Genomic DNA, 72089 nt, shown 5'->3' on the forward strand with positions numbered 1-72089 from the left:
GTGTGTGTGTGTGTGTGTGTGTGGTGAACAACATGAATGAGGGTGTACAACATCCCACTACAATACTATGATTCTATAAAGGTCAGAAAGAGAGTGGTACAGATACTTGTAAAAGTGGTGAAGTCAACTTAAGCTTCAGACCTGTTGATGTGTTTGGTGGCCCTAGTCAATAAGCAGCTATCTGGTTTATATGTTCCATGTTCCTTTCCGTCGGGGTGAAATCAGCTGAATATTTCTGGATTTACAGCATAGAGATGGACACATGCTGGTATATTCAAAACATATAAAATAAATAGTCTTTCAGCTACTGATTTTATGGTTTATGGTAATGATGCCATTATATCCGTAAATATAGTATATATTTACATAGAACAACTTGGTCCACTAGAACAACTTGGTCTTGGAGAATATCTTACGCAAACATCAGAAAAACAGCGTTGTGAATTCCCCTTTTTGACATAGTCACTGATTTCAGTCTAGATAGACAATGCAAGTAATGCTATGACTGAGGCCTACTGATTGTGAGATTAAAAATGTGAGATTATAGAATTATCAGTGGAAATACTGTATGTGTGGTTTTCAAATAAGAAGTCCACTTAGTTTAAACTAACTTCTACATGAAAAATGGCATGAGTACAACAGTCCTGTGACTTTGAGCTGGGTTCTCTACAACATCCTCCCACTCTTACAGGAAGTGTGCAGAAGCAGAAACTAAATCTTGGACGCTCATGTTCACGCCCTTCAGAACATTCTCTGAGAGCAGCTGCTTCATGTGTTTCACACATTACTCCTCACCTTTAGATATCACCACACAATGACATCACCGTGACAACCCTATACAGGAAGCCTTAGGTTATGATACTATAAGAGCTATACTGTAAGTGTATTGTCATAGTAAAATCTAGTGTACCAATTACAATGAAATGCTCACTTGAAAGCTTCTTCACATATTTGAAAATCAACCAAAAGTGGCCTTTCTTTCAGGCACTTTGTAGCACGCTCCCTGTTACACTGGAGGCATTCTGAGGTGTGGGAATATTTAGCAGTAGCGGCGCAACTGGTGTTATGAAAGATGCCAGCGAAGGCATTTTGAGTGATGAGCAAGCTTTTATCCAAAGGAAAAAAGGCATCACATTCAATGTCGGCCCTTCAGTCACCAACACTAATGGCTATGTGTGTGTGTGTGTGTGTGTGTCGTTACTTCTCTGGCACTCTTCTCTTTTATATGATGATGTTAACTTGAGATGTGAATGGGTCTGTCTTTGCTAGCTGTCCTTGTCCTTGGTCAAGAAAAATTGGTCTCACGCAGAGCAAGTCTTGTGTCTCAGTGCTGATACCTGGGTTCCATCACATTTTCCCCATGAAAAGGCACAATACAACCCACTGTGTCTTCTTGGAAAGATGTACGTGCCTTTCAGATGAACTTTTTTTTATTTCTTCCTTTCCAAGCAACTTTCGTCTAAATTGAGAATCGCTCTTCTGTTAGCAATCATTCTGTGTGTAAGAGCTCATTTAGGACCTGTGCCAGTGTGTGTGTGTGTGTGTGTGTGTGTGTGTGTGTGTGCCTGACTCTTAGTGAAAAGTTGATCGGGTGGCTGTGTGTGAAAGCGAGGGCCAAATATAGTGCAGACCTCTCGTTGCTAACCAGTCGCAAAAGCAAAGGAGCCAGTGAGTCACTGTAATAAAATGTATCAGCTCAGTGCTAGGAAAACAAGGAGGGACTCAAGACAGGGCTCTGTGTGTGAGTGTGAGTGTGTGTGTGTGTGTGTGTGTGTGTGTGTGTGTGTGTGTGTGTGTGTGTGTGTGTGTGTGTGTGTGTGTACTGTATGCATGGCAGAGGTTCTGCCCTATATGGAGGTGCCCCAACCCTATTTCCATTTAGCTTTTTACAGGAGATTGATAATAAACCGGGACAGAAATAGAAAGCTTTTACTTACTTTGGCTCAAGCTTTTGTACAACACGCTTTCATTTGTGGCTTGCTTGATCTCTTCAAATGTTTCAAGTGGTGGAAAACACAGATTTTTAATGTCCTTTCACATTATCCGGCATTTGCATAATTTGGGTATTACAGCATTTATAATGTAGTGATAATGATTGGGCGTGCTGGTTTTTGCTTTAAGTGTGGGCGCATTGTTTAAAGCCTCATCCTGTCTAAAGTGCTTCATGGGTTTCTTGGTGATTTTGTAATCCGTCCTCCAACATCCACCACCACTGCAATCCCCAGTAACTAATCTTAATAAAGACTCTTCCTAGTAGGCTTAGCTATAGTTTCTTGTAACGAGATGTAAAAATGGTTCATGTTTCCCTTCAAGATAACTAAAGTTAGGTTAAGATTACTAAGGTTAGGGTTATTAAAAGTACAGCTATCCTAGCTATACTGTACATTCTTTACTATTCATACTAACTGGTTGATTCGAGTTGATGTGGTGCATTTATCGACTTGTTGTCAAGTTGACTTTACAAATCAGTCAAGTGCCTTCAGATTTAAGATTAAGCTTTGACATAGTAAAGTACCAAAAGTAAAGTACTATACATGTAGTGCAAAGTACCAAAAGTAAAGTATAGTGCAGTCTCAAATCATTACTCATGTAGTAGGTCCGCAAAAATAAAGGCTGACGCCTTATTATGACCAGTTTGCTTGCAGCAATACAGAAAGGGAAGTGTGGTGCTCCACAATTAAGATCATTACATACAGACACCACAAGCTTCCTGTTACTTGTATGAGTCTGTTCCCTCAACTGCACTCTGTCCAAAGGTGATGCTGACTGCAGCAGAAGGAGCATGAAGACACTGACAACTGAACATGCACTGTAAGAGTGATCATGACAGTCTGAGCTACAGGAAAAAGAAGCACCGATGCAGGCCAGGCATTTCCTGTTCGGTGCATTCATAAGAAACCTAGCTGTCTCACGCTCCGTTTGGAACGCCTCACGTGGCCAATGTGGTGGGATGGGACACTTTTTTATTAAAGGTCTTTTTAATTCTTCATTTGAGAAGCCTCACTAGCTTTATTTCTGTTCTCAATTATTCATGCTGGCGCTCGTATTTCAAGCCCCAGTCACTAGTCACGGGCATTAATTAATCGTGACAGGTACTTGCCCTTCATGAGTTAGTGATTTTCAAAAATCGCAATCATTTCATTATTGGCCCATGTACTTTTTGAAAGGAGAATGAGACAGCGGTCATATGCCATTTGTGAAAAGTATTAACACTTAACATTTATCATTTTGGTACAGTAGCCTACCATGCCGTAGATTTTCCCATTACAGCAAAACCATGCTTATATGTAGAACAAAGTATCTCTCACAAGACAGCACATTCATAGTCAGGAAAATATTCACCCCTGAGTGCAAGAAACACTATGGAACAGTATGAACGATTGGGCAGCATAGAGACTACAGTAACATAACTTCATTAGGACAGTTGTTCAGATGCTGTTTTTTATGTCCAGATTGAATTGGTACATTTAATCTTACTGCCTGTTTTGCGAACATGCCAAAGCAGAACACCAATCCATCTGTCGCCACTCATAGGTGGCTTTACAGCTTTGTTGCCTTACTGACAATACTCAACACTTGCTTTGTGCTACAGAAACCATTATCAGGGAATAGCCTGTGCACTAATTCATTTCCCTGGTGATAGGGACATAAAACTAAGCAGAGAGAAAGAAAGAGAGAGAGAGAGAGAGAGAGAGAGAGAGAGAGAGAGAGAAAGAGAGAGAGAAAAGAGGTTTCCATATGGACAGTAAGATGCGTTTGGATCCCTTCCAGCGAGAACCAGAGAGCCAAAGATAATAAGTCCCTATAAAGAAAAGGCCTCCCAGACCTCGAGTAACATGACTTACTTCAACAACGAGGTCTGTAGCCTTAAGAGACACTTTAGCAGATGATAGACTGTGTGCCACAGACATGACAGGGGAAGGAACAAAAGCACACCGAGGCAGCCCGCGCACCCCCAACAGTAGCTGAGAGGCCGGCCGGCTTGAGAGGCTGAGAGGCTGCGTGCTGTAATGCCTGCGAGCGGCGAGCACAGCACGGCTGAGAGGACTGGAAAAGAAGGAGAGCTTTCACAAGGCCCAGGGCGCCTCGGGGCCTGTGCCACCGGGACACATTCCTATTCTCCCGAGATGACCCGCACTGCACTGCACTGCGCCCTACAAAGACACATTCCTCACTGTGCCAAATGTAACGTGGCCAACCAAAAGCAGGGTTTACATAGGCACGGAACCAGAGCAGGAACGTCAAGAAAGTGGGTTTGATGTGTGGTGGCAGCAATACATTTGGGGGCACTAAAAGGTAGTTCTATTGTCCTCATGCAAATAGAATCTGTAAAATAGCATCCATCAACAGTCACAAATGCTAGTCTATGCATAGGTGTGATATTGCTTTGAAATCATATTATTCATCATGAGGTGTGTACGTGTCTGTCTTGTGCATATACTGTAGCTTCGTAAAAATGTCAGCTGGGAAAAGTAGTCACACTGTTGTGGGAAAAGATTATCACTCGTTGTTGCTTTGACGTATGTTATTTGAAAATGTAGAGTCAAGTTCATTTGTATGACTCCATACCTGCTGAAATAACCTGAATGTGTATGCCGCCGGTGATGGTCTAGTATTTTATGTGTCTGTGTGGGAAACATGTACCAGTGGAGCCTCTGGTCTCTTAAGAAAATCCACATCTTACACAGTCAAAACAAAACAATTGCCCTTATACAGTCACACAAATAATTAGAGTGACAATTTATTGGACAGTTCTGTCATAAAATTGTCACGACCAAGTCATAAACATGTAGTGGCAGGTGCCATACTATCGTTTGTGGTCATTGCAGTTGTCAGTCAAGTGATAAAATAGAGTCATGTTATCATTTTCTGGTAATTTAGGACAGTCCCCACAATGCATGGCCGAGCAGATAGTGCCACATGAGAAAAAAAACACACTGTCTGGTGGTAGAGAAAAGTAGATCTATCATAGCACTGGAGACATGACACATTTATCTCAGAGTACATTTGTTGTGCAGATGACAGAGTTGGGAAGTTGTCTTGACACTGTAACATGTTTATGTTGGGATTGTGACAGGGAGCTGAAATGCCACTGCCAGCTTGTTCCTGGAATTATTTACTTTGCTTGATAAGCTTCAGATTTCATCTGAAATATATGTGCCTTAGAAAATATGGTTAATGAGATTTGCCTATTTCCTTTTAGCAACATCATTAGTCATTTCAGAATTTGTCGGAATGGGTTTAAAGCATTTTCAACACTGCATGAGATTACCATCTTTGCCAATGTGCTAAATCTCTAAATTTGACATGCCACTGAAGTTGTAAGGCATCACACTTAAGAGTGCTATTTGTGACATTGGTGACATGCACTTTCACATATATTCTGTCTGAAAACATGTGTATCACATACAAATCACTTGCTCTGAGTGAAAGCATGCTGATCAAGTGAACTCTTACCTCAAAACGCCAATGCAACTTCATGAAGTGGTGCACAGCTGATTGACCAAGTGACCCTGCGTGCGGACTGTCTCCTGTAGACAAATGTGGCAATAGTTCCTCCTTTCCTTCTTGATCTTTCTGTTCGCTGTGCTTTCGCTTCCTTCTCCTTCCCTGCTGTTTTCGATGGAGGCTCTGGTTTTTTTGCGCTCCCCTTAGCCAGTCCTCCCACCGGCGGCCGTGTAGCCTCCCATTCACGTGTCAGGGTTGATTAGCTCTGAGTGCCCAGTGGCTTGTAAAGATCTGGGATGAGGGGGTGCGGGTGTGTGTGTGTGTGTGTGTGTGTGTGGGAGGGGGGGTTGGAAGTTGTGTATGAGTGTTTGAGGGCTGGGGGTGGGGGTGGCGGAGCTGATGGTGTGCCTCGCCGCCTTAGATCAAGCTCATCCCGGCAGCCCACACTGGGGAAGGGGCTTCCATAGGAGAGAGGGCCATCATAACCTCCCTGTGTGTGTGTGTGTGTGTGTGTGTGTGTTTCTGTGTGTGCTGCTCTGAGCGACTAAGAGTGTGCCTCTGCGTGGTGTTTGTTATGCTCACGGGCCACTTGTGTATAAATATCCCTGTGCTGGCGCTAATCTGGCTCAGCGTGCGGTAAGAAGGACGCCGAGAGTGAGGAAGGTAATGAGGGTTTAATAGAGGCACTGGCCTACCAATGCGCCGCTTATGCTCAAGGATCAGGAAGGTCAAAGGTGTGTGTGTTTGTGTGTGTGTGTGTGTGTGTGTGTGTGTGTGTGTGTGTGTGAAACTCCATGGCTGACCCTGGCTGGAACTTTAGCCTTGAACTTGGGCTGACATTGTCCTACTTGTCTTGAGTACAGTAAGTGTTTCTGGGTCTAGCATTACTGAAACAAGAGAATCTTTTAGGGCTAGAATAGCCAAACGCTTCAGGTCTGACCTACAGTATAGCACAGTGATTTGCTAGGGTTGATAGTTGCTGAATTTGCTCTAAAACATCCTTCCTGCATTGCTTAATAGCCTTTAGTCTAGTGAGCTGGCTTGTTATTTCACACAACAAAGTTTGAAGAGATATGACCGAAATGCAAATAAAACATTACAGTATGAACAGTGAATCATGAGCCCATAGTTGGCAGATTACATTAAAAATGTGTGCATCTAAATGGAAATTAACAGTGTGATTTGAATTGCATACATCAGTCCATACACTCATATCTCATTGGATTACTTGCTTATGTTTTGTAGTACTCATTTGGGAGATCAAGGACAGAGCGAGAGAGAGAGTGAGAGACTTATTGAGAGATGAAGATATATGAAGGTTATAAATAATATTTAGGGTGTGGGAGAGAAGGGCTCATTTCCTGTGTTTATATGGCTGCGCGCTCATGAATGTTACTACTGTCCACCAATGATTTAAAACTCTGCAGCACCAGAAGATGAGCGTCAAATGGTGAAACAGAAAGAGGAGACAGGCACACACAAAATGCCAGATTGCTGGAAACAAGAAACACAAGGAGAGAAGGAAATTGTTTTGGAAGATTTTATTAATATGTAGAAAATGTATTAAAAAAGGAACTATACAGCACGTTTATGCCAAACTAGAACTAATCTGATCCGTAGCATTAATATTCAAGGTTATCCAACGGAACTCTGTCACAGCATAAGAGCCTCCCGAACCCTTTTCCACATTGTCAGCATCTTCATGGCATGCAATATTCATATCTCTGGGGATATTGAGAGTCGTAGAGGTAAAAGAGGTAAAGGATTTCAACATTCATCAAATTCCGCAAATAAAAAAAAGAAGAAGAAAAAATGTTACTTTCTGTTTTAAGCTATGAATGTCTGTAATTGCAACATGTACATGTAGGCATGTGTATATCCATATATAGCGCTTCGAGAATAAGCCAACAGAAAATAAAAGTTTTAGCACAGAGTGGACACGAGAGAAGGGGATGTGGGACACATGAGCGTCCAAGTGATCTGCCTGACACACATTTCAGACTGTTAGCATGATAAAGTTTGACTTGTGAATGGTTAAGAGGATGAGAAAGACAGCCAAGCATGGGGGCTTGGAAATGCTTCTACCATATGCTGCTGAGCAAATAAATAATGGAGCAAAATCTGTAGTGTGCCTATCTTGAAAGGGAAACAGAGGGGGGAGGGAATAAACCAGGTCCCTAACTATGTTTGAGGACGCGTCACTATTTTTAGTCATTTTTTTGGAACATTACACGCCCAGGTCCTCATCGTGTATTGTTGCAGTATGGCTTACAGTCATTTCCTGTGTACAAGCCGCAGGGCTGTGTTTCATGGAAGTCAAAAGAAACAAAACCATATTAATACCATATCAACTGCCCCCGTGTCTTAATATCATAGCTGAAGAAATTTAGCAAAATCAATGTATAAGCCGTGGCTGTTTAGATAGTAGATAGTTTAGGATAGTTAGAACTCCTGTGTGTTCTGTCACAGTCTACAATGTGTGAGCCCAGCTACTGACTCATTTGAACAAAACTGCATCGGCTTTATGTAATCAACACAAAGTGGCAGTGTGGGATGGTCTAATATGGTCCCATATCCACGGGGGCCTAAAGTGTTTGACCGGAGCACAGCGCAGGCCAGCGTGGTCCCTCTGAGAGGTGGCCTGTGTGTGTGCCTGTGAGGAATGCCAGATGAAGACACCACACAGCCGCTTCCAGGCCTCATTAGGAGCGAGTTTGTCAGTAAACTGGGGCTCAGTGAACTGTGCCATTCTAATACACAAGGGAAGCAGAGCAGCATATGGGGCCATCAGGGCCACTCCTCAGCAGCGCCCAACAGGAGTCATGGCGAGAGACAGTGTGTGTGTGTGTGTGTGTGTGTGTGTGTGTGTGTGTGTGTGTGTGTGTGTGTGTGTGTGTGTGTGTGTGTTGTCATGGTGCGAGGGAGCTCTTCATTGAATTCTATAAATGTAAATAACTCTCATAACAGAACTAATATAATCCTACCTGGCGAAATATCAATCATTTGTACTGCAGATCCGCGCACACACATCAAATGAAAGCAGAACAACAACATTCAAACCTGATTACGTGCTGAAGTGTAATGTCATGGAATGGGTCTACTTTTGATACTGTTCATGTTTTGTATGCATGAATACATTACTGTTAATTATGGGCCTCGCTCTTGCGTTTCCAATTCTCTGTATTATCCATTTCTCTTTGCAACTGGGCTTAATCACATTTGCATTTTGTTGAAAGCAGACACACAAACCAACAAACTAAATAGGATCTGAAATGAAAAAGAGGAAGGGTGTGGTGAAGCAGTCTTCTCCACTGATGTGGAGGAAGAGCCTGAATTGCTAAACAAAACATACAGTACAGACATGGTTTAGGTTACATCACTGTTAGAAGATTATGAAATATCTTCAGCTTTTACATAAAGTGGTTATTGGTAATGTAGGCATATGGGTGTCAAATGTGCTGAAAAGTTATACTTCTTGAGGTAAAATCACATCGTTTGAGTAAACATAAAACACAACACTTATAAGTAAGCACAAAGGGACATTGCATCCGTTACAGTCTTCCATCTACAATTCTCCATAAAGCCATAATTTTCATTTCCTGTACAAAATACATTGAGGCAAAGGCAATCTACTGAGTAAATACATATCCTAGTCTAGCTTTTAAAAGAAGAACTCGTTCAAGGGATCGCCAGCCACTCTTGTCAGAGTTCACTCCGCCGCTGTCTGTCATGTGTCGCTTCCTATCTGGTCAATTTGTTCCGGCGAAGAAAAACAAACACTTCTTTCTCGAGACATTATCGTGTCACATTTCCTCGGTCGCGCTGGTGACATTAATCATATTGTTGGCATGCTAAACAGTTTTTGCGCCTTGCGTTGACTCACTGGATTAAGTCGGGGGCGGTTAGAGTGGAGGTTTTTGAGATGTGTCAAAAGTTTCAAAGTGCTCTCTCGCATCTACCACGGACGTTATAAGACCGACTGGGCTCTCCCCGGCACTCACAATCACTTATAGCACAATGTTAATAGTCTAGAGGACACAGGAAACGTGGAGTCACTGACAATTTCAAATGGAGAGGAATAAGAACATTAAAGCACGCAGAGCCATGGGCCGGATGCAGAGGTGCAGTGGGTGTTGCTGGAACATCTTACTCTCTCTATAGGCGTTTGCTTTTCAAATACAGTACACTGAAATGGGTGCAGATGAGAGGGACTGTTGTTTTTTTTTCACAGACAGATTTCTTTGTGGTCAGTTACATACTGCAATCTATGGTAATGTTCAGAAAACCCACACACACACACACACACAAAAAGAGCAGGAACAAAGCACCTTTCGGAAATAATAAAAGCACAAAAACACAATTTAATCAACAACTGACTCGAGGAACTATTATGCGGTTAGGATTGCAATGTAGATGGGTCGAAGTAAATATGAATATTTTATGGGCATTCTCTAACAATTAGCTGGGTAGGGTCATTCACGGGTGCATTTACTTCAAATAACATAAATAAATCTGTTACATTTTAGCAATTCTAGCCAATAAATTGATTGACTGAATGACACATTTGTATTTTTTTTTGTAATGCTCTTATGCACATCTTTGGCTCTCTTGTAAGCAACAAAAGAGAAATGGGCTTGAAATAGGGACTCTTTTCTTGCACAATAAAAGGACTTTATAGATTTGCCACGTGACCTCTTCAGGTTTTTACATTTTTGTGTAATTACAAACCTAGAGCTATAAATAGGAATAAAGCAAACCTGGGGCTACAAAGTAGATTTCAGTTCATACTAAATGCAAATCTACAATGGCTGGTCAAAGAGCATTCCACTCAAACAATAGTCACTAATCTGACTAAAGAAGGCGAAGCTTCATGGAGTGATCACATGTAATCAGTTACAATATCAGTTATAAAAATAGAGGCATCTTAAGGGCTTTATGTTTTTTTTTGTTTCTTTTGTTAAAGTCTTTTTTTCTCAAACAGGAAAAAAATAACAGCTTCTCTGATTTTTTCTGGCTCGTGATGTTGCTTTTATATATATAGATTTTATTTTTCTTGAGGGCATTTGCAGTGTGTGGGTAACACCTTCAATGCCCTCAACTCTCCCAGGTAGGTACTGTAGCTACCTGTTTTACATAAAAGAAACAGCCTTAAATCTACAGCTCTTCTATGGACGGTGTTGTCTTTTTTTTGTCATCATTTGTAAATAAATGACATAGCTTTACCTATCCTTCTCCCATTCTGTGTAAAAATAGGGACAGCCAGCGAGACGAGGGGAGGGGGTTAGAGGACGAGGTTACAGGGGGATTATAAAGGGGTAGACCGCCTGCGCTTTCCGCTTATGCTCCGGTAGTTGAATGGCCGCATCTTCATCTCCACGAAAGGGATGGAGAACTCATGTCCTTTCCAGTGGTACCAGTTAATACCCTGCAAAAAAACAAACAGAGATGCCATTAGACAGGGAATCGACAGGGTCCGAAGTGGGGGTCAAGCTTTTGTTTGGTCATAATCTATCAGTATGTACAGGTCCTGGTCAGGTACTGTAAGAAATGGATTGAAACAGTCGAGTAGAGACACGTCGATTACAAATGTAATCTCATCTATAGAATAGGTGTTCTGGGGTGACCAGTCAATACACACTCTCCGTTAAGATGCCTTGAAGACACAAGATACTGTTTATTCCCCAGACAGTGATGTAAGAGTCTATTGACTTGCGTTACATCACATTGTGATGAACCCAGTTCAGACTGAGTGAGTGAGTGAGTGAGTGAGTGGGTGAGAGAGACAAAGAGAGAGAGAGAGAGACAGAGATCATCTGATTCTGAGACAGAAAGTGAGCGAGCGAGAGAGAGAAAAAGCCCCTGTCACTTATTCATATTCATCCACACAGTGCAGATCTCATCGTGTCACAATTAGACGGGCTCAATATTTCATTATGGTTTACCGTACAGAGCTTTCCCTGACACGCTTGAACTCACAGCGCAATCTGGCCAAATCTGCTCAGTCTTCACCAGCACTGGGGCAGGCAGCACACAGCTGCACCAGCGACACTCTCCAGGTGTGGAGCACTAAAGCGGCTGTATGGAGATGTTGACTTGGCAAGAACGCGCCTACGCCAAAATGGCTATTTATTCCCATTCCAATGCCATTTCCAGGTCATTGTGAGTGTTTCAAACTACTACTCATAGACTTACTGTCACCACCAATGACAGTACTTCCACATCGCTTTTCGAGAATAGACGTCGTGACAAAATAAATCGGCCAGACTTTGCATGACTAAACCCACAACTCTTGCAGGAGGTTCCTTGTCTTGGCTGTGGTTTCCCTTTCCTGTTGTTCTCAGCATTTGGGGCTTATCAGTTCGACTCTCACAGCTGCAGTGTGCAGGGTGTGTGAGTGTGTGTGTGTGTGTGTGTGTGTGTGTGTGTGTGTACCCTGAGGAGCAGGCTGGCAGAGGGCTGTGGGCTCACCTGGCTGTGTCTGGACTCCCCGTACTTGCCGTTGAGGTTGGCCCGGTGGCAGTTCTTGTACCACCAGGCCCCTTTGTAGGAGAGCGCGCAGTTGGTCACGGCAATGTCATTGTCCCTGTCCTTGGTGGAGAAGGGTCGGCCCTGGTGGTAGGTGAGCGAGTCGCCTGGAACCACGGAGACAAATGGCCATGGTTTTTAGACTCTTAAGTCTCTTTCCACAGTGACTGTTTGATCAGACTTAGTTTTTACTTCTGATAAGATTGAGTTTTATTTCAACGGAGGCTGTTTAATCAGCTAGAAATGTCAGCAGGCTGTAATATCTCATCATTTATGTGAGACTGGTCTGGTAAGAGCCGGGGGAGTGACACCGCAGCAGCGCTGATCAAACAACCCTTAAGCTACACGGCACCTGCTCACATAACTGATGAGTCAAACTCCAATAATCAGGGCTCCCACTCTCTGGCAAATGTAAAATTCAATGACATTTCCCCTGACAAAAAAAATCCTGAAATTCCATGGCCTATTAGACTATGTAATGACTGGTACAATATACTGCTTGGGGTTCTGAGCAGCATATCGCTTTAGAGCGGAAGATAAATAAATGAGCATTGAAAAGACAAGGCAACCATAACCGCTAGTAACCAAAGTAGCAACCACAGTAGTGACCACAACCACTCAGGCAAGCAGTAAAACAAAACTAACACAAAAGCTAATGAGCTTGAGGCCGCCTTTGTTACTGTACCTGCGGTGCCGTTGTATTCCCCTATCCTCAGCTTGTAGAGGCTCCTGGCATCCCCGAGGACAAACTTATCGTAGGTGGCATACACCGACTCCTGCCCATCTTTCATGTCGATCCGCATCTCGTAACGTCCTTGAGATGAAATTCTCTGAATGTTGTCCAAGCCTGAATTGGAAGGGGAGTAAAAAAACCCGCACACTTCAACGAGCACGTCGACTCTGCATCCCTGGACATCCCTGGCACACCCGCTCACAGATGCCCCCTAACAGCCCGCCCCCTCTTCCCCCTCCTTAAACATGTGCCGCGTGCAGATAAGAAGATGCCACGCCGTGTCAAAGCTTTCCCCTGTCACTCAGTTACTGTCTCTGCAGTCCTTTCTCCTCACCTGTTCTCCTGGACAAGCGGACGAGGCGATAAGAACCAAAACGCTGGCTGATTACATCGCATCCTCCCAAAACACCCCAAAACTGGGCTACAAAAAGATGAGAAAACCGATTTCTCTGTTTTTCCACCCCCCGAGAAAAAAAATAAGAATTGGGCTATGTTCTAGATGTTCAGTGATATGCAGCGATTTAGGATTTAGGACGTGTCCAATATCTGTCGAGTGGGAGGGCAAACGTAGGGGACGGGCATAAAGTTGTCCTCACTTAAAGAAAGGAAGATACTGAGCTGGTGCTGGAGTGACAGCAAGCAGAGATCCAAATCAACATCAGAATCCCCCGCGGGCCCACAGCGATAGCAGAGAATACGTGGCCATGTTATGATTTGTGAAAACACAGAGGGAGGCCTCATTTACAGTATAAAAGTGGACTATCACGCTGCAGCACACAGATTACACTGACTTTCAATTTGCTTAATTATAAAAGATTAAAAGTGCATCAGGAGGCAGTGTTAATCAGTTCTGGTTAATACATTACTGTACAGAATATCCTATAGTGTAATCTCCTATCGTTTTACGACCTGCTCCTGAATTCAGAAGAAATGAGGGAGAAAATTAAAACACGATAATCATCTCAACCAGCAAATTTACTTGCAATGGACCATTTAGCGTTTCCTTAAATTGTCCATTATTTGCACAGCGGCAGGTCAAGGAGCTTGGGGAGTGTGTTGCGTTATTGAAACGATCATTCTCAATACTGGGTTAGTTCGGTTCCATGGCCGCAGATGAAAACAATATGGCCTTCACATTCAAGAGCTTACAAATACTCTGCATCAACTAGGGCTGATATTACAGCAATGTGATTTGGCAAAGCAATACTGAAAAGGGATTAGGCTTTCACCTCATCAATACAAAGATCAGAGAAACTCTAAGAGGACGCATACAGTATCTACACAGATCCCAACACTTGCTCCAAATCATACATCGGCTGTGATGACAGTTTACGACATGCCTAGAAAGATCTAAGTTTGGCAGGACTAGAGAGGGAACATATCTGACTAATAAAGCACCGATTGGCACACTGAATGCTTCACTACGTGTAACATTTGTTTCATTTGGACTGATTTTGTTTGACATTTTCCCTCTGAAGTTTCCATAAAGGTAGTTTAGGGCATTAATAGCCAGCTGAACAAATTCTGAATTCATGATTTCTTAAAAGCCACATTGTGTGAATTTTGCTCTTTATTTTACATTCTAACGCTGGGAACCTGTATCCAATGTCTATCTGTGTGCAATGGCAGGACATGACGGCAGAGCACTGTCTGGTGAATGAGTCCTGAGCCCCTTGATGATTCATGGTTCTCTTTCAAATAGGAAACAAACGGAAATATCTCATTGATATTCATCCAATGATACCGAGGAGTCAAAATAAACAAAAATAACTTAATGATATTCATGCATTTTTTATCGCTATGACAAAACAAAGCTATAAAAACTGGGTCATGAAGGAACTGTTAATTCTAATGAAAGTGTTTGGAGAGTTGTAATGAGCTTTGCAGGAACATGCTCACACTGGCGAAATGAAGAAACAGGAGGAATTGTTATGTATGAAATTGGATATTTTCGACAATAAACACTTAAAAAAATTGGATTTCAAAGCTGGACACACTTCATTACTGACACGCATGGACCTATTGTCCCAAATGAACGGACACACACACACACACACACACACACACATACAAACGCTCAGAAGCACATACACACACTCACATATTCACATACAGTACAAACACTAACAAGCACGCACACAGACACAGACACAGACATAGACCTACACACACACACACACACACACACTCTCTCTCTCTCTCTCTCGCGCACACACACACACACACACACAGACAGACATAGACACAGAGAGTGTGTGAGGAGCAGTGTGAGGCCTGCTGAATGTTAGATAAGGAACACTGGGCACAGCTGTGTAATGATGGATCTGTGCTCATTTCAGACATTGAATCTGGCCCCGATGCCCATGGCCTGAAATGACCATCACTAAATAAAAAAAAAAAAACGATTTTTTCCTCTTGAAGAAAGGCAACGGAATCTCTTTGGGTGGTAAGAAACTGAATTTGTGGGCAAAATAATTGCCATGAATATCCCATTCCATTCCATTAAATTATTCAGAGAGCCAGGTCAGCCTGCCCAGATCTCTCTCCACAGTGGACACGCTAGAGGACGCTGCTGCCTGTGTCCAATTAGTGTTCCCCGTGCTGCTGGACACGGCGCCTCACCTAGCCAGAACTCGTCCTCCAGGTTGCCAAAACCACTCCGGTAGTCACTCCACTTCCTGGAGAAGTCCGTCAGGCCATTCTGGCGTCTCTGGAAAACCTGAAACACAGCAACCACCAGCAAGGTCTGGTTACGCGAGATGCCAAGCTAAACACACAGACTAGGCCGACCCTCAATAAAAAAAATTACCATCAATTGAAATGAAACTACCAAACATAAATGCCCATCAATAACAAAGACAAAATGAATCATTGTAAGCAACAATGAGGCCATGCACAATAATGCAAGCATTCTAATATACACAATATTCTCTGAACACAATATTCCCTGAACCTAAACATACACTCAAATGTTTAGAATGTAAGCAGTGGTATGGAACATAAGTGTGGTTTCAGTAAGGCACCATGTATAATATGAACCACTTTATTGAGTGTTGGGGGGGACGGACGGACTTACGAGCCAGCCCCCTCCGTCGGTGGTCATGTCGCAGTAGACCTGCACGCCCTGACTCTGGTCTCTGTTGATGTAGATGGTGTAGATGCCACTCAGGCTCTCGCCGTTGAGCAGGTGCTGGGCGCAGTTCTGCGGGGTGGCGAACAGGCGGTTTCCTGTAGCAGTGGGGGTGGGTGGGGGTTGGGGGTAGGGGGTAGGGGTTGGGGGGGGGGGGGGGGAGTGTGAGCAGGAAGAGGTTAGAAGCTGCAGCTGCACTGGAGAGCAGGTCAAGCATTCATGCGAGGAGTTTTACCTCTGTCTCGTTTCCACCTGCAGGAGAAGGAGGGCCACGTCGGCCCCTGGTCTAGATCTGAGGCATTAAAGCGCTGCTGTTCGCTAACACTGAACACTGGCGTAGGAGGAGGCGGTTGGGTTTGTGGGTTAACATAACAGAACCGCGGCTCTGAATTATGCATCGAAAACACTCCAGTGAGCAACATCAAAATGTAATGAGGACAAGCAAAACAATAGCAAACAGTGTTGTGGTTTGGCGAGGGAGTGCTGCAGCTACTTGACTTTGGTGTTTACCTCTCTCTTACAGCAAGAGAGAGATTAAGTATGTATTAAAAATCAGACATTTTGTGTACCGGCGTATTTTCAGCTAGAGGCCTGAACGCCTCGGTGTGGGTGTGTAAAGGCTAACTAAACTGCTACTGAGGCTACTTAGGTGCGTGCGAGGGAGAGAGAGCGCCTCCTGGCTATCCGTACCGGTGGTGAAGGAGGCGGAGACGATGGCGCTGGTCTCCAGGCCCCGCGCCGCCTGCAGCCGCACCGTGTACTCGGTAGTCTCGGCCAGGCCCTCCAGCCGGATCCATGTGTCCTCCGCGTCCAGGATCAGCTCCTGGGGACCAGGCAAACAGCATCAGATATGGGCACCCGGCCAGTGCTCCAGAAACCCCTTCTTCTCTCGCTCTCTCTCTCCCTCTCTCTCTTTTTATCTCTTTCTCTCTCTCTCTCTCTCTCTCTCTAAAGCCACGATGGAGAAAAAAAAAACATGAGCAGTGTGAAGTACATCACTGATGTACCTCGCTAGGGGACTCAGTGCCTGTTGTTTCGATGCATCTGACTGAAGCGTAACCCAGAAAAAAAACAACATAATCTTGTGACTGAAAAGAAAACAAAAACAGACAAACAAACAAAAAATAAAAACGTTTGAAAAACTCAAAACAGAACCGAATACATCAATACACTCCAAAAGTCATTTCATGTTCTTCGCCCCCTTAGCTTTCCTCCCCTGACTAGTATCAAAACAGCAAGTCCCCCGTCTGGGCAAACGAACCTTATCAGGTCAGGGCATTGAACGATGGAACAGGAAGGAAATCTATTTTAGTCTTAAACTCTTGACAGCTTTGTTTCTCTCACTTGTTTTCTGCTTGCTTTCCTTCTTTTTCAACAAATGGACTTTTGTATCAAAACAATCTGTTCTGAAAGTGTCAAAAAGCTCCTTTCCATATTTATATTCTTCTGTCTTTTTTCTCCATCCTTCTGTGAAGACCAAACAACAATCTGTTTCCTAAGTGGGCTACGAGTGACAGCAGTGTAAGCCAATGCCATCGCCATGGCTCTGAGCCATGGCACACATAAAATATATGAGGGCGGGATGAAATATTCAGCCATTTTGGGGTGAAAATTGCCCATTTTAAGAAGTATGTTGCCTGAATTATGCAGTAGGGCCTTGAATGAAGTTAAAATGTCAGTCACTGTTTACAGGATAATGCAGGAGAGCGTCATCCTGCTGATTTATAAGGTGATGATGACTTAGGGCTTGGCACTGAACTGCACCGTAGGGCACTGCGAAGTAAATGAAGCATCAGACACTTGGCGTGGGTTGGGAACGCCATTGCTCTTATCCTGGTGGAAGCTTGCAGGCTGTTAGCTCTTGTGTTAAAGCTGATATGAGCTGTCTATGCACCATTCTGTTCATAACGGCACACTGCTGTTGCTTGAAGTCCTATTATTCCGGTTGCCATGGCTCTGCTGGCACAGACTTGAGAGGTACACTGTGAGCTTTTCATTCTGAACGGTGTCCGAGCAAGTCCACCTCCAGAAAAGGCGTTGGGTTGACTGTAAATCCAACCAGTGCATGTGTTGACAACAGTCACCCATGAGTGGTTGGATCAGTGCAGAGGTTTTAGGTGAAGAGTCCACGAGCTGGACAGCAACACTGCACACCACTGACACCCACTGGACAAACACAAGCACTACCCACATGACACGGCCTTGGACTGGCACGACTATGGCACGTTCAGTCCAGATTGGGCTTTAAGCCTCTCTCGGAGCCACAAGCCATGTGAGTGGAAATATCACATATGAAACCTTCTTTATCAATGCTGCTTAGTTCAGCCAATTCAGTTCCCATGCAGAGTGTGGGCAAATAATCACCTATCGGTAGGTCAAATCACTGCTGTACCAAAACCATTGGGATCAGAGGGACACATGATAGGGTACATAGGGGCTGATTAACTGACACTGATATGGAGTAAATCACAAGAGTGTTCTTGTCATTAAAAAAACAAAACAAATTCCATCTCAGATGACCCTGCTAGTTGATTTGATGAAGTTTGATCTAGCCTACTTTATAGATTTTAATTAAAATGAGGGATAATTCTGTAGCAAGAAAAATATGAATATGTAAATAGTTTCCTCTCCAAGGCTAGGGCTGGAATATTGTTTTATAATGCGCACATCAGACGGTTAACCTTGGTCTACTGAAAAGAGCTGTCTGAATGTATCATCTGCAAGCTGCAAGTCTTAAAGCAATTACATAAATTAAATTTTGCACTCTTGCTGGTACTATAGAACACCTAATTGATATTTGGCTCGCAGACATAAATTGTCTTGTTTAAAAATGAATGAAGGAGAATGAACATTGTTATGGAGCCTTTCCGCGACTCTTCGCTCGTCACCAACGCAACACACACATCCACACACACACACACACACTCCCGACACGCTCGCGGTAGGCTACAAGAGCGGAGTGATTTGCTGAGTGATTTGCACTTGCCTTGCGGCTGCCGTCGGCAGACTTGTACGTCAGCATGTAGTTGTCGATTTCGGCGAGGGGCGGTTGCCAGGAGATGAGGGCGCTCCGGTGGTTGACCTCGCTGGCCGTCAGGTTCTGCGGAGCGTCCATGGCTGTGGGGACCAGACGCGGGGTGACAGTCGGTTACTCAGCAACTCGACACACAGACTTAACAAGTATGGCCCTTGTCGGCCTGATGAGCAACCGCCCCCCCCCCCCCCCCCCAAAACCCCCCAAACCCCCCAAAAACCCCCAAACCCCCCAAGCCCCCCAACCCTCTTCTCCTCCACCCTCCAAACTGAGCAAACCAGCAGTCTCATGGTGACACGCCCGCCTCCTCCCCCCCGGCCCCTCGTCTCGACCCTTCTACCCAGCAGGTGTTGAGCGCGGTTGAGGGACGGCGACAGGGCGGCCATTAGCCGCATGTTAACACACCGATAACCTCTGAACGAGCCAGCTGAGACGTGTAAGTTATGGTGACAGCCCCCTCTCCAATCTGGTGGGGGGGGGGGGGGGCAGGGGGGGAATTACACGCCGCGGCCGGCGAGCGGGAGCAGGTAGCGTTGCGAGAGAAGCCTTATCTGACAGACCGCCACTCTCCTGTGCACCTGGGAGGTTTTCGCCTCACGCTGACGGGCCGGGAGCTGTCGTTTCCACTCGCACAAATCTCATTTCAGATGGCAATGATAGACACGCCATCCGCCCCTCTCCTTCTGGCTCTCGTGGTGGGAGTCTGTGAGGACAATTGGCTCCAATGAGGCAGCGCTGGCTTCTCCGAGGTAATTGTATGCCTAACCTGAGAAATCAGGCACTCTGAATAGGGCACTGAGTACTAACGTGAACTCAGCCACCTCCTACTCACGAGGCATACAATGGACCTCATGCACCAAAGGCTTTACTTCAGGCAGCTCGCTCCGGTGGAGCCAGGTGTTGTTAATGTAATTAGTGTCTATACGATCCTGCCTGGTTGTTGCCCCTAGTACATCAGCATGTAACAATGTATTTCATGTGTGTGTTAAAATGATTACTTTTTGGCAAACAAGATATTCACTGTTGGAGAGAACATGTACAGTAAAGAGCAGAGTATAACAGAAGATGCCGTTACAACACTGCTAACGGTCCACCAGAAGTGAAAGAGCTGCCTAAAGAGCCTTCTGTGCATAAGGGTCACTGATGCAGTAGGTATTCGACTTCACTAGAGTAGGCAGGCAGGCTTAAAGAAAACATTAATTGGCATGGGTAAACAACTGAATGCATTGCTACTGCAGTATTTTCCCTGCGACTTCCTCGGTCAAAGCTTTCAACTGACTGTGCGTGACGTACAAAGCTATGATATGCCAGACAAGTATATCATCATGACTATACATATTGATTCGCATTTAGATTGTCCACTCTGAATGAAACGCTTGTCCAAATGTGAGAACAAACAACAGATCCGCCCAGTTTTAGGCTCTTTTCCCATGAGCTCCACAATCACATCCAAAGCTGCCAAAAAGCATGACACTGTCAGATAGAAAGAGGGAGTCAAGAGATAAAAGAATTACTGAAGATGTTTGTTTTTTTTTTTTTGGGAGGGGGGGGGGGGGGGCGCGCTGCTGTCGTTCATTGTGGGCCATGGATCCATTGTTCGTTTTTATCAGAGCAGAGCAGGACTTAGCTGAACGATGTTATTAGAGCATATCTGCTGTGTGATTAAATTGGCATTACATTTGCGAACAAAAGCGCTTGAAGTTGGGCAAAGCCAAGCAGACGCCATTAAGCGGGGACTGCACGTTGAGATTTTGTCGGAAAAAAAAAGAAAAAGCTGACATCGGGGCGGTTTAAAGTCAATGGTCTGTGACTTTTCAAAGTGCAAATTAATTTCCTCTAAACAATGTAAACTAATGAAGTATTCACGGAGAGCCGGGCTTGATTAAGGATGAGGTCCAATGCCTCTGAAAGACCTTTCCAGTGAGTAAGGGAAATAAGTAAAGCATTGGTTCTCAGGTTCCTGGTGTGTGGAGCATCTGTAGAGGCCCCCACCCCACCACTCCACCACCAACACCACCACCACCACCACCCGCCACCACAATAGCTGTGCTCTCTGCTTCATTGCAAAGGAGATTGGGCGAACGGTGCAGCATCTCTACTCCCACTGGGAAATCAATGTCTTGCTGACTGGGGCTTTTTTTTTTTTTTTTCGCTTGGAAACTCTTGAAAACAAAGTTGAATTGGCCCAACTCTGCTAAACTGGAACATTTCCGTTCCTTGTAGTCACGTGGTAAGGCGTGACATGCTCATACATCAAGCGGCTACATCGCACAGGACGTGAGAACGCCGAGCTTGAGGAGCAAGCCACGTCTCTCCGCTTGGTTCCCAGAGAGAGTGGAAAATGAGGTCGCTCCGCTCACTCCTGGGCCTCCCCCCCACTGCGCTGCCTCCCCCATCTGTCCAGGCTTCGCACCAGCGGTCAGCTGAATGCACCTGCTTAAACCCGTCACTAGCATCATGATTACCCTGACTGGCAGGTGGGCTTGGAGCAGTGATTGAACGAAGCCATGCAAGACAGGGCTGGACAGGAACCACACTTGCAGGAGACTCTTGAGGATGTCTATAACAGCTCGAAAAAACCCGCCTGTATTCGGCCATTACTCAGACATATTCGTAACGTTCTCCATAACGCTGTCTCGCGCTTGCACGGACGGACGGACTACTTACGGGTGACGAAGTTGGAGATGACGGTGCCGCTGGTGAGCGGTCCCTTGGTGGCGTAGAGGGCCACAGAGTAGGTGGTGCTGGGGATGAGCTTGCTCAGCTGATACTCCTGCTTGTTGCCCTCCACCAGGAAGGTGTCGGCTGTGACTGCAGACAGAGGCGCACAAGGTATTACAGAAATCTTCGGACGAGCTCTCGCCAAGCCCAACATGTCAGAGTCTTTGCTTTCACTGCAGCGCTGTTTTAATGGCGTGTCTTCTTATAATTAGTATGCTTGAGTTATGAACTCAGGATATACTTTCGACCAAATAACTCTCCTCAGTATTGATCCGATTCAGAAAAAAAAGGGGAAAAAGGGAAATTTGAGTTTTTAATTAGGCTGTTTGAGAAGGGATTTGACAGAATGCAGACTGTGAGATACAGTAATTACGGACTATGACTAAATCAAAAGAGAGATTCTTAACGAGTGCTGCTGTGAATGAGCCGCGCACAGCTAGGGGGGCTGAGAGCCAACGAGAGTGCGAGGAGACATTCAAGCCCAAGACTGACAAGAGCTCTACCGACTGTGTGCATTTTTATGCTGGTCTTGTCTGAGTGTTGATGGCCAGCCGGCTGGACCAGAGCAGTGTCGTGCTCTCTTTGACTCTTACCTTGGTTCCGGGTGAGGGTCAGTACGTAGTTGTCCACACTGGACATGGGGGGATTCCACCGCAGCAGTGCCCCCTGCGGTGTCACGTTCAGGGCAGTGAGGTCCATAGGCATGTCCATCGCTGCAGGAAAACAAATGCTAATGGTCACTACAGGCAGGCAGACATGAAGTCCTGGCTGGAAGCCTGTGCGTGAAAGTCCTTTTTTATGGTGCGCACTGTTGTTTGGTAGTAGGAATACTTCTGCTATAGTTGCTGCTAGTGCATTTTTGATGAACTACACTAATTTGCTGTGAATCTCTGCCTTGAGAAGATTCCAATTCCACTAATTAGCAAGCTTAGATCAAAGGGCAAAATATGCACAGATGCAAAAAAAAAAAGCCTTTCTATGTAACCTAAGATTCCAAAATAAGGACTGTTACAAGCAAACATTCTTTTTTAAGATCATCTTAACATTCCTCACATTCTCAGGCTGTGTTTGTGAGTGTGTGTGTGTGTGTGTGTGTGTGTGTGTGTGTGTGTGTGTGTGTGTGTGTGTGTATGAGACTTGTGTGTGTGTGTGTGTGAGACGTGCGTGTTTGTGAGTGTGTGTGTGCGCGTGTGAGCGTGTGTGTGCGCGTGTGAGCGTGTGTGTGTGTGTGTGTGTGTGTGTGTGTGTGTGTGTGTGAGACGTGTGTTTGTGTGAGAGAGAGTGTGTGAGACGTGTGTGAGTGTGTGTGTGTGTGTGTGTGTGTGTAGACCAGCACAAGCGCTCAGGTCACCCTGCTGTAGCAGCGTCCCCTCCCAGCGTGGCTCAGTGTGCGTGTCCCTGATCCCAGGAGTGGCTCAGAGCTAAACTGTGTCAGTGGAGCCACACAGGCAGGAGCAGCCAATCTGTCTCCTACCTCCACCGCTCCCTCTCCCCCGACTCTCATTCTCTCCTCTCTCTCTCCCTCTCTCCTCCTCTCTCCTCCTCTCTCTCTCTCCTCTCTCTCATTCTCTCCTTTCTCTCTTCCTCTACCCCCTCTCTGTCTCTCTCTCCCTCTCTCTCTCATTCTCATCTCTCTGTCTCTCCCTCTCTCTCTCATTCTCATCTCTCTATCTCTCTCTCTCTCTTTCATTCTCTCTCTCTCTCTCATTCTCTCCTCTTTCCCTCTCTCTCTCATTCTGTCCTCTCTCTCACTCTCCTCTTTCCCTCTCTCTCTCATTCCCTCCTCTCTCTCTCTCTCTCTCTCTCTCTCTCTCTCTCTCTCCACTGAGTGACATAGTGAGGTCAGTGCAGCAGCAGCAGCAGTGGAGGTGGCAGTATAAGCAGAGGAGCCGTCGCTGAGCTAGAGCTCGCACCTCACCCCACCCCACCCCACCCCACGCCGCCACCGCACCCCGCGCCGCCGCCGCACGCCGTCACTGGCCGTCTCTGACCGTCTCTGACCCTCCCATTAGCTGGACCGGTGACTCGGATCCGACGCATCTCATCCCCTCATTACCTTTTCATGACAAAAAAAAGAGCGGCAGCGAGCGCTTCAGTAGCTGATAACAGTGCGGCGGCGATCCGCGACTGAGGGCCAGATGTACTAACGTTTTGCGCCCATTTCAGGCGTAACGTGCGCGTATAAACATGGGGATGGTATGTACAAACACGCCGCAATGAGAGAAACGCGCAGACTGCCTGCCGTGGGAGCTGAGAATAGCTATTTGCGCTTTTCCGTGTCATGCATATTAATTCCTGGGCGGATCAGCTGAAAATGGGTGTAACGCGCAAGTACAGGGGAGGAGAGGTGCTAATAGCGATTGATTAAGTATTCCGCCATATGTATGAAAACAGCGCACGTCTACTTTGCGTTGAAAAACTTCCGCCTTCTGAAAGCAGGTGTAATCCAAATTGCGGTTAAATGCTTCTATTAGAAAAACGTTTAGAGTCAGCTGAATCAATATTCAGAGCATCAGTTTTCTTCATTATACTATGTCAAAAGCAACCTTAACTTTTGTTTGCCTCTCTAAAATCGTATTTTCTCTTTCACGACATAGCCTACACTTCCCAATCTGTTAGACAGGCATTAGGCTACTGTAAGTCATATCCGTATAGTCTACAGTAAATAGTTCACAAGTATTTTTTTTAAGTGGATTAGTAGAACTTCTAGGCCTACTCTGTCTGTCGCTGCTCATTGACATCTCTTTGTATCATGTATGATCGCTAAACTTGGATTCTTTTTAAAATTGCAATATTCAACTGTGGTTCAGCAGCTCTGCACACGCAACTAGCGTAGAGGGGGCGGGAACGGGCGGGAATGACCACAGTTAACATAATGAAGTGACAGCTTAGTAAATTCCACGCAATATAGCCAAGCACAGCGTTCGCATTCTGCGTTTACAAAAACTCGCTGTTAGCGCTGTGTTAGTACATCTGGCCCTGAGAGCACAAAGGCCATGGAGCACATGCTAATGCTCTCTCCCTCCTTCTCTCACTCCTTCTCTCACTCTACCTCTTTCAGTCCCCTTCCAGAGATCACCTCCTCTTCTCTGCATCCTCTCTTTCTTTCTCTCTCTCTCTCACTCTCTCCCTCCCTCCTTCTCTCACTCTACCTCTTTCAGTCCCCTTCCAGAGATCACCACCTTCTCTTAACACCCACACCTCCTCTTCTTTGCATCCTCTCTTTCTTTCTCTCTCTCTCTCCCTCTCTCTCTCTCTCGCACAGCACCAGCGTCTTAACAAGCTCCTAGTATTTACAGGTACGCAGGGAATCCTCTCATCCTAGATCAGAAAGGCAGATGCGCTCGAACTCCAAATTTTATAAAGTCTTTGGGTGCGTAAAAAGAAAAACTAGTTTGAAGCAAAATCCTCTCATCCTGACACCCTGAATATTGACGCTTGCTCTGTCGTTGTCGTCCTAGTCGAGGTTGTTTTTCTATCTGCCTTTTTATTTGCCTGCCTGAGGCAGGTCCGGTGATTGGCAGCTGCCCATTGGTCAGGGAGTGGACTCATCTTTATCCTTCCTGTCTCGTCCACCTATTTAAATGCTGGGGTGGAGCACTGTGCCCAAGGCTCCTGGACATCCCTTAATAAGCATAGCTAAGACTCCTTAAGTGTCTCCAGGCAGCTCTAGGCAAAGCCCTTCTACCGCACTTTAAATACAGACTTAAACAGACAAATGATCTCATCTTGTTTGCTTGAGTTTGAAGTCAAGCAAATCTGCCTGATGTCTGCTCATCTATGAGGAACAAATGTTGAAGAACAAATGGAGAGGGGCAGTGCAGTGTGTTCTGGTATAATTGAAATGGACTACTATTCTCACTACACACTGAGTCTGGGGAGCTGGATATTTGGTATGGCTGGTAGACCAGTAGCTAGTGATTTCTAAAAGCTCACGGATTATGCTGTGTGCCAATCAGAATGTCTTCGCCTGCGGTTGGCCAAGGCCCTGTTTAGATAGGGAAGCAAACCCACACATGCGCGCGTGCACACACACACACACACACACACACACACACACACACACACACACACACACACACACACACACACACACACACACACACACACACACATACTGTACACACACACTCTCACACACATATCCCAGGTTTCTACTACAAGCAGCAATATTATTTATCAATTTCATCCTAGTCCACTCTCTCTCTGCTGCTCTCCAACAATGGCTTGCATGTGACTGTGTGTGTGTGTGCGTGTGTGTGTGTGTGTGTGTGTGTGTGTGTGTGTGTGTGTGTGTGTGTGTGTGTGTGTGTGTGTGTGTGTGTGTGTGTGTGTGTGTGTGAGTGTGTGGGAGAGAAAGAGAGAGAGAGAGAGAGGTGGGAGGTGGAGAAGATATGGAGGTTTAAACTGAATCTATTTCCTGCCTCTGAGCCCCAAAGTCCCATGGCAGGGCAGGAGCCCGCTCCCTGTTTATCTTCAACTCCTGTGGAGCATGCAGCCTGTCCAGCTGCAGCCTGATGTGTTGTGTCATTGCAGGACAAAAAGGGGCTTTATTTTCATCAGTGGACTGGTGCTGTATTAGGGTGACATTTGGGATTCTGATTCTAAAGATTAAACTGTTATAAAAACAACGTTTATAAAACTATTATGATAGTTAAAGTTGCTCTTGCATTGTGTTGGGGTTTGTATGGAGCGCACAAGGGGTCATGAGCAAACACATGGTGCATACAAAAAACTCTCTGGTACACAACATGGGTGTACTGTACACTAGACACATCTGTGTCTCTCCCCTAAAGTACTAAGCTACACTGAATAGAATTGGTGGAGAACTGGAGCCATAACCACTGTGCCATCTATACACACGCAAAAATGAATGTGGTATAGAAAATAGTCACCGATAAAAACACCTACAAATGGCAAGTGCTTTCAGAATGTCACGATCCAGTTCAAAACAGATTTTTTCTATAACTCATTATTGTTTCATTAAGAAGAGATACGTGAGAAATGGGGGCACTGAGCTTCACGATCTGTTGGCGTTATTACTGTAAGCTGCTGTGGCCTTGCATGGAGAGAATGAGAGAGAGAAAGAGAGGGAGAGAAAGAGAGAGAGAGAGAGGGAGCAAGAGGGAGAGAGAGAGAGGGAGAGAGAGGGGGAGAGAAAGAGAGAGAGGTAGAGAGAGAGGGAGAGAAAGAGAGAGAGAGAGAGAGAGAGAGAGAGAGAGAGAGAGAGAGAGAAGGCTTACCAGTGAACACGCTGCTGGTGACGATGCTGCTCTCCTGGGTCCCCCGCACTGCGTTCAGGTTGATCTCGTACTCAGAGGCCGGGTTTAGGCTGGTCAGGGTGTAGTTGGACACCTCGCTGTCAATCACCACACTGTCCATCCTACCTGCTCATCAAGAGACCAGCAAGGACACCAAAACGCGTTATTGAGAAACATCTAGTCCTGTGCAAGTTCCTGGTGAATTTCTTTGATCACAATGGTCACCAAGATGGTCTACAGATCCAGTATCTCTTTGAAGAGCGACTGTACCTTTTGATGAGCGGTAGGACATCTTGTAGTAGTCGAAGGGTGCGAGGGGCTGCTGCCAGGATATTGTGACAGTATCCTCCGTCACATACGACACCGTCATATCCCGCGGGGGGTCGATGCCTACAGACAACATGATGGATGGGTTTAAAAAAAACTACGATGTCTCACAGTAGAGGCTTGCTGATGCAGTCAGTGTATTGATGCTGAGTTATGTATACAGACACAGTTCACATTTGTTTTACTGTAAAGAGAATTCTCCAACATTGACAATGATGCTGTTCTACATGAACGGTGTAAAAGAAGTATTGCTTTGACGTAAAGAGGCTCATCGCACCAATGTGGCGAAAAGTGGGCAACCAAACACCTTTTAGGCTAATTAAATGTGAGTGTGCAGCCCCCTCAGGAATAATAAGGACATGCCAGTCCATAGATGAAGCTCAATAGGCTGATGTTTTCATTAGCGTTACACATTCATGGCCGCCAGTGAACGTATCACATTTTGTTGACATGTCCCCCATGAGCTCACAGTATCACAACAGTAAAGGTTGCCGCCGACAGGGTACGCAAATAATGACACAGGCTGCTAGACTTGGTGTCATTGTAGAGGAAGACGACATGAGGAACAGATTGACTGGGGCTATTGCTGGAGAGCAAAGCCATAAAGGGGGAGTGTGGAAGTGCCCCCCCCCCCCTCTCTCATTACGGTAATGAATTTAATTCACAAACTAGAGATGGCAATTCATAAGCTGGCTGTCAGCCTCATTTAAATGCTTCCGGGGTAAAATATCCCCATGCAAATGAACCGTGATTATTCATGTATGCATATCTTTAATTATTTTTCATCCTGCCGAGCAGTCAGTAATGGCTATGCATTTATTCGGCATTTAAAGACCCGCTCAGAAGAAACAGTGTGCGGTGTGGGAGCTCATGGTTTTAATTTACCATTTTGACACTGTCCTCATGCCTGCCTCCAAAATGTGCCTGTTGACAACACAACACATATGCGAAATCCTCCTCCGAACAAGCTTTAGATGTGACACAGACAGTGTGGTTAGACTGCAAATCAATGTTTTCTTTGTTGCCTTAGGAACCTTCCCAAATCTCTAGGGGAATGATGTGATTGGTGTTTGTACTGATAATTGTATGTTGTTCAAAACATGGCTTGTATTTAAGTAAGTAATTATCAAGGTGGACTCTGTGAATTGAGTCATTATTCAGCTATTTATTTTGCCCTCAGAGTCTGAGAGTCTTTCGAGGCACACACACTCTATTTCACCCTGCTGTGTCTGCATAGCATTCTGGTTTTAGCTGGACTCATTCTAACTCCCCTTTAAATGGCGTTTAACACTATGAGAAGCTGGCTTAGCATTTTGACATCACAATTTCCACCGCACAGACTATGTCCAACTTGTCGGTGGCAACCTGACTAATTATACACCTGCACAATATGCTGTGCAGGTGTCCCTAGACAGAGTGAGTGTCCAACTGTACCAACAACAGTCCATCTTTTCTCAGGGCCTGTCATCGGCACGTAGCCGCGTTGCTAATACAACAGCTGAATACTTCCAGACATCTTCACGTTCAGGCCGGGGTAATTAAGAGAGGATTACAAACAGTGGAATTAATTAAGAGACAAAAATAGGGGAAGGGGAAAAAAACGCTACAGTACAGCTGTGAGGAATTTTAATGAGGTGTCGAGTGAGGATGCGTCTTGCCCGCTGACAAACATCATATCAGTCCAACAACCTGGCAGAGGAAGGAAGCAGTGCTCCTGCTATGCTGATGAAACCCAAACGACACAGCGCATCCCAATCCTGCTCTCAACATTAAAAAACAATGAAGCCTGTGACGCTCATTTTATATTTAGCAAGCAGACTAATTTCTGGGTGCGAATAGAAGGCACTGTGGCTCGTATGGAAGTGTGGTTGTGTGTAGTGTAGTTGACTTATTTGCAACATACTGTATGTTCATACATGTTTACACACACACACACACACACACACATACACAGTATATAAATAAATATATATATATATGCAGTCCTTTCAGGAAGTATATTGAAATTGTGAAGTTCTTATCTCCAGCGTGCTCTCTCGGTGGGTTCTTCTAATCTCAAGGCAATGTTGAGATATGAGATAAACAACAGCAGCTGTTCCTTGTTCGATAAACACGACTCGCCTGTCTGTGATAACTGAACCGTGTGACCCGCAGATATTTATAGACTGTTTTCGCCCAACCTGCGTCCATTATAAACATCTGCAGAACATGCCGGAGACGTCTACCTGTAACGACCATGCCTTCGACAGTCTCCGTCACATCACCACGGACGGTGACCAGGGTGATGATGTACTTCCTTGAGGGGAGGAGATCTCTGAACGTGGTTCTGGTCTTGGACCCGTCGAGGGTGACCTGGAAGCTATGCCTCAGATCCTCCGTGGTGTAGCTCAGGACGAAGGTGTCGGCGGGCGGGGCAGGGGCGCCCCAGGCCACCGTCAGCGAATCAGACGTGACGTCCGAGAAGTAGAGCTGTGCGACAGGGCGGAACCCTGCAAGTCGATATACGGGATTGGGCAAGAGACAGTGAATGATTGAGGTGGAATTCGATATCACCTGCTCCCTAGACGTAGAACTTAGGATGTGATTGATCAGCTCCAGCAAGCGATGTTGGCACTGAAGGGTTTGATGCGGACTTTTTGGTGGAGAGAGTAATGAACAAGTCAAGGATGGAGATACGTCAGTGAAGAGTGAGAATGTGAGCATGAAAGCCACTTCGGGCGTCTTAATGAGCGAACACATGAAGAGCAAAAAAGAATTGTTGAGGAACCACGGAGAGAAGAACCTGATTCGGCTCATTAGTGCACCAGAGAGAAATGAGCAGATTCAAGAGAAATCATCAGACAATGTGATGAAGTGTTTATTTTTTCCTTTAGATGAAGAGATGAGTAGCGAAAGGACTGTTGAGCGAAGCTGATAGCGGTGAGCAAATGATGTTGCTAAAGGTGATGTTGGCAGATTAGCATATGAAAAATGTAAACAATTTACTGTGTCACATTGACATTGTCCTTCATTGTTAGTGTTAGGCATAAACAAGCTACCTTGTCTGAATGACAGATTCATTCGAATTTTCAATTATTTTTTTCACCAGACCTCATAGTCTACTGTTTGTGCCATGCTTGATTAGTTTCATACCATTTTACATATATCTATCAATCTAGATATGTGTATAAAACGTATTAGCTGTTTGATTGCGATACTGTAGTTGTTTTGCTATGATGTTTTGAGACAGCATACCTGTGAAGGCGTCGATTGTTGCAGCTGTGCTCTGCTGCCTGCCTCTCTGTGCCGCCACTGTGATGGTGTACTCGGTCCCTGGCACCAGATCAGTCAGGGTGGCCGAGGTGGCGTCTTTGGGCATGGTGAGCTCGGTCCTCACCCCGCTGGAGGACGTGTAGGTGATGCGGTAGTGGTCGATGGGGCCTTGCACTACGCCCCACTGCAGGGTGATGGAGTTGTCGGTGGAAGCGGTCACCGCCAGGTCCATCGGGACGTCCAAGTCTAGAGGACATCCAAACAGATCCGTCACGATGGGAGTTTAGGGCAGAGAGTAGCACTCGAGAATCTTTGGGCTTAGTGTGAAACTGGGCCAGTGAGTCCCGCCACAAAAACAAGCACTGACAATTTGAAAAGATAAATGGTTATGACCATTAGATGATCTTCTAACGATAATACAGGAAACAAAAAGCTTTCACAGTCGTTTTCCTCAGAGGCTATCGGCGGTAATAACACAGCTCTGTATGCATTATTTTCTTTGGAGCCCCTGGCAGACGAGGCAGTGTGCTTTCTCACCCGTCCTGGCGTTCATGGTGGCAGGAGTGCTCTGGTTGGTGCCAAGCACAGCTGATATTCCAATGCCATACTCCGTGCCAGGCAACAGATCTGCCAGTGCGAACAAAGATAAAATGTTAGCACACTGCACAGTGAACTCTCTGACTGCAAGCAGTAACTTGATATTCCTTTTTCTTCTTTCTTTCCTTTTCATTTGTTACTTTTAAATGTTAATCAGTTCTGTTGCTCGCCACATCATTTCTCAATTAGAACTCTGCACAAAACAGCAAACAGCGATTAGTGAGACAGATGAGGGTGTCATTTGTGTAGGTCTGACAAGTGCCTTCATTGGTTTGTCATGGCGCTACTGTGCAATAAAGAGAGAAGTAGAGATATTGTCTAGCAGATGGCACGCTTAATACCTGTCAACAGAAATCTGCATATAATCCAGCCCTGCAAAACTCCATGTTCATGAACTTGGCATGCACACCCATTTCTTTTATATATTTATTTTTAAGATATATCATTAATCAAAGGCAGAATCAATGTGACAAGAGAGAGCTTATCAGTTTACAAAAAAAAATCAGAGAAGAAACATTGATTTCTGTTAGGACCCTGCAGTCAAGAAATCCTTCTTGTAATTTCAGAGCTTTAAAGACAGCTGCATGCTCCCAGAAGAGAGAAGAGCGGTGGGAATAGCTGACACAAGTCGCAGCACAATCTCACAGCTCCAAACATGTCGCTCTTTTTTTCCCCTTTCTAAATCTACTGTTGGAATTTAACAAATAACCCAAGGCTGTTTTGGAGCAATACATTGTTGAAAATGAAAAGGTAAATACAACTGGGCATTAGGAACATTGTTTGTTTACGCTGTTCAAGAACGGAGCCAAAGTGTTATCAATTAAATCATGGCTGACAAAATAAGATTTTCAAATTAATGTCAAACCCATGGCTCATGACCTATGGCAAGTCAGTGTAATAGGCTAGATTAGAGAGAGTTTATTTTCTGTCCTGATATTACCCAAAGATAATGAAATATCCAATTATGCAGAATGCGCTGAAAGTTAATTACGTGGATGATGGATTCAATTTAATTTTGATATTCACACTACCAAACATAATACCATAGTCGCACAATCGTAATGAATGTAATGAATCCAATTATTTTCCCCAAACAATCAGGAGCAAGCTGAACCAGGAACTAGGCCTCAGTCAGCTCACCTGAGATCGTTGTCCGACTGGTGGGTCCCTCGTTGCGGGGCACCACCACCTTGTCGTACTGGTCTCCGGCCAGCGTGCTGTAGACGACGCGGTAGCCCTCCACCTCGGCCTCGCTGTTGTCCCACTCCAGCTCCAGAGACGTGGACGACCTGGACAGCACGCGCAGGTTCTTGGGCGCGTCCAGCTCTGAGAAGAACGACAAAACTGACAATTGTTGGGCCACTCAGACCGATCATCAGGAGTTGGAATCGTGACATTATGCAACAGATGAAACAAAATGGCCGACTATAATCGCATATAATAAGAGGCGCCGTATCTTGTGTTTTATTTGTGATGCTATCTTTTCATGTTTTTCATCTCTTATTCAGTAGTTACATGTCTCATGCAGGGAAAAACTAGTGGAAATATCTTAGTTTTCACAGATCTCGCACAGAGAGATCATTCAAAATTTATACAGATCTACTAAAGTTTCCAAAAATGCCTTGGAGTAAAAAAAAAAAAAGCTTTAAACTTTATCCATTTATCTTTCTCTTTAGTCTCTTTTATCTCTATTGGCAAAGTGCAGGATCTGAGCAGTAGAGGAGTCTTTGGACCAGTGCTCACCGGTGGTAAATTCGGTTGAAACGGCTCCACTCTCGTTGCCCTTGCGCACCCCGCTGACAGACACTTCATATCTGGAGCCTGGCTGCAGCACTTGCAGGGAGTACTGGCTCAGCGTCGGCTGCAGACGGAACGTGGTCTTGGGGCCTTCCGCCCCGACCAGCCCGTAGCGGAGGAGGATCTGGTCCACTTTGGCCTTGGGTGGGGTCCACTCCACAAACGCCACCGACTCGGAGATGTCGCGGACGATCAGGTCAGTCGGGCCATCGATCTCTGTGGCGAGAAAAAGAACGTCGTGATTTTTGGTGGAGACACTGTTTGAAGAAACGAATGACACGCAAAAAACTACTCAACTTAAGTGGGTCCAAACCCTCAGAAGGGAAACACGGCATGCAGAGAGACCTGGTGGCGCTCTGCCACATGTCTTTGCATTTTACAATTAATACAGAAAAAACATCACTTTATTTATAATGACAGTGTTTAATACCCCATTTTTAAATCCTGTCTTGTGCAATTCTAAGTTCATCCCAAAATAACAGAAGTTGATTGTTTATACATAAGTGCTCGTCGTTAGGCTTATAATCAGCCCAGTCCCATTTCTGTGCCTACTGTCGTGCCCATCAGCAAAAACTGGCACCATATGGAGAAGACTTACAGCTGGGCTACACTGGATGTGCGACTCAAACCCTCCATTCGAAGGACGTAAAAATAGAAGACTGGTCTAATTTTATCGAGCGTGCACGCTGCTAACACGTCTGGTACAGCCAGTTCCATTGATTAAGCGCGGGAGCTAATTGTTGCCGCGTATGCTCAGAGAGCTCCGAGAGCTTCACTCCTCGTGGGCCTGTTGTGTTGCTCTTCTCGAAAATCTGGAAACTTTAACTTAAGGAAAATGCATTCTGTAAGTAATTAACCTTTCTCAAATGGAGCGCAATGAAAACCGAAACACTGACGGTTAAAGTCCCCCGAGGTCACACAGCTCTTCGATATTTTCCACCTGAGTAGCATCTACTGAGCTAATTGGGAAGAAACAGTCATTTGTTCACGGCGCTTGTAGCAGTTTCAGAGGAACTTAATTTCTGCCCTATGAGAAAAATTGGAATATTACAAACCCTGTTAACTCATTGTAAATAACCCAGTTAATTACTCCACTTTGGGAAAATAATAATCATTATCTAAAACAAATATGGGCAAATACTTTATACTACAGACCCCCCGCCCATCCACACATACACACAAGTAAAGCTTGAGTGAATACACTTTTAGCAGCATTCTATGTATTTTAAACCTATTTTATTCTTATTTGAAGTATTATATGCACAGACCAAACAAACAGATCTGTTCCTATTGTTTACATTACATGACACCATTCCTATTACTGCATTGACAGCGTAATGGCACAATGTCACAGACACTCTCAATTCTCGCTTGTTGCGATTATTGAATGCTACTGTGGATTTCTTCTGTTTTAATGCCAGGGAGGACAATAATCCACACGCATACATAATTGCCTAGTGTCACATTTGTCTTTCTTTATCCAATAAGGTATCTGCAGTGGACAAATGAAATATTCATCAGCTTCTATGCATAAATAATGCCTCTTTAATTTTGGTTGACAGCAAGGCTTGGTGAAAATTAATGGTGTTTTCACTGCCAAGACATCATTTGAAAAGCTTGCCCACTGGAAAAGTTCAACTGAATCTAATCTCTCCGTCTCCAACTGACACACTGGAAGGTCCTGGGTTTACATTGAGTGCATAATTGCTAGCAAACTGACCCATCCATCAAAGTGATGTTTTACGCTAGCTGAGCTTAACTGGCGTGTGTGTTATGTCTAATAGTCCTCGCCCACTGTGTGAGCGCCATTGTTTTCCGACAGCTCGGCTTTTCCCTTATTGTATTCCATCACTCTCCCCTGCAACCTGCTATTAATGAAAGCAATCTAATCATTCCAATTGTCGCTGCTGTTTTCTTACACAGCGGAATTTACCTTTTCCAGACTGCTGTGCGCTTTCACTGCTATTGCTACACGGCTATTATCAAACCCTAAGAAAAGCCAAGCTGATGACTTATCAAGATGGAAGCAAATCAAAGATGTGGGCGATCAATAAGGCAATGAGTGGAGCTGCTGAGGCAGTAGCACCTAGCAAATGACTGACCCAAACAGACGGGGGGGGGGGGGGGGGCTTTTTTTACGTAAACAGTCTGTCTCACAGAAATAGCAAAGCAACCGTATCATAAACTTGCAAAAGCGAAAGCCTACTTGTGATCCTGGCAGAGACTTCACAGCTACTGTCCAGTTATGGATGTCTGCCATGCTATGTAATTATCATGTACTCTCTCAAAATGTATCTGTGCTATGACTGCGTAGTGGTATTAGTGGCACACTGGCAATGTGAAGAATGTATATACAGGCAAATATGATATATATATAGCAGTTATCAACAACGGCATGAAAGTGTCGAAATAATGGATGCCAATTGAGAGAATATAGGTGTGTATGACATGGTTATGTGTGTGTTATGACACTAGGTTGGCGCAGGCGGTGAGAATGAGAACGGGGCGAGTGTGTGTGTGTGAGTGAGTGCCGGTGAGAGGCGTGCGTGCTGGAGCCTTACGGGTGGTGACGGTGGCGGTGACGGGCTGGCTGCGGCCCTGGTCCCTCAGCGCCACCAGGTTGACGGTGTACTCCTCCCCCGGCCTCAGCCCCGTCTGGTGGAAGGAGGTGATGGTGCTGGGCAGCTGCGCCGTCATCCCGCCGTCGTTATCCTGCGCGGCAGACGGCCCACGCCACCAAACGGAGGGAAAGCGGGGGGGGAGAAAAAAAATGAATATACGGACAACGAGGACACCCTCCACTTTAAAGGGATGCTTTCATATGGACATCAAAGCGCAGCCGCCACACATGCGAGAGTGGGGAGGGGGGGAGGTGGGCCAGGGTTGGGTGTGTGTGTGTGTGTGTGTGGGAGGGGGGGGGTTGCTTCTGAGGCAGAGGCAACAAACAGCACGCAGCTCTAATGAACAGGGGAATTACAGCAAGCTGGTGGGAGGCTTTAGCCAGCAAACTGTGCAAGCCATACGGCAGAGAGAAAAAACTTTGAACTGGAGAAAATGTTTGATGAGCTTAACCAAACTTCTTTTAGCGAGCTAACTGGCGTTCTAGAAAACTTTACGCCGGGTTCAGTCGGAAGCGTTTGGCACGTACCGAGTGCCCATTTTCTCCCGGAATGCTTCGGCGGATACACTGTGGAGTGATTTTACCCGCCATTCAGGAAGGGGTAGACATCGAGAATATTTATGTTGTTGCCCAGTCTTGGACGTTCTGTCGCTTGCGAGTTGATCTGCTTACGGAGGGCTCCGTTTGCATTGGCACGAGCCCCTGTCTATACCCTCACAGAGGATGTCTCCCTCCCCATCCGTCCATTAAGATATTGTCCAGATTCCGCGGTGGCGGACTGGCCTTTTGGATTAAATCCAAAGGGGTTTTAATCCGAGCCTCTACCAGTGGGGGGTTAAGGCTTGCACTTCTAATATGATTTCCCCGGTGACCACGGGCCAGGATGGCTCCCGCTCACAGGGGCGTCGCTCCCAGCCTGGCACCTGGGGAAGATTGGAGTGCTCCATGACCCTTGTGCACCCGCACCTCTTTGTATTCACAGACTGTCTTCTCAAGTTGGGAAAAAAACAAGGGAAGAGAGAGAAGGAGAGAGAGAGAGAGAGAGAGAGAGAGAGATAGAAAGAAAGAGAAAGAGAGAGCCTTTCTGGTCTGTTTCCATTGTGATGCCTGACTTTCATCTTCTCAATGAAGGTGCTCTCAAGCCTCTTGCGGGCCGGAGCACAGCCACTCTGGGCCCGGAGGACGTCCGCCGCCGAGCAACTAAGAGCCGGCGTGAGATTAAAGAGTCTAATGTTTATGGAGGGCATTAAACCAAGAGCTTGCCTGACTTTGAACCTGCGCCTATTACCGTTACGAGCCTACGAAAACCTGTCCCACTCACAAATCCACTGAATCATCAGTAAAAAGAGACAATCTGCCACGCGCCGCGGTGAGAGGAGCGGAGCGCAACACCGTAAAATGGGACATAATTCTCACATTTCCATCTCGCATTACCGATTGCATGACAAGAGAGAAAATGTGCACCTGTATTCCCTTATCTTTCCGCGCGCCTGTGATATTTTCAGCCACGCCGCTATCGATGTCTCCGCCACAAATACTAAACTCCTGCAAGCCTCGGGCGAAACCCACAGACAGGAGCCGTCCCCGAGATGGACAAGGGGGGTGCCCCGATTTGGCGCAGAACTGGCACAGAGGCGGTGTCGCAGCCAGGGGGGTTCGTCAAACAGAGGCTGACAGTCGGAGGCTGTCACCTCACGCGCACAATGACAGCTTTACTTTGAATGACTGGAGCCGAGTGCGTACTAGCATGAAGCTTCATCCCCACTGGTTGACATCACACTGCTAAAAACAAACTCTTCTCTCTCTTTTTCTTCTTCTTCTCCTCCCCTCCCCTCTCGCTCCTGTTTGTGGAGTTGTCAAGGTACGCTCAGCACAATGCGCCTTTATTTGCCGTTCTCCTTAATCGCACCACACAAACCGCGAGCCTATCGGCATACATTCGGTATTAGTAAACAAACAGTGTTTTCTCCGTTTGAGTGATTGAAATGTGTATGCACAGAGGCTTTGCAATTTCACACACTCTTGTGTCAATACGAACAGCAATCCAAAATGTGTGGCTTTAAAAAAAAAAAAAAAAAATCCTATTCTAAGACACTGCTGCAGCCCTCCTGCATACCCAACAATAGCTGTCACGCAAGATAGTGATCTGCATCGACTAGGGACACAAATGATTTGGGTCTATGCAAATGTTGCTCTTCACCTAGGCAGTGCAGCCAGGGAGAATCGATGTCTGTCCAGCCTCCCCGAGAAAAGCCTTACCTTGGGAATGAAGCTTATTTCCCAGCCATCAAACAAGTAGTCGAAGGGCTTCCACTGGACCTCCACCGATGTTTCCGTGATGGATTTGAAGACTAAACCATCTGGATTCGAAAGATCTGGAAGGCAAGGATTAATGTGTTATAGGCCTCTGTTTTCAGCACACCCCATAAATCAATGGTTCTCACGGGCAGGGTGACCTCTCCTCGCTCTCCCGCGAGGGTGAGGGGTGGGCAGGAGAGGTGAGGAGAGGCCAGCAGGGGTCTGTGTTGTGGTGGGGCTCGCTGGCTGCACATTCTTAATCTAGCTCCAGGGCCAGACGACGGCTGAGTGGAGAGGAGATGCAGCCCGAGATCAGGGACCCGATCAGGGGCTGATCGGGGCCGGCTCAGGGCCAGACAGGAGCCACAACTCGGCTCTTCCTCTGTAGGAGAACCCTCTCTGTCATTATTAACTGAAAAGACGGAGTGAGCCAACAAATGTACATCCATCAAACAGCGCTGTTGCCTTCTGACAATTCCCATCTCGTGCCGACCAGGGAAGCGTGAACGTCTTAAGGAGATAAAAGCCGGGTGCCAATTGTGTGGACTGTTCCCATTGATTTAATTTGTTTACTTTTTTGCTTCCATCTTTTTCAGATTATGTCGGAAGCGGGCGATTTGTGCAGTGAGGTCTGTAATGCTTTACCCAGAATGCCCCTGTGTTACATGACAAATAATAGTGCGCTTGTGAAAGGAGGAGAGAGGGGGGTGGGGGCCGCTCTAAAATGAGCTTTCCACATGGCTGACAGGCATCAGCTGGGAAAGAGCTGCCCTCCAGCAATTTGCAAGTCTAACAGTTTTACTAAGCACTTGGCAGGTGTCTAATCATATCCTGTAGGTAAATACTGGGTACAAGAACGTATTGCTCATTGTGTTTCCTTTGTCCTTGCCTGTGCACAAGGGGAGTACTTTTTACATTTTGCCAGTGATCGGAACTAATCATGATTTCCCTAGCAGTCAGTTAAGGGTCTGTATGAAGGGGAGATGTTAAGCCTTTGATGAAAAAAACAAAAACATCTTTAGAAACATCTTTAGAAACATTGACTGAAATATTTACAGCAATGGACCTCTGCCTAATGAAGGTGCACTCTCAAAAGGTAAACAGAGGGGGTATAACCTGATCGTATTTGCACTCACATGTCGACACTTGAGCTGTGACAGGTACGCTGATGACGTTGTTGAGCACGGCATAGACGTTAATGGTGTACTCAATCCCTGGCTCCAGCTCTTTGATGGTGCCATTGGTGACATTGCCTGGTACCCTGATCTCAAGTTGCACACCTCCCGGGCTGGTTGGCACGTACGTGATCAGGTAGTCTGTCAGCACAACCGACCCCTCCCACTCCAGGTCAATGGTACGTTCCGTCACTCCCCGCACTTGAAGGTTCAAGGGTGACGCCACTGTAAAGTAAACATGATTCATGATTAAAACAGGTGAGAAAACACCACTTTTTAGGTTAAATAGCGCTGCCGGGTTGACTACATCCGACTCAGATACAGTATAACGAGACCCAAGCAGCAGAGCCGCATGGAGAAGAAGTCATCTTTTTAATGAAGTCAGAGCTTCCGCCGTATGCTTGGGTAAGTGGGAGCGGAACACTCTCACAGTCTCCGGGGGCAACTGGACCCGTGCCAGACCATAAACCTGAGAGGCCAGCAGCAGAGAATGCAAATGAGCCACAGCCTCAACAAGAACAGATCCCGTAACCACCTGAGAAGAGGGAGAGGGGAGAAGAGAGGAGAAGAGAGGAGGAGGAGGAAGAGGAGAGAGTGAGTCAGAGAGAGATAGATAGAGAGAGAGAGAGGGAGAATGAGTGAGTGAGAGGGAGGGAGAAAGAGTGAGTGAGAGGGAGAGGGAGAAAGAGTGAGTGAGTGAAAGAGAGAGGGAGAAAGAGTGAGTGAGTGAGTGAGAGAGAGTGAAGGAGCGAGGGGGAGCCAGTTGTGGCAGCACTAGCTCATGATGTCCCCATGTGTGCGGTGCTTGTCTCCTGAGATGGGGGGCTCTGCGCAGCGCGAGTGTGTAAGCTTTTAAGCTTAAGGTTTTAACTCTTAACGCTGCGCCGTACCGTACTGCTACTGCGGGGCTGTTTAAAAAGGAATGGACCATGTCTGCCTCGATCTCACTTTGGAAACAACCGGTCGCGCACCCAAGCGGTGGTTAATAGACGGGGGTGGAGAGTTGTCCAGGTCGTGGAGGCTAAAACAGGCTGATGAGACAGGGGAGATTGGGGGCTACCGAGGGGGTGAAGAGGGGTGAGTGCGTCCGGCCCAGGCGCCCGCAGACAAACATGGCCCCCTCCATCCCTCATTAATCAGGCAGTAAGTGGGCATCTACAGACGAAGAGGTCCTGGCACACAGATCCTGGACTGTAGAGGCCAGGCAGCGGGCCAGAATCCTCGGTGCTCGGAGACGAAGCCAATAAGTGTTCGCCCACTCTCTCTTCTCACCCTCTTTCCCTCTCTCTCTCTCTCTTTCTCTCTCTCTCACTCCCTCCCTCTCTCTCTCTCTCTCTCTCTCTCACACACTCCTTCTGACGGCTCGTTTGATCCTAAAGGACGGTGTTAGATGCTTGACCGCTTTTCAGGCCGAGCAAAGTCTTATTAAACTTTGTCGGGTTGCCGGGTTGGTGTGAAACTTCACCGCTGTGTTTTCCTCAATTTCCCAGCAGACTTCAGCCGTGCAGGGTTCTTGACTCCTAATTTCCCGGCAGAGCCGCAGAGAGCGGCCCGGCATTCTTGCAAGGCTGACTCCAACACGGTTTAAGCAAATCCATTAACCAAAGCAGGTGTAAAACCAAACTGTAATTACTGCTTGACCAACCCCTCAATCATGGAACTGTGTAATACATTCACTTTTGTTTTGTTTGTTCCTACCCACCCAAAGAAGCTACTGTGGAGACTGAATCATCTGAAGGCCTGGTGCTGGTTCTGACTTTTTGGAATCTCTAATTATATAATTAAACACCGCCCTTATACAAACACACCAAGGCCAATTGTTACAGAATAAAATCATATGCTGATTACGCATCCTCAGGAGAGGCTAATGTGATCAAGCTTTTAATATTCAACCAGAAGTCCCTTAATGAATGTGTTAATTGGGACACAGTGCTCTTTCATCCTTAAATGGTCTTGGTTATGAATGACAAATCCCCCCTGAGCCCTTTGGACATGATTGGGCTGGGGACACAGGTTTCTGAAGATGTGACCGAGATACTAACAGACGGGGCAGGAATGGAAGTTGTTTGATTAAGGCAACATATCAGTCTTCACTTCACTCCTTGCACAAATCGCTGGGCTTATCGTAATATTATAAACCACAGCGCTGAACATTTGTACAGTAAACCAGCAACAGTAGACTGAAATCAATAGTCAGTGTAATTAATCTGAGCATATAAATGCTTCTAAGTTGATCTTAACCCAACACAATTCAACAGAGGGGATTGAATCAATTGAAAGGATCTCGGATCTCTGAAGAGCATGTAATATCGAAATCAATAGCATCACAATGCACACAACAGCAACAAAAGCACCGCTGGCCCATCATCCCTGCAATGCTGGGCAGAATTCTGCGCACACAATCGCGTCAGGCAGTGAAAACCATGTCTGTACATATCAATCTGTTCTACAGTACTATACCTCAATACTTCGTTCACCTTGAACTCGCATAACTTAGCTCTCACAAACATGCGTGTCTTTATGCATTTGTGGAGATGTCATTTAAAACGGGCGATATCTCAGAGTGAGGTGAACTCCGGGGGTACAAATTTTCATGACAGATAGGATTTGCTTCGCTCAAGCCGGTACACAGTCCCTGGCCTTTGAACACATAATACCAATTCCACGCTCTCATTAGTGTCATCACAGGTGGGGAGAATGAAATGCAGTCCTTCAAGGCTCTGGCACAGTCTTCATTTGTTTCTCATTTCTCATAAACTAAAATAGGTACAATTGTCTGAACTGGCACAACTTGAGCGCTGTCAAATAATTGAGCAGTTTTTATCTTTGCATTCAGCATGCGCTCCCTCACACGACCCGGCTATTTTTCCTCCTAATTGCGGTGAAATAAGCAATTTCGACTCCACTAGGTCTTTCAGAAAATGAACGGATGGAGAGAGCTGGACTGGTAATATTATTTGCCCTCTTTTTTCCCCCTGCTTTCCCTTCTCTCTCTCTCTCTCTTTCTCTCCGAGATGACAGCTGTGGCGGGAGCCGGCAGAGCTAGCTCTGAACCTGGCTACGCGTGGTTCAAAAAATTGCCTCGGCCGGCCTAATGTGACACATCTTCCCAAGTGAATGTGACTTTTGACAAATGAATGCTGTTACACCGCAAGCCGTCACCAATTTCTTTGGCCGGCGCCAGCGACATGGGGGGCTGCCATGGGGGTTTGACTCTCCTCTCGTGTGAGGCGAGGGCTGCAGACCCCGGCAGGCTTTTGTGTGCCGAGGATTTTGATTTGTATTTGCCTCAAAATACACCAGTTTTACAATGCCCTTTGCCTGACAACAACAGCAGTGGGCTTTTTTTCCCCCGGCAATACGTTTATGTGCGCTGCATTTGCGCTGGATTGAATGTTCCAGCAGAGGCTTGCTCTTAAACCAATCTTTCCTATCTAAAAAGGCAGTTATTTGTTTCTCCAGGTTAGACATTGTTGAGCCTCACACAAGCTCTTAAAGGTTTAAATTCTGGCTTTTTTGAAGCCCTCTCTTTTTTGACAACAAGAAACAGGATCTCTCTCCCCCTTTCTCTAAAGTGCTTCTATTTTGGAACCTTACTGGCTCAGTGCAGACGTCTGCTCTGTAGTTCTCTCTTTGGTTCTCCCCCAAAGGAAAGCATAATCTGGGAAGTTTCTTCCACTGCAACTTAAAATGCTCTTTTAAACATTCTATTTTATGCACTTCACTTTATTTAAATTATATTTTCTTCTATCCTCGGTCTCCATCTGTTCTTTTTTTTTGCTTTTATTTTTATAATGCGCGCTCACTGCCACGGCACGGTGCATGGAGTATGCTATAAAATTGGCTTGTTACACAATCCAGGCCAACTACACATGTGTGCTTTATTGCAGCACATTTAGAGCATGTTTGCTGATCATTAATGGCAACTGATGGATCTAACATCCACAAGTACGGAGTCTCCAGAGCGCCGTTTCAACTGCAGTAAAATATTCGCTGAAACATTTATATTGTCATAAATAACAATTGGCCCACTTAAAGTGAAACGAGATCCATACAAATTAAATGGAGTAAAGTTTTCCCCGCGCGTGAACTCACCGGATGCACAGTCGTCTCCGGTGAAGCCGTCCTGGCAGACGCAGAAGCCGTTCTTGCACACTCCTTTCCGGCTGCAGTTGTTGGCGCAGAAGACCACGGAGCAGTCCTCGCCCACGAAGCCCGGGCGACACTGGCACGTGCCGTTGACGCAGAGGCCCTGGTCGGAGCAGTCGTTCAGGCAGCGGCTCTGGGAGCAGTCGTCGCCGGTGTAGGCCTCCTCGCACACGCACTCGCCGTCCAGGCACAGGCCCCGGTCCGAGCAGTCGCCGGGGCAACGGGGCTCGGAGCAGTTGTCGCCGCCAAAGTCCTGGTCGCACACGCACTCGCCGTCGATGCACACGCCCTGGCCCGAGCAGTCGTCGGGGCAACGGGGCTCGGAGCAGTTCTTGCCCGACCAGCCCTCCTCGCACACACAGCCGCACACGTCCATGCTGAACGTGCCGTGGCCGCTGCAGTGGGGAACGTAATCCAGACGACCTGGAAGGAACGTGAAACACACACGAAACACGTCAACCAATCATCAACCACATCATCACACACACACACACACACACACACACACATGCATACCCACACAGACAACACACATACTGTACACACAGAAGGAATTCAATGATGTATCATTTTTTATACAGAACTCATGTATTTGACTGTTTATTCAGTTAGACTGCAGGCATCGTATATCTAAAATCAACACATGCAGTACTAGCACCTCCTGCACTTACTACAGAAATCTTGGACTATTCAATATATATATACCCCAATTCTACTGTTTGACCTCATTAAGTCCTCATGTACAATCGTTCCAGTGTGTTAGCCATTCCTGAGTGCTCTTCACAGAAGCCTGTGCCCTTGGACTGCAGGTGTGCGATTGCTCAGGCAGCCCCAGCGCCATGATGTAAGAGCAGCCCAACTCCGCCAGAGCTGGGGCCGAATCCTAATGCCGTCCGCCCGCCCACCCCCCACACACACACACAAACACACCACACCTGCATCGACTGAGGATGCAGCGAGGGTGACGGAGTAGCTGCCAATGCCCTCCCCCACAGACACACACACACACACACACACACACACACACACACACACACACACAGAGAGTGCTCCTGACCGGGTCGCGCTCAGGCTTACCTATGGCGGAGCTCTCCCCGCAGCAGCTGGAGCTGCACTGGGCGCGCAGCAGGGACACCTCGCGCTCCAGCATCTCGATGCGGCTGGCCAGCTGCTGGACGGTGGCGGAGGCCACGCCGGGGCCGGAGGAGCCCTGGCCAGAGCAGCCGCAGGCCTGCTTGGGGATGTTGATGCGGTGGGTGAACGTGACCTGGCTGTCCGCGTCCACCGTCTCCTCCGAGTACTCGGCCGGGGGCGCCGTCGTGGAGGTGGCACTGCTGCCCATGCCGCCCATGCCGCTGCCCGCGGGCTCCTTCAGCCCCTGGCCGGCCGCGCCCGACTCCAGGTCCACGGAGCAGAGCGACTCCAGGGGCACGTTGATGTTGTAGACGTGGTTGAAGATCATGGGCTGGTTGGTCTGGTTGCCCGCGGACGCGCCGGCGGCGGCGTCGGGCGCCTGGCGCTTCACCCGGGTCGTCCGCACCAGGCCGCCCCGGGGCGGTAGGGCCCAGACGCCCAGGAAGGCCAGAGAAAGGGACAGTCCGACCGCGTAGCTCCTCGCCATCGTCTGGCGTCCGGCCGACATCTTAGCTGAGGGAGCAGAGCGGTGCTCGGCTCACGAAGCAGCGCGGGCGATGACTAAACTGGCGCTGCGGGACAAACAAAAGCAAGAAGAAAGAGAGAAATTCAGATTTATCTTGGCACCTTCAAGAGGTTTATTTGTCCCCCCCCCCCCACCTCACCAACGAATTCAATTGTGCATAAGAGAGTAATGATGAAAAATCGGCTGAAGTATCAAGCTGATCCATGAAACCAATAGGGGTATCGTTACAGTGATTCTCCAGTGCCCTTATCCTTCGCATCTGTTCTGAAGGCCGAGAATAACATCAAAAAAAAAAAAAAGGGAAAAGATCCTTGAAATGAATCACATCAACGTTCCAACTCCAGGGGCTCAGCGCATCTGGCCAGAGTGATTATGGCAACACCATTTTCCATCTTTGTTAGGCTCAGTGGATAAGTCTTTAGAGGGGCTCAATGGGGTGGGTAACAAATGCGAGTCTTTGAGTAAATGACTTCTTAGTGTCGGCTTACGAGGGGGAAATCTATTTCACATGAACACAGATCCGCGAATGGTATATGACTGCAGTCGCGCCGAGCTCTACACAATAGCGAGAGAAGATGAATGACTGAATTAGTCATGAGGTGATTTGGTTTTAACCCGGCTGTCAACTCTTCTGACTGCAAGGAAGGGACTCATGTCAGTGTGTGTATTAACGTGTTTTTGTAGTCTCTTTGACTTCCTGTTTCGTTTCCGTACGCACGGCAAAGTGAAAAATTCTCGCTGTATGCAAGTAAAAAGCTTCCTTTTCAGATTGTGTTTTGCTAGCCCACTGCACCATTTTAAAAAGCGTATAAATGTTCCTTTAAAGCAAATAAAACATGATGTAGGACGCAGGTAAAGTATCTTCCCCCACATGGCTTTCTGCCATCAGTGTGTTTCACCATGCCTCCATACCATGTGGCAGGATACTGGGCTTTCATAGTGGCTTCTTAAATCCTTTCTTAGTCAAGGTCTTACTGGCTGTGAACAATCTCACTTCTCGATACCACATCCGCATAGCCGATCGACTCCGAAATACACCACATAACTGGGAACTATTTGCAGAGGCTGGACAACAACGGCGTTAAAATATTGCTTGCAACCCTTCATTGAGGAATTCTTCACAGCTATGCCAGTTGATCCTAGGACTGAATTGCTACTTTCAGAAAATGCCACAACATTTGTCTCAGGGCATATCAAGTACCGAAAGGGAGTGTGGAGGAAAGCTCCATAATATGGCAGAAAATATCCTCCTCACTCCAAGCACGGACAACGGTATACAGTATATATGTGAAAGCCTGTGTGTGTGTGTGTGTACCGTGACACAAAACAGAGATACAAAAGGAAGCGGCTTTTTCTCTCGGTTTGCTTCAGTGGCATTTTGCGGGTCTTGCTCTGCGCTCCGTTGTGCAGCCGTGCCGATGTCAGGCCCCTTTGGCCTCCAGAGTCGGCGCGCAGGTCACAAAGACAGCGTGACATAACTGCCAAAGTGGGTTGATGGGAAAGTTTTCCCGTGGCCCCCGCGGCCTCCTGGCAAAAGCTTCCTGTGCGTTTCGGGAGACAATGGGACGCCATCAGGCTTAATGCCGGAGAGGCTCTCTCTCTCTCTCTCTCTCGCTCATCTACCTCTGAGGAGTGGAGTGCGCTGCGTGCGTTTTTTAGCACCCTATCTCTCGCCTTGCAGTCGCGTCGCCTAATGGCAGCACTCATGGGCAGCGCTGTAATTAGAGATGACAGCATGGAGGCTCACAATACTGTCTTTTAGCCCATCTCTGCTGTAAAAATGTGTGTGTGTGTGTGTGTGTGTGTGTGTGCCTATCTCTCTGTGTGTGTGTGTGTGTGTGTGTGTGTGTGTGTGTGTGTGTGTGTGTGTGTGTGTGTGTGTGTGTGTGTGTGTGTGTGTGTGTGTGTGTGTGTGTGTAGAGGGTTAAACTCCTTTTACAGGCATTGCAAGTCTCTGCAGGAGCACAGGCAGCTAGAAAATGAGCCGACCGTGGGGATTGGCATGACTATATCAGCCAGACGTGGGGCATTACATGGAAATGACTGGAAGTGCCAGCGTGGAGACTGTACGAGAGAGGAGTGATACAGCAGTGCCTGGTGAGGGCCTTGAAGCCAGCCATTTTCCTGCCAGTGGAGAAAAAAAAAAAAAAACACCAACCATCCTCCCACTGCACCTCTTGCCAACATTTGGTGCAGCAGATTTTTTGTCTGGCTTATTTCAGTTTAGTGGCAGTGACCATCAACGTGATTGTTATTTGGAGGTTTACTGTAGTTGTTATGGAGCAGCTACTGGGAGACAGAATGGCTTTTATTATGATACAAGAAGCTGTGCCAGTGGCCCCCTGACTGGACAGCACGTGCCCCCTCTCCCCTGATGGATGCCGACAGGCTGCGGTGCAAGCTAATAAGCATTGGCAGCTCTGGGATCAGGGTGACATGCTGTGAACAAAGGGATCAATAGGTGCCAATTTCTGTGGCTGCCCACTACTTGCTGATATGCCCTTAGAGGAAGAGCCGACATCCTGTGTGGGTGCCCATGTCATGTCAGGTCTTGAGCATATATTGGAAAGGGGCAAATAGTGTGTGTGTGTGTGTGTGTGTGTGTGTGTGTGTGTGTGTGTGTGTGTGTGTGTGTGTGTGTGTGTGTGTGTGTGTGTGTGTGTGTGTGTGTGTGTGTGTGTGTGTGTGTGTGTGCGTGTGTCTGTGTGTGTGTGTGTGTGTGTGTGTGTGTGTGTGTGTGTGTGTGTGTCTGTGTGTGTCTGTGTGTGTGTGTGTGTGTGTTTGTGTGTGAATACTTTCAGAGCATAACTAAAGGTAAATAGAAGTACAGCATTAGACTGTTACAAACAGCACACAAAATGATGCACCAATGTAAACAATGCACACGCAGTAATATAGCAGTATAGCACATCATGTCCTAATATAAACAATTACCAACTTATATGCAACATTAGGTTAGATTATACAAACATGTACAGTATGTGTGCTGTTGCTATGTTACTTCATGATTAGTAATCTTTGCTAGTATTCATACAGTTTGTGTATTAGTGACATGTACTTGTGACATGTTTACAGTGAAAGTATGATGCCAATGCAATCATTCGACACAGCACAGATGGGCCAGAATGTAATGTTCCTTATAGGAAACGAAATGGTGGGGGTGTTTTAGATATACAGATCTTCAACACAAATCAGTAATGGAAGGGGACGGAGGGAACATACATCTTCCATAAGCTTATAGATGGCATCCTGGTGTGATTGAAATGTCAGCCATGAAGACATGCATGGACACATTCCATGATTTACAATAATGGCTTGTTCAGGTGTCATGAAAGCTAACCACACAGATGTCTGCTGTTGATGGAACGTTCCCCCGCCCCCCGTGCCTGTGTTGCATTACTAATGAAAGTGTGTAGGCCTTGACGACGTGGCGGTGCCATGTTGACTACGAGTCTCGTGAGAAACACACGCTTGACTCGAGAGAGAGAGAGAGAGAGAGGAGGCCATTGGCCGGTTCCTCTGCGCTCCAGCCTGGTGTGTCGGACGGGTGGAGGGGACACGGGGACGGCGCGTCAGGACCACACCGCCGAGAGAAGATGGAGGAGGTGGAGGGGGGGGGGGAGGGAACGCTGACCCGATGAGGAGAGATAAGGCCGACAGGACGGTGTGTGTGTGTGTGTGTGTGTGTGTGTGGAGGTGAAGCATCGGTGAGGAAGGCAGCCGAGGAAGGCATTAACCTTTCCCTAAGATAACAGATGGTCTTATTTGTCTGCTTCACACTGCATCTGGAAGATGCCGCCGCCGCCGACCCACCGTAATGGGTGGGGAGAGAGAGAGAGCGGACACAGCGCGGTCGCATGCTCGCACGCCCGCACCCCGCGGTGCCATTTTGATTTACCCCGTCATAAAGATGCCTCCGAGGGGGGATAAAAAAAAAAAAACCTTGCCAATGACAAACAGATGAAATGGGATAAGATGGCATTTAAACAACGCCGCGATGCTTATCAGATGCAGCCTGAGTCGCCAAGCAAACACTTCAGCTCGGCTACTTTAAAAGAGTTCACTGTCAGACATGGTCAAAGTCAAGCGCTCATGCACCTTCACCGCCTTTCATATCAAATTTAAACCGCCACGATGTATTGAAGTTGGTAAGGACAGTAAAAGGGTAACCTAATATTTCACTAACACAATCGACGTGAAATAAATACTCTTATAACTAAAACATGTTATGAAATGACCTCTGCTGGGTTATTGCCTTTAGAAATGCACAGAATGAAAATGAGAGGACGTTAGGGATTTCAAATCAAAATGACACACATAATAATAGAATATAGATACAAACACTTTCCCCCATACATTTCCATCTTTCCCCCCAAAGTGCAACCAATTACAGGGTTAAAAAAGCCTGGGAATACCCAGCGCTCCGCACTCTCATTTCTAATTGAGAGGGTCTGCGTGTTCATTAAGCGAGGGTTAAAATGAGCCAATCGTGCTCTACAGTAAAGGGTTACCCAGTCATATCGGTGTGACACTGTATGGCAAAAATAGTACTGGCAAAAAGCTCCCCCTTTCCACTGAAATGAGCTCTTCTTTATGCGGCTGGGGAAGAAGGGAGAGGAAATCAAAGGCTTTTTTGAGGGCCGTCCAGGTCTATTCATGTATTTTAATGTCCAGACATTAATCAGGACAATATCTCTTTTATGGAATTGAAAACTAATGCGATGCGGTGAAGTTATCTAATCAAATGAATTCATATGGGGATGGATGATAGGAGAGACTTTTTTTTTCACTCTCCTCTTTATATGCATCCATTTTCATTTTGAATACACACACACACACACACACACACACACACACACACACACACACACACACACACACACACACACACACACACACACACACACGCGCACACACACACACACACACACGTTTAAAAAACACGGTTACACAAGCTATTACGGAGCCCCCTGCATTATATATGAGAGCAGCATTGATGTTCCCTCAGCCCGTGTTTGTGAGCGGAGCCTGATCACAGTGTCTGCGCGCTCCCCCAGGGGGAGGAACACTTCCCCAGCGTCACAACGACCACTTGCTCTGCATATCCTCATCAGCTTCACTTATCGGAGGCTAAGGGAAAAACAAAGTACAAAACATACACACACACACACACACACACACACACACACACACACACACACGCACACACACACACACGCACACGCACACACGCGCACACTCACACAAAAACACCACCGCAAGCCCTAGGGTTGCAAGCTGCCTCCTCCGCCTCTTGTAAAACACCATCAGATTTTTTTAAATCAACATGTGGGCCCTGCTAGCCTCTCCAGCGCAGCGCGGCCGGGCTCCTCCTGCAGAAGGGCTTAGTGTGACTGCCCTCAGGCGCTGGTGTCTTCACAGCGCTCAGCAGGCTGCACGGCTCATCCGCCAAACGCTGCTAGGGCTGTGGCAGGAGTCTGGAGACACTGTATATGAGATGGGTCACCAGAGGGAGGGAGAGAGAGAGAGAGAGCAGGAGGGACAGACAGACAGACAGAGAAAGAGACAGACAGACAGACGGACAGTAGGAGTGAGAGAGCGAGAGAGAGAGAGATTGAGGGAGCAAGAGTCTAGAGTCACTGTATATGAGATGTGTCACCAGAGGGAGGGAGAGAGAGAGAGAGAGAGAGAGCAGGAGGGACAGACAGACAGACAGAGAAAGAGACAGACCGACAGACAGACAGACAGACGGACAGACAGTAGGAGCCAGAGAGAGAGAGATGAGGGAGCAAGTGTCTGGAGTCACTGTATATGAGATGTGTGACGAGAGGGAGGGAGAGAGAGAGAGAGAGAGAGAGAGAGAGAGAGAGAGAGAGAGAGAGAGAGAGAGAGAGAGAGAGAGAGAGAGAGAGCAGGAGCGACAGACAGACAGAGGCAGGAGGGACAGACAGACAGACTGACAGTGGGAGCCGGAGAAAGAGCAACATACAGTACAGACAGACAGAGAGAGAGATGGTAGGAGCTAGAGAGAGAGAGAGAGAGAGTGAGAGAGAGAGTGAGGGAGAAAGAGCAACATACAGTACAGACAGACAGAGAGAGGGATGGTAGGAGCTAGAGCGAAAGAACGAGAACGAGAGAGAGAGAGAGAGAGAGGATGAAGTGGGAGATTGTGCTGTCAGCTCAGTGTTCTTATCAGTCCCCTGAGGCCTCTGTCCATCCCTGTCGCTCGTCCGCCTCCCTCGTTAGATCTGACCCGAGCCGTGGCATAAGGAGCCGCCCGCCTTTCATCCACCAGCGCCTCGGTCTCGGGCTGGCGCTGGCAGAGCCGTGGGCGCGGGAAGGCGCTGGCTAACCTCCATTTGTACAGGTTAATGTGCAAACACCTCGACACGGGCACGCCTCCCATCACAGCCACACACACACACACACACACACACACACACTCCTTCCTGTGTGGAACCCCCACTGCTACAACATTACCATTCCTTTCTCATTGCCCCTATGCTGGCTGCCAAATTGCATAGTCTTTCAGGATCATTGGCTGCTGCTCGTGGCGGGGGCACCTGCGACCCTGCACATTTTAAAGTCTCCTTAACGCCTCAGCCCACAGCTACTATGGCACGGCGGACTAAAGCGAGGGGTGACATGAATAAACCATGGCACCGCAAAAACACCACCGAGCTTCCCCGCTCGCACTCGCTGGTTTAGCTTTCTTAACTCCCCTTACTACCATTTTAATTACGGTCACGTCAACAAGTGGAGAATATAAATGGCACGGGACTCTAAATACATCACGCAAGACTGACCGGTACAATTTTACCCATTATCCGCTTCACGGGGCGACATTTTAAAATTTGTAATTGCAAACAGCCAATTAGGTTCATTACATTGGCTGCCATATTTATAAAGTACACTTCACATCCAGAAAGCTCAAAGTTCAGCTTAAAAAGTGTATTATAATTGGGTTAAAAACTATCTGTATGCATTAAATACAAAAAAAGCAATCAGACAGTCAGAAAACATGTTAACAGCAATGAATGTCGTTTAATTTTTGGTCACTGAAATGTTATTTTGGCCTCCAGTGTGATTAATATGCCAGACAACAACATCACTAATATTCAACTGAATGAATGGATCAATTTGAAGGCTAAAGCAGATGTCATTCCAACTTAAAAAAGTCTGAACTGTTACTGTATTTCTGACACAAAGTAGCGTTGTTAACATTCTGCTCTCATTACATGTTCCATAAGAGAGAGTGGGTGAGACAGCCGCACACTGGATTGCATTTTGGTCGAGTCGATTCAAGTTGAATTGAGTCAAATTCCATATTTCCGCGCTGCAGAAAGAACATCCTTTCAGTTGTGGCAGTAATTGTTCTCTCTCATGAGCTCTGATCTCATCCTTAAGTCGGTGCCTGTGAATGGAGACGCTGGAATGAACCTATTTGAATGTGTAGCCTTCACAGTTCTCTCTTCTTATTGCACTTGTATGAACTCATTTAACTTCATTCACAGCAAGCTTTGCTGAACACTAGCAGGATGTTGTCCACAGCATTTTTTACTTCCACATTTGCACTCCTGATGGGCTGCCAAAAAAGCACTAACCAAAAAAAAACGATATCAGGAACGTATCAAAGCATATTTACAGACTTTCAACAAAGTTACAGTCTGCTTTGCAGCGAGCGAATCCATCCAGCTTAACCACAGCGGATACAAGGAGAGATTCCGAGCAACAACCGAGTCGTTTTAATTGTATTTTCTCATGGCACGTTATCTCTCTTTGCATACCTGACAGTAAATCCCACCTAAGCATTAGATCAAACAGCCTGTCAGAGCCCGTGCTTGACAGTAATACCTCACTTCTCCTCTGGGCAAACGACTCCTCCAATCCTCCTCTCTCCCAGAAAAATAATCTCCACATGAACTTCTTCACGAGTTACTCTTTCCCTTTCATCTTCATTGTGCAGAAATGATGGTTTCCTCTGTCCCTAAAATGACAGTTATTGTTCTGCCTCACGTTAAAAAAAAAAGGAAATGTTGAAGAGGAACAGCGCCTTTGTTCTCTCTTCTTAGGGTAGGAAAGGAAAGAACTTTGAACAAAATGCTGTGAACCAGTTAATGAGATACTAGACATTGTACCAGTGTAGCAGACAGATGCGAAAGTGAATTTGAAATGAGTCATTTTTGATGCTTTTTGATTTATGTGTCAAGATGGTGATAAACATGTAAGAGGGTCAAGAGAGAGATGCAAGAGATGATGATGTGTACGTGTGTACATGTGTGTGTGTGTGTGTGTGTGTGTGTGTGTGTGTGTGTGTGTGTGTGTGTGTGTGTGTGTGTGTGTGTGTGTGTGTGTGTGTGTGTGTGTGTGTGTGTGTGTGTGTGTGTGTGTTTATGTGTGTATGGGTGCCAGTGAGAGGGAGAGAGACAGCGATAGAGAATAGGGAAAAAGAACGCTAGCTCCTTCGGACCTGATTGCATACACATTGAGTCATCTACTATAACAATGTAGATGACTCAACAATCTGCTCCATCTACCACAAATCATGTTACTGGAGAGCAACTTTTAGGGAAGGTTGCTCATGGTAATGCCATTCTGATTTTAATTCAGAAGTCTAGAGTCTGCTATTCTCTGTAGAGACCCAAGATGAGGCACTACCAACACTCGCAATCCGCCCACCCACCCACCCACTCACACACACACACACACACACACACACACACACACACACACACACACACACACACACACACACACACACACACACACACACACACACACACACACACACAGATTATCTCACCCTCTGCAGTGAGGCCGCAGATGCTGCTTACAATGGCCAGCTTGTTACCTGTCTGCCCTGCTAAGCTGTAAAATAAATCCATGACGGGTAAAGGACAAGGCCGGGCCTCCAGAATGCACCTGACGTGAGCGCGTTTCTGAGCAGGAACCGGAGAGGAGAGAAGAAGACAGGTATCGGGCTCTTCATCGCTCTCAGTCATCCATTATTAAGCCAAGAGAGCGCTTCGGATTGATCAGGTATCACAGCAGGCCTTCTGTTCCAGACGGCTGGACCCGGATCGGGCCCGCCGGCAGGCCGCGCCCACCCGAAGCCAACCGTGGTGGTGGTGGGGTGGAGCGCCTTTCTCGCCCGGGAGGCGCTCAGCGAGGAAAACGATCAGAACAGAACATCAGATTATCTCCTCCCACGCGCCTCCGCCGCCTCCCTCATTAACTCGTGGCACGCTCCGAAATAGACCGAGCGACAGACAGAAGAGACAGACGGGTAGATTACTAAAATCCGACGTTCGTGCGCGGGAGAATTATTATCAACTCCTGAAATAATTATGCCGGCGTTCGGCGTGCAGCGTCGGCACTGTGACCCGCGGTATCTGTTAATTCAATCCCTCATAATTAGAGGTGGCTCTGGGAGACCCCGCGGTGTCACCGCAATCAGGCCGGCGCCGTGCCGGAGCGACCCTAATCCCCATCGATTGGAGATCGGTGATCAAAGGCTCCCAGCGCGCTGTCACTTCACTCCCAGGCTACACGCTGCAATTAACAATAGCCCATCAGCATTTCATTAAGACGTTAAGGATGCACCGCCACCATCTCCCCAGGGACAAGCGTGTGAGAACACACACACACACACACACACACACACACACTCGTGGCACACTAAGCCTCACTGTGAAATCATACATACAAACACACTCACTGTGAAAGCAATACATACACACACACACACACACGCAGAAATGCACACCAATACACAAAACTAATGTAACAAACATGCACACACACCAGGATTTGTGAAAACCACATGGAACCGAGTGTGAAAGCCCCTGTCTGTGCTGTGCCGGTGTTCTCATGGGAACCAAATGAGCAAAGTGTGACAAAAAAGTGTAGATCTCGCCATTTGGCAAACCATCTGAGCGTGTCTAATGCAGCTGTTTCACCAGACTCACCACTTTGTTTCCCTGTGAATAGAGTCTGGGTGCTTACAATTGGAAAAACCTCAGCATTGTAAAGACTTTGGTAACTGTGGTAACTTGTAAGTCATTGTCCAGCCTATCTATCACCAATCACATTGATCAGGGATCCCTAACATTAGCTTAACTTCTCCTAACCTTTACAAACTGATGAGAAACCGCATTGACAGTCAGGAAACAAAGCATTTATCTTTGCTGTGTAAATGCACACATCCCTCTGACTGAAATGGTTTCTTTGATTGCGGGCAGGTGTTGCTACAACCATTTAGCGCAGCCACTTCCAATTAAGAAATGAACATCACTCTCTTACTGTACGTTGTTGGTCCTCCACCGCAGTGGCTGACAGAAATGTACTGTAGCACACTGAGAGGACCCAGACTACAATCTCAGTAAAATTCAAATGAGTGGGAATATTAGGTAAGCAAGCCACATGTAAACAAATATGCATCCAAAAAAAATATCAGACACAATAAATATAATCTGAAATAAGTTGTGCAAAGGTAAATGATTCCTCCGCTAGCGGTGAATACTGTAATTGTCATGCTAAACATGCTTCATGTCTGCACCATTAATGAATTCTCCTGGATGACTGTGTGAGAAGCTTCATGATCTCAGTGGGCCTTGCCATGCTCTGAACATCTATTAAAACAACCTGTCGAACACACAGCAGATAGCTGGCAGTGTGATGAGAAGAGAGCAGATTGGCTTGCTTGGGAGAGATACAGCACAGCGCTATCTTACCTGAGGCACTGGTGAAGGTCCTCCCCAGCTGCACTTTAATCTCCAGCCCCGCAATGGAGGCCAAGACCACCTGTGGACGGAGGAGGGGGAAACGTCAGTGGAGCTCATTCTACACCTTCTTTCCTCCTTTTCGCTTTCCATCACCTCCCTTCCTTTTAATCTCTCTCTCTCTCTCTCACACACACACACACACACACACACACACACACACACACACACACACACAAACACAAACCCACCCCCCCACACACTGCTCAAACACACACACACACACACACACACACACACACACACACACACACACACACACACACACACACACACACACACACAAACACAAACACACATGCTTTTTGTGTTCAGAGAGCAGGAGCATAAAGAGAGGCATGATTAAAGGAACATGAGCTTGGAATGTCAAACACACAGCTTCCTTCCACATGAAAAGAGAGAGAGAGAGAGAGTAGAGAGAGAGAGAGAGAGAGAGAGAGAGAGAGAGAGAGAGAGAAAAGAGAGAGAGAGAGAGAGTCCATCCCGGCTCCCCCTCCCCTCCCCAGGCCGACTTCTTCACCTGCAGCTAGGGACACATCAACCCCAAGCATCCCATCAGCATGCTGTGCACTGGCAGCCACTGGCCCTCGCCAGTTCCATCCCATAATTACAGTAGTTTGTTTACTTTTCCCGGCCCATTCCGCTGAAGTGTGATTTTATTAAACACTGAGCGCTGTTCTGCTGTGAGCCGGTGGGCCAGGCTGTGATTCACTCTCCCTGAAGCCTCACAGCCCCACAGCCATGCCCGTGGTTGTATGGAGAGAGAGAGAGAGAGAGAGAGAGAGAGAGAGAGAGAGAGAGAGACAGAGAGAGAGAATAATAGGGAGATTACAGTGAGGGAAAGGGAGGCAAGTGCGCAAGAAAAAAGAGAAAAAAAAACAGTAAAAATGATAAAGACAGAGAGAGTGAAAGAGAGAGTTTGAAGAAAGAAAAAAATGGCCGAGCAGCTGCAGCTCCCACATTTCCTCTGCAGCGTGGCCCCACCAGCACATCCGTCTGAGCGCTGCGCCAATTTGAGACGCCCCGCCAGGGCATCATCTGGACGCGTCTCAGTCTCAGTCTCACACAGCTGCGCCGCCGGCACCAGAGTGATGTTTCCACGTGCGCGTGAACTCGGAATAGGGGGGAAGCTGAGTTCAGCGCGAGCACAGAGAGAGCCATGGAGAGCCAGACTATGGAAGCTACAGGCTTAATAAACTCCTACGTATTAGAACTCCGTGAAGCTATAAGCTTAACTCCGGCATTCAGGATTCACTGATCGGTGACAGACATGTACTGTAGAAGAGTTACTGGCTTTCCCATCCAAGTCTCATCAGAGGTACTGTAGGGTCCACACACCCACTCGTGCACTGATGTGTGTTCTTGGCTTCTCGGGAGGGGAGGGGTCATCCCCACTGTCCCACCGCTCACACATACTGTAGTGCCTTTTCCAAAGCGTGGCGGGGGCAGCCTCTGAGGGGGCGCCACGCTGTGCCACCGCCATGCCACCGCCGTGCCACCGCCGCGTGAGCGCTGGTGGGTGGGAGAGCGCGCGGGCACTTTCATGCCGCTGGTGAATCATGGTGTGCTCCCTGCAATTTGTTATCGTGCGGAGATCCCATTTCCGATTTGTTGATGCAGGAGATAGATTCGCGGGCCGTAACCATATATCACCTGTCATGAGAAACTCGTTTCACCCTTTTTCTTTTTCCCTCTCAAGAAAGATAGGTTTTTTTTTTCCCCCCTAAACGCTTTTGCTAGGGTGGTGGTGCAGGGTGTGGTGGTGGTGGTGGGGGGGGGGGGTCCATAAAACTTGTAATCACAGAAAACGTTGCTCAGACTCAGGGCTTGTTGTTCATTCGGGGGAAATTTCAATCGCCGTTTTTGTCCGGACACGACAGTGGAAGAAGGAGTGCAAGTCTTAAACGCGGCCATTACTCACAGCAAATGAGCGGCGCTGCTGGCCGGCCGTCTCCCCCGGCTCAATCCCACCCTCGCACAGCTCCCACAGCGCCCTGAGGCGGACATTCCTAGTTCCAAAGAGTAAAAGTCCTGCCATGTATTCTTTTCTACCTGTGCACTTAACACAGGTGATATCACTAATTATCTGATCTACCTGGCAGCTTTATTAGGATGAGCTGGTTTTTCCAAAATGGTTGGCAGGACCTTCACTCTTTGGAACCAGGAATGTCCGCATCTGTCTCCGAGTATCGCTGCTCTTGCTCCACAGCTGAGCAGGCTCAAAAACAACTGAGGGTCAAATTACTCTGACAGCCATGGCCATCCATATACTGTACAATATTTCCTTCAACGCATTTTATCATTATGATTGCGATGACACTTTTTTTTCTCTCTCTCTCTGTCTCTCTCATCAGCCACAGTGCAGGTATTTACCGATCATTATAAATTGCCCTGTCTTCATATTGAACAGTTGATTACCTGCGTCCACCTGGGTCTAAAATATCCCAGGTAAATGTGTGTTTTATCATGAGTGATGAGGCACAGTGGCCTGCTAATGAATGCTTTGTTTGGTTATTTCACCCTGGCTCATCACCCTGGGCACTGCTAACCAGACACAACAAGCCAATGGTGTGATGAGATCAGCCTGAAAGGCCTCTCCGTCATCCTGCGCGAGCTCATTACGGTCAGCGCTGACATGTCCCATGTTTTTATTGACTGGATGACTTAATGAGCCAACAACTGGCCTGCAGGCACACGACACACGCATGTGTTTTATACTTCATCTGTGTGTCTGATTTGAAAAAGAATCCCAGTTAGAGAATCTTCTGCATTTAATGTGATGGTGAGTGTTTGTTTTCCATTGTTTTTTTACGACCAAGACACTCTCGGTGCTAACGTATTGAAGAACATTATGGATTTGTATTCTGAGAGCATGCTTGGCTCTTTCTTGAGTTTTGTGAGACTTTGCTAAGTTAACTTCAGGGCATAAAAGGCAATAAAAAATCTGAATTATTTCACTACTATGTGAAAGGCTTAGAATTTGTAAAAGTCATGCTGTCTCCACATATTAATGCCTGGCAAATAATTCGAAATGCAAAACTGAAGTGCTGAATGGTGAAAAAGGCATTCAGAGTTATAAGCCATCTCTGAAATGACTGGGTAATGTTGAAAAATGTTAAGTTAATGAAAATGCATGTGCCTTAATGTTTCAGGGATTTCTCATGCAAAAATCGTTTCGGTGAAAAATAGTGCCATTCAATTTAGAAATAAATGGAGATTAATTGTGCTTTTGCAGAGGCAAAGTGAATGAGAGCGTTATGGGTCGGAGAGTAATTGTGGGGAAAAAGTCATTGTTCGTCTCCATTCATGGCCCAGTCCCTCTGTCTTAAAATGCTAGTCTTCATTACACATACTGCTGAGAAGCCCAAATGGATTCAGTCATGGCCCCCTCATCTGTTTTGAAAGAGGAATCCTTCAAAATTTGTTGCATTTCACTAATAAAAAACTAAAGTCACTCTAAAAACTAAAATCCATAATTGATTCCACCATCTCCTGCCAGGATAGCTGCTATTATGAAATTACACTGTGAGCTACCTTTTGGCAAACATCACATACAGTATGCACTCAGCATTAAGTGTTAGGTGCGTACCATTTTTCCGTAGCTTCCCCATAAGACCACTATGAATTAAACATCTAACAGTGATTAATTAATTTGCCACCACATTACCCAACAAGCTTTATTATGCACTCTGTAGGTACTCTTCATTGTGAAAACATGAGCAGAGCTCACCACTTTGAGTAAGCACCTGCCAGGATGTGATTAATATTAGCTTGAAAGTTTGCTCTGGCTTCTGTGATAGACACTTCTGATAATCAAATTTATGCATCAGTCACAGATAGTTGGATCAGGGGGGTTTAGAGGAGGAATGTGGTGCTGAATGATACCTCGGAGTGAGCCGTCTGTGGGTCTCTGAGCCTACCTGGCATACATACAGAAAATCCACCGAATTCACCCACAAATTCTCCCTCTCTGTCTGCGTCTTTCTCTCTGCATCTGTCTATTTCTCTCTCTCTCTCTCTCTCTCTCTCTCTCTCTCTCTCTCTCTCCCTCTCTCTCTGTCTCTCTCTACTCTCCCATGGTCCACCTCTATATCCCAGCTCCTCTCTTCCTCTGTGCATCACCCTGTGGTTGAATTAACCCAAACCTGGGGGATCACAGTCCTGCTCTGCGCTCATTAATTCTGACTGCTCGCGTTCCCACCAGGCTGAGAGATTGAGAGATGGAATTGGCAGAAACATACCTGTGCCTATCTGCCATTTCTGCCCGCTACAGAAGACATCTGATTAAATTCCATAAATCAATCATTTAGTGTAGCAGACAGTGTTTAAAGCTCGGTAGTCAGATACAGCAAAAAGCCGCAAGACTGTGCAGTTTTGAAAAGTAAGGGGATGACGACAATGCACTGCTTGCTATCTTTGGAACGCAAACAGAAACGGTTGGCATGTTTGAGGAAGATGAAATTGCCCCCCCCCCCCCACACACACACACACTCCCCAACACCCCCCAGGATCTCACACTTTTGATAGTCTGTCTGTATTTCCTTGTTCCATGCTTTCATCTTCCATCTTCCTTAACCATAACAATCAGTTTGAATAATTAGATACTCCGGTTTAGGTGAGCCATCCAGCGTCAGTCAGGTAAGCTTGGGATTTAAAGAAACAGCGAGAAAAATGTTGCATGCATATCCAACGTTTTTAAAGGCCCCGAGGAAGTTAAGGAAATTTAAGCTTTGACCTTCTCTTTTCATTCCGTCAACCTTATTGTGTCCGGAGTGCCACATAACAGGATCTGGAATAAAAGCCACTGCCTCGGAGCGGCCGGGAAAGCATTGTTACCATGGTTTCAAAGAGAGTAAATGTATCCATCCAAAAGAGCATAAAAGAACTGACGGATCGAGTAATGGGCAGCGGACTCGCTGCATCAGATTAAGTGCTTTTTAAAGGCTTTATTGCTCGTGGCGGAGGCAAACAGCAGCCTCATGGCCTGATGGAGCTGCCTGAGTCATCCACCCACCGCTGACGATGGAGCTGCCCGGCCCGCCAGTCATGTTTGGGAGCAGGGCAGCGCCAGCGCGCACGCTTTTGTTGTGTGCCATCCTCAGCGCTGGTGATGGACTGGGAATGGCAGGGTTCAAGAGGGATGAGGGCGGGAGAGGTTTCCGCTCCGTGTCCGAGGACATTATTCTGACTTGATGAGTGCCTCTCGGAACGTGAACCTCGAATTTGTTTTTTTCGGTTCTGCGGCCGTGCTCCGCGCGCCAGCCTCACAGCTGCCTCACAGGCTGAACGGATACATTTTTTTTCTTTTGACTGATCAAAATATTTCTCCACTATATCCCAGACTGAGGGTTTGCAAATGAGATGGCGCCTCTCGCTCTGCCCTTTCGTTTCTTCCCCTCCCTCTTTCACTCCCCCCCCCCCCTCTCTCTCTCTCTCGCTCTCCGTCCCTCATTTGGTCCGACTGTCTCTTTAGGTCTCTCTCAGACTGGCTTTGAACCCTTGGCAGGGAGCCTGCCGGTGGTCAGAGGTATAGGATGGTGTGTCAGGGCCAACCATAGATTTCCTCCATGCTGACACACTGCAAGAGAGAGCGTGGGAGAGAGGCCAATGCCATCCCTCAATCAATTCTCTCTCCCAACCCTTATTGCTGAGGTCGGGTGCCTTCAGGGCAGGGAAGTCTAATGGGAAAACAGACCTGTGTTTCTATTCATTCCCTCTGACCTCAAAGCATTACTTTTATGAGATTCATTATTGACTCGGGCTTCATTGAAGACGAAATGATACAAACATAGTGCATGTGATCCAACATGTATTAGTAGCTTAGATTAATTGGATGAATTTAATGAACTGAATTGCAATAAAATCTAACTCAATTATCCAGTCTGCATATGTTTGCTTTCTTGATCATTTCAAAATCAAATTGATTGGATGCAATTTGCAATTGTTATAAGTTTTTCTAGGATCTATCTGTAGAAATAGGGTTAGCAAAAGCTTGGGAAATGGAATGATACTTAAACAGTTGGTTCTGCTTCTGATATTTCACTACATAATATATTCCTTCTGTGTACGACTCACTGATAAATCATGAGATTTCATGACACAGCAGCGTGTAGATTGAGTTCATCTGCATCAAATGCTGCAATAATAGTTGTCAGTTTACTGTAATAGCAGTCAATAATAGTTGTCAGGAGTTAAACTCTATCTACAGCGTCATGCTTATATCCAAGTCAAAGAGCCCAGACCCAGAGCCATTCAAAGCAAGCAGCCATTTATATTGAATAAGTGTGAATGTTACACTGTGGTACATAAAACATGATGACTTCTTTCCCAGTGACTCAGCTCTGGCCTCTAGACTACTGGCCCAGTTTATACTGTTTCCACGGTACAGTACACTGTTTCCATCTCTTCCCTAGCACACAGCAGTGTTTCAAACACAAGCTGGAGATGAGTTAGAAATCAGAGCCACTCCATGTAACATGTGCAAGTACAGTAATGTCAAAATTACAACAATGTTGACATTGTATTTCAATTGTTTGCATGCTTAAAAGTATCTATTTCATGGCATTGAGTTTCGTTTGTTTTCTATTATTGATATTAATATTTGTGTGTCATTTGCATGTAATGAGAATTGGGATTCATTTTGAAATTACTGTATATTTTGCCAATTGCCATCATTTGTTTATATAACCTCATAATATAAAGGTCACAATTTTTTCGAGACAATAAAGGCACACCCACCCAAAATCTAAATATTGCTCTTGACAGAGAAGCCATAACATTGATGGTATCACCCTGACTGGGGCGGAAGACAAGTCCATCTGAATAGTCCCCATTCGCCATGTAGTGTTTTGATGGCTTTGTAAATTGCCTATGCTATCTACTACAGCGCAACAGATGCATATGGCCCCAGGATGGTTGGGTGCTGGGCTGAATACTAATTAAAAACTGTGACTCAATCAATTGAACTACTTTCAGCTCCCAGAAAATGTATTTGGAGCAGTTGGAGCTGTCTGCACATTCCCTGTGTACAGTATGCATACTGTCACGGCTCCGCTCTCTCTCCACACACTCACATGGACACGCAGTCTGTCTTTACAATATGTCTGTTTGACTGCTGATTTGGGTGGTGACAGAATGCTGTTTGGAGATCTCTGATGGATCGCCTGCAAAGCGCTTCCACTCGCCGCTCCAGGGCCTGACTGCTTGACAACACACTTTTTAGCTCCCTCTTACGAGAGCTCAGAGACAGAGAGAGAGAGAGAGAGAGAGAGAGAGAGAGAGAGAGAGAGAGATGGAGATGGATGGCAATCCAATCTTCTCACTCCCTGTGATTTCTCCTCATAAGAGTCAGGCAGCCAAGAGAAGAAGAAGAAGAAGCAGAAGAAGAAGAAGAAGAAGAAGAAGAAGAAGAAGAAGAAGAAGAAGAAGGAAAAGAAGGTGAAGAGGAAGAAGTAGAAGAGGAAGAAGAAAAAGAAGAAAGAGAAAAGGAAGGAGAAAAGGAACACGGAATGCAAGAGAGAAGAGCCCTATTCTCTCATGACAAAAGAGAGACATGCTGAATGGAACACTCAGAGACACCCCCAAACTTGCAAAAAAGACCAGGGTCAGAGGTCATGGAAAGCTCCTGTGCCAGAACAGAGAAAAAGCCTTATTTCAGCTTTTAGCCTGCCTTATTCCAGTACAATACACCACTCTCTGGCACAAGGATAGTGTGTGTGTCCTTAAAGCTTGTACTTCTTAGCTCCTTTCCAGATGCATTTTCCACGCACACCCCCAGTCCCTGTAATAAAGGCGCCAGTGTACTCTCAGGCATGTTATGTGGCCCTGAAGCAGAGGCAGAATTGGGTGTCTCATTCATCCTGTGCATTAGGAGATGGTCCCACCTGCCAGCTTAATTGACAGCTCCAAATGGAGAAGAAAATGGGAACGCCTCTACAAAAGGCACATGCGAGGGGGCTGTCAGGCTGAACTCCACACACACACACACACACACACACACACACACACACACACAAAAGGCAGAGAATCATCTCTGTGGTGCGATGAGACTGAGATAGCTGTCAGAGTTTTCACGGCAACAGCCTCCAAAACTGTCACCATTACTGGCACCTTTTTTTTTTTCTCTGAGGCATGATGGCGAAATAGAACAGATTTTTATGGACACACACACAACAGTGGGCTTTTGAAAAGTCTTGTTTGATTGCTGGATTTCAATGTCATGCAGCGTTGAGAGTTTTCGGTCTACTACACTTTCCCGCAGCCAAATTCAGAATATGCCTCTGGAGTGGACTTCTCAAGTGTCTCTGATGTGTGCACGGCACCACCACTGTGCAGCATGTGTGTACATTGGTATCATGTGTGTACAAAGTCTGACAGCTGACAGTAGCTTGACATCTAGCCTGCCTGGCTAGCGCCTACCACTTATCAAATGAGACGTGGTCTGGCAACCATTTTCTCGTATTTGAAAAAATGCCCAGATCCGTTCATTGGGCACCATGGATGTCTATCAAATGCGTCTGTGCATAGCTCACCATCGTCTTGCTTTCCCCCTGTTCTGTGATTGGTCCCCTATCTCGGGCAAAAATTAGGGCGGTAGTTTCCAGACTGCCTTAGCAGCGTGAATGAAATAGCGCTCAAGGCAGCATGGGAACACCCAGCCAGGCAACTTGACATCATCATAACATCAGCAACTCACAGCTATTGAACGAACAGCTATTGTACAGGTGTTTGGTGGAAAGGCAATGTGCATACGCAGAAGTGCACAATGCTACGCTAATACTGTAAACAGGAGGCAAAAACAGCATGTCCAGTATAATGTGGAACAGAACTTATTCTATGTGCCCTTGGGAGACATGCACAAGCAAAACAATACACACACACACACACACACACACACGGCTTTTGGGTTGGAGATATGCTGACCCAGTTCTGGGAGTGAAAGTGGTTCACTTTGTGGTCGTCCATCAGGGGATAGGAGAGGAGTGGAGTCAGACAGGACAGAGAGCAGCAGGACGCCTCCCCCATGTTTGTTTGCCCTCCCAGATATCACCATTCATAGCGGGGAGGCTTCCTGACACCCTCTGCTATCATTGAATGTGTGTGTGTGTGTGTGAGTGTGTGTGTGTCTGTGTGTGTGTGTGTGTGTGTGTGTGTGTTTCTGTAAGAGAAAAAAAGGTGTGAATATGTGTGTGTGTGTGTGTGTGTGTGTGTGTGTGTGTGTGTGTGTGTGTGTGTGTGTGTGTGTGTGTGTGTGTGTGTGTGTGTGTGTGTGTGTGTCTGCGTGTGTGTTTGTGTGTTTATCTTTATGACAGATTGAGTGATGTGGGTGTTTACCTGTGGGGCTTTGAGCCTGTTAGCCTTTTATCTATTGAAGTAAAACATCAATATGAGAAAAGTTGATTCGTTTTTGGGTTTTTTTCAACACAAGGCCAGGGACAAATTAGCTTTTGTTTGACCTGCAACACAATGATCACGGTGAACAGAGTTGAGTTAACAATATGAGCTACAAATGATTCACAAGTCTTAATATCATACCATCCAATCACACTCCATCCAACAGATCCAACAGATCACTAGTCTACTGTATATGTCGAGGGGAAAGAGAGGAATACAATTACAAGCTCTCTTTTGACCATCAAAACTGATTATTTGGTCCATTCCTATGAGCACAATATGTGTTTGTGCATCATTAGACAGACACAAGTAGGTCAAGAGATTCAGGTATGTGATATTACTTGAAGAATGAAACTGACAGTTTAACAACATTAACCGTATACAGTAATATATGACAGCTAGACAGCTGTTTCATCCAGCGTTGGGTCTAAGGAATTTATTAAACTGAACTGGGTCACGACACTGAAATAATCATGGACTTCCAACATAATATTCTTTCTATCCTTTCCTGGACCTTGGACTGTCTTGCAAGAGCACAACCTTACAGTATAGTGCGTGAGCTACAGTAAGGCCATACAACATGGCTCCATTGAAGTAGCAGCAGGAACACATGTTCTGTTCTGCCACTACTCGTGCCTTTAGAACAGGCTCTTCTTCCGCCACAGAACACTCCTCCGCTACAGTGAAGGACTTCATGCCATTTATGGTGCAACCCTTACCATTTTCTCATCGTCACCACAGAGAAGAAACGTATTATTATGCATGCAAGCCTGGTGTTTGAGTAACAGTAATAACCATAGATGTTAGAAGGTCATCCCATTCACGGGAGGAGATAATTTCTTGCCCACCATTGCACTAATTGAAGGGTTAACCTCAGACACAGTAGGCCTAGCACTTGAGAATAGCGCGGGCAAGACAGGGCTCTTTCTCTGCCGGAAGGTCACAGGGAGGCTGTCCAATCAGCCCTTGATTAGGCCAGAATAATGTCAGAACACCAGCGAACTTCTATTTGCATCTGCCTAATTTCCCCACTCTATCATGCATGCAGCTGGCATGGACTCTGACAAAAGAGAGAGAGAGAGAGAGAGAGAGAGAGAGAGAGAGAGAGGAAAAGGGAGAGAGAGAGAGGGCAAGATGACAGCTCGTTTCCAGTCAGTAGGGCGGAGTGGAAGAAACAGACTCGTCTCTTTCAAGACACAGCTTTTCATATTATGTGTGTGTGTATGTGGGGGGAGGCTTGGCTAGCTGCTGGAGATCATCGACATCATGCCAAGTCAAACTGACCCCAACAAATAAGTGCGGAAGACATCATTCTATTTTCAGAGGTTTTACAGTAGATAAGGAAAGCACTTTGTCATGCCCACACCAAATTTGACAATGGATCACTCCAATAGAAGGGGTGTCATTTGCAGTTGAGGTCAAAACTAATCGAAAGTCATTTTTACTGGGGGCAGTTTTCCATGTGTGTGTGTGAAATACTGCCGATTCAACTAGGTCAAGCCCTGGCCACTCACCCTTATCGGAATGGAGGCATGCTCCAGTGAGCACACTGGACTGGGTGAAATATGAAGACCCCTAGCTCATGCATACAGGCTTCATAATACCGTGTGTTTAAAAAAAGGTCCATGAGGAGGCCATCAGTAATTATTGGCATAACACTTGCCACACACTCTGCATACTAACTAACAATGTGAAAGCCATTCGCCACTCGGCGGCAGCAGGCCTCTGGTGCTGTTTCCTGCGCACCCAAGCCATGCGAGTGTGTTGTGCTGTTGTGTACTTAGAACGTGACGCATCCCAATATACCAATAACGGGAGGCGCGTGTCACTGCGCACTGTTCTAAATGTCATACGGCATCTTTTTCGCCCGTCCACCGCTCGGCTCTTTGTCACAGATACGCAGAGATATGTCTGAGAGGACGTCGCCCACACATCTCATCTGAAAAAAATGCACTTCATTTAACAAAGGCAGATATCCGACCACGTCCCGCTCAACCTTGGGATGCCTCAGAGATGAGGCTGATTAGAGAGCACTTAAGACTGCAGAGTGACATGGGGATATGACACTAATTACCACTGAACTCAAGAGTGTCTGTCTGCCCCCCCACCTCACCACGCCTGGAGGAGTTATGGCTCTCACCAGCAGAGGGGGTCGGTGGGGCCCGGACGGGAAGAGGCAAATCGGCCGGCTAATGATCCGGGACGGCCCATCTCTCATGTTAATCGTCTGATTGTGTTTACAACGAGGACAAACACAGGGGATATATGAGAGATGAATGGCAGCGCTGCGCTGGAGAGCTGACTGCCTCCATTCAGAAGGTTATCCTCTGCTGCCATCCATTCACGCCTCAGTGGGGGCAAGAGGGTAGATTGTAGACCACTGCGTGTGTGTGTGTGTGTGTTAGAGTTCTCAACGGGTCGGGTCGGCCCGACAAACCCGACGGGACCCGCGGGTTCGGGCCGGGTTCGGGTCGAAATTCTCGAAAATATAAGCAGATGACTCGGGTCGGGTCGGTTCTCGGGCTTAATATTTTCCGCTCAGTGAAAAAAACAAAAAAAACATTTATCAATCATCGCTGCTGTTTACCGCGAATCATCATGAATTTCTCTATGGGGATTAATAAAGTAGCCTATCTAGCCTATCTATCGTAAAGAAAGTCTGGCTGCTGCATGCAACGTGCATGCAATCATGGAGCGGGGGCAGACGTGACGCTACTGTGTTGGGAGATGGAAGGACAGAGCTTGCAACAGCTCTGCCATGTGTTGCACCAACATTTATGAGTTCCTGTGCAAGTTCTAAGAAGCCGTCTCCTTGAACAAAATACAATGGCAGTAGGCTAGATTGTTGCTGGGCTATACATGAATAGCTAAACTCATTGCCATCATAGTGAGCGTGTATGAAACGGTTATTGAAATATCATGCTCTGTGGATGATTCTGCTTTTTGTATAGCAAGAACAGTATGTTTTCCCATTTATATCATGTTTCTATTGTGGAAAATATCGTTTCACTAGGTTTTTACGTGGGTTAGGTAGGCCACTGCACATAATTGTGCCCATAACGACCGTCCGTCTATAACATAGGAAAACTCGACCGCCGGCGTCGGGCCGCGGGCCGGGTTCCGGTATAGATAATTCATATTATATGTCGGGTTACATCGGGCTCGGGCTTTGAAAGCCACGGGCCGGGTCGGGTCGGGTTGTAATTGTCAGGCCCGTTGAGAACTCTAGTGTGTGTGTGTGTGTGTGTGTGTGCGTGCGTGCATGTGTGTGTGTGTAGGAATGGGATACAGAAGTCGCATACCACTGAGGCTCTAATCCATTGTGTGCATAAAACCATGCAAATCAATCTATTTTTTTTCTTCTCATTTTGTCTTCTGTGATTTTGCTGATTTCGGCACGAATGATGATTTGTTAAGGTTATATATCGAATCCAAAGATTTTCATGAGTAAGGCAGACACGCACAATAGCAGGTGCAATCTGAATGTCATTGTTAGAAAATACTACTTGCTTGGTATAACATTAAAAACTGCACGTCAGCATGGAAGACCTGAAAGACCTGCACTCTCAAACTGTGCTCTCAAAGGCTTCACTTAGGACTTCAACATGGAGAGGTATGGATGATCAGCAGAGTAAAGTAGCAATTATGCTACTCAAAGACGCAACTGCAAAGAGACCTTCCAAAGACCTGGCCTGTCTGATTCTTTCACATATCGCATGATTCTTTCACATTTCACCTGAACAAACGACCTTCGACGCAACAGTCAAGTGTCAGACACGAAGCACTCCGCCCCGTGGGCAGTGAAAGCCATCTTCTTTTTCACTATTACACAAAGAGAGCTGACAGCAGAGTCTCAAGGCTTCTCTCGGAGAAGAGTCTTGTGGTTCTTGGTGTATAATAAGATTTGAAAGCGCTGATGCACATTAAATGGCTAACATCAGTCACCACCAGCCAGCTCAGCGCTGGGTTTACATGGGACCTGTCAGTGTCTATCAAGGACATGGATATAAGTCAGTGGCTCGCGGCTTTTTCGAAAATGCATGTCTGAAAACTCAGGGCGGGTACGTGCGAGCGCGAGTTCGCTCCATCTGTTATCGTAAGAATACCTGGCAGAGCGGCAAGAAATATGTAAGCACGTACCACTTCTAAGGTCTATTACTCCTGACACTGAAAAAGCCATTGCTGAGATTGATCTGCCTCGACAATGCACTCTATCGCAATGTGGTAACAAGGTAGGGCACTAATCGGTGAAGTGTGTGGTGTTACGCAGCTTTTATTTTCCACATCTATCACTGTCACAGTACTGGACTGCTAGCCATGTCATAGAAATTCAGAACACATCTAATGATAACATTATCTGTATCTTAGCTTCCTAAGTGTGTGCCGAATGCCTGATACATCTGATGTATTTGATATATATGTGCCCGTTCTGTCCTTCGCAGTTTGTTTTTACAAGACAGGTTACAAGGTTGAAAGATTGCAAGGTTACTCTTACTACACTATGTGATGCTTGACCACAGGGATAGGAATCGAATAAGACCATGTCATCTCTGACATTGACATATTTGATATGGAGACGGGGTGAGCAACTAGTTGCACTCCATACTGTTGGCTATGAAATATGAATAAATAGCATAAATATGAAATGCTACTATAACAATTTAGTAGCTGTCTCCTCCAGATTCCAGTAATATGACTTTGTTTCCCTGATATTGAAATACTCAGTAAATGGTGCAAGACCAATGTAACTAAGTCTGCTGCATTACACTGCTGAAAAGATATTTCTAATCATTATGAACTTAAAAGCCAAAACATTAAAAGTAAACAACTTTGAGGTGAAGTTCTGTTCAGTAATTGTACTATCAGTGGTCCCTGAACTGACAGATCTTTCATTAACATTCTCTATGTGGAAAAAAATGGCTCCCTCATCGTCTGTGCAAAAGATAATTGGTTTTTATGGACTGAAACTTTAAATGTACTTATCATGAATTGGCACCGCAAAAGCAATCACATGATGGGTAATTAGACACAACTCCTAGCATTCTATATCTGGCTAAACCAAGGTTTCATTAAGATTTGATACATTTGAACATAAACCATCTCCATATTTTTGAGCTTTGTGTGACTTTCTAATAGTGTAGGAATAAAACCATAAAGGATAATAACAATGCTATTTTAGAGCTAGCAGCACAAAGTCAAATGAAACGATGGGGAGATAATGCCGCTGTTAAATCAACCTTATTATCTCTTCATTGCTCTGGTGAAACGATATCACAACTCAGCTAATGTCATTTTTCTGATGCATTTATAACCAGCTTCATGTATAGAGAGCACAGCGAAAACATGGCAGAAAGCAGAATGGCTTACATGGCAAAAATGTTGAGCAAAAACATTAAACGTTATTGCACCAAATGAACAGTGTTATTACCAACTTGGGACAAGTCTGAGAGGGACAAATACAGAGGGAGTGAAAAGAGGGAAATAATAAAGCATTGGAACTCGCTTGGTTCCATAAAAAAAAACTCAGTGGGTCTATTTCATTACCTCCGTGTCAGTAACGTTTCCTTTTATTTGAGGGGTTCCATTTTACAGCTCACTAGAATCAGCACTTCTTCTCGCCCCCACCAACTTACAGTTCTCCTCCAGCCGCAGCAATACACACCCAGGGATGACTGCTGAGCTTTGTTTCGCAGGTCAACTGCAGATGACTTTTTTTTTTGTTGTACATGTGGTACTCGCCACCCCCAACTGCATTTGATTTGCTCTCGACAGCATCAAAGAAATTGAAGGGCCGATCTAGTCTTCGTCTGTTTTTTTTTTTTTTTAAGATGATTGATGAAATGTTACAGAATTCGATGCCAGTCAACATCAAGGCAGGTGAAAGAAGAGGAAAGAGTCTAGAGGGTAATACAAACACACACACACACACACACACACACACCTAAAGTAAATAACGTTTCACGCAGGGACTCTAATTGTTCTAATTACTGTAACCCTCCACCTACTTGAGACTCCCTTATTCCATCAGATTTCTTTTTCTAAAATTCAACTAGAACGAAAAAGAAAACTGGATTGAGGATTGACAGTCAAGGCTAATTGAACCCAATGAAGGCAGCGAGAGGTTTTCTTTCGAGCGGCACCCGAGCCCCATACCGCTTCTTCCTGAACCTTCTGCTTGCCCTTTTTCACCAGCTGGACCACCGGAGCACACAGCCTGAGCGCCCAGGACCATCAGCAGAATCTATCATGTGGACAGAATTGCTGAGTGGCTATTACTCCTCCGCAGCCTCCATAAAACCAGGCAATTAAACGCTATTGGCCCATTCTGCTCTGCCTTAAACCAGAGAGCCCTGGTCACTGGCCGAGGATGAAGATGGAAAATTAAGGACTGTGACAGTTAGGGTGAAATTGCATCTGATGAAGAGGACCCTTTTGTCACAGGCCTGAAACGCTCCTTTCTCTCCGCGGGAAACGACGACAGCCACTCTCACTTCTATGCCAAAAGCCAGAGGGTCATCGTAAGGTCTATCAAGGTTCAAAAAAAAGTTTGTCTCATATGAGAGTGATTCTACATTCAACCACTGCGCCATCTGTTACACCAGCTAAATCCAACGGATTAATTGTGTGCTTAAATATCTCCGCAACTCCTCTTTAAACTCCAGATCACTAGAGATCACTATGTATAGTGCCATGTTTTCTAATCCAAAGTACTGCAAGTAATATGGCTATGTTCTCCATACAGTACACTCTTGTCTCGGGTCTGCGCGAGCTGCTGAGCTGCAGCTGGTGATCTCTTATGTATTTATTTATCACACCCTCCCCACCCTCCCCGAGTTTGAACATTTCCATTTTATACCTCAGTGGATTTTACAATCACTTCAGAGGCTCCATACATGGCCCGGGAGCCACCTCTAAAGGCTCCTTACAGCCAATTTGCTCCTGATCGAAAGGGTGCCCCAAACAGAGGACACATTAAATATTTATGGAACAATGAAATGAGGTGGGAAGCAGTTGCTTGAAGCAAAGGAAGATAACAAGGCAGCAAGTCTTAATTAGGTGGCTTAATGGTGCCAATGTCCTTTTTTGTTCCACTGTATGCCTTTTTTGTTTACCCAAAATAAACAACTCCAATCTGTGATCGTGCGATTCAACTGAATGAAATTACTTTTATGATTTTTAATAACGTCT

The 72089-nt window shown here is 46.3% G+C and overlaps 2 protein-coding genes across 2 annotated transcripts in view; both read right to left on the reverse strand.

The window, feature by feature from the left end:
• The window catches only part of LOC134071045 (uncharacterized protein KIAA0040), an 11196-nt gene extending 5663 nt beyond the window's left edge, over nucleotides 1-5533 (reverse strand). Inside the window, exon 1 of the mRNA XM_062527621.1 lies at nucleotides 5458-5533. The gene's annotated coding sequence lies outside the window, so the exon portion shown is untranslated. The remainder of the gene's footprint in view (nucleotides 1-5457) is intronic.
• Nucleotides 5534-8995: 3462 nt separating this feature from the next.
• On the reverse strand, nucleotides 8996-55532 carry tnr (tenascin R (restrictin, janusin)). Its single transcript, XM_062527633.1, has 22 exons — nucleotides 55461-55532; nucleotides 44145-44773; nucleotides 43014-43490; nucleotides 38880-39143; nucleotides 37705-37820; nucleotides 35387-35537; nucleotides 32772-33041; nucleotides 32169-32354; nucleotides 30969-31058; nucleotides 30414-30677; nucleotides 29405-29668; nucleotides 27123-27242; nucleotides 26835-26978; nucleotides 22185-22304; nucleotides 21538-21681; nucleotides 18823-18953; nucleotides 16527-16659; nucleotides 15783-15934; nucleotides 15329-15425; nucleotides 12659-12820; nucleotides 11917-12080; nucleotides 8996-10873 (listed from the first exon to the last, which is right to left on the reverse strand). The coding sequence occupies exons 2-22, from the start codon at nucleotides 44707-44709 to the stop codon at nucleotides 10754-10756; spliced, it is 4134 nt and encodes a 1377-aa protein (XP_062383617.1). The 5' UTR covers nucleotides 44710-44773; nucleotides 55461-55532; the 3' UTR covers nucleotides 8996-10753.
• Nucleotides 55533-72089: the final 16557 nt, after the last annotated feature.

Source organism: Sardina pilchardus, chromosome 2, assembly GCF_963854185.1.
Source record: "Sardina pilchardus chromosome 2, fSarPil1.1, whole genome shotgun sequence".
NCBI classification, from domain to species: domain Eukaryota; kingdom Metazoa; phylum Chordata; class Actinopteri; order Clupeiformes; family Clupeidae; genus Sardina; species Sardina pilchardus.

What these genes read in the sequence shown, in the direction of transcription:
- tnr (XM_062527633.1), bottom strand. Translation starts at nt 44,709, where the DNA reads ATGTCGGCCGGACGCCAGACGATGGCGAGGAGCTACGCGGTCGGACTG. An exon ending in CACAGCTCAAGTGTCGACAT is followed by an intron (nt 37,821 to 38,879) that starts GTGAGTGCAAAT and finishes CTTGCCTTCCAG; the next exon opens with ATCTTTCGAATCCAGATGGT. An exon ending in CGAAGGCATGGTCGTTACAG is followed by an intron (nt 27,243 to 29,404) that starts GTAGACGTCTCC and finishes TGTTGTCTGTAG; the next exon opens with GCATCGACCCCCCGCGGGAT.